A 72,089-nucleotide genomic window follows, 5' to 3' on the forward strand; every position below is an offset into this window, starting at 1 on the left:
AAATTTGATTACACCAGGAAATATGAATTGAGGCCGAATTAGGGGTGTGGTATCCCTTCGCAAAGCAAGGTAAATAAATGAAGCCCCGCCTCTCTCGCTGCACCTGTCGCTCGATCCCGATAGATATACATGTACGAAGTGATTTGCATGCATAGGTAAATGTTCCGTGTTTCCCATAGCGACGTGCATCGCTGTCAGGCGCGTGTATTACACGGAGAAAAGAGAAGAACCGGCGACGTAAATACAAATAACTGAACTAATATTGTTACTCCTGTAATCGTTCAAGACTTATAATTTTCGGGACAGGATTATAGCTAAGACAAGAATCAGGTAAAGATAAGGTACATTGTTGCACGTGTTTTAAAATTCAAGTGGTTTTCGAGATATTTAATTGCTATATGCTGTGCGATCCTGCCACAAATGATACCCCCTTCTCTGCTGAACTCACCGGGCAATGGACCGCTGGAAGCCTGGATCACTTGGTGTTATATGCGTACAGTGTATACTTCGTATTGTGTCATATATATGTATATATATTTTTAATTGATTGGTTGATTTATTATAGTTTCTGCAAAATCCCCTCTTTGCAGTATAATATTTCAATCTATTGCGATTGCATTGTAATCTGATTATAACAAATACAAATGAGTAATTTCACTGACAATAAAACTACTACAGTACTAGTAGGGTTACCAAAAGGTCGGCCGATCCAATGAGCAAAAAGCCTATGGGCAAATGAAAAGCCAATTGCAAGTGCGTAAATCGTGCGCATTGCCACCCATCGTCTGTTCTCGATGGCAAAAATGAGCATTGAAATGCTTTTCCTCAGCAAATTAGTTCATCTTAGTTACAAATTTTAGGCTCGTTGTTGTCTATATTAAATTTGACTAATGTGGGATGAAGTGTCTTACCTTCATGTGGTATCGAAAGTGACGTTTGGAGGTTAAATCCACGAGAAATCCACGATTATCGTCGCGTGTATTCGCTATGGAGAAAAATGCGTGCGATCGCATGCATTATTGCAAGCTCGAGATGGCGCTGTTGAACATGGTCTAGAAATTCATAAAAAATAAACGAAAATCCTTTGAGTAGGCTCACAATAAAATCATAAAAAATATGGTTTATGACTAAAACGGTAGTTCTCTTGCCCACACATATCATACTTGTTGTTGCGTAAGAAATCCTTTTTTCATTACAAAAATATAGCAATAAATGTTTTAAAAATTATGTTTTACACATGGAATAATTTGGAAACATCTATATTAGAAGAAAAATGCTTTTTTTGAATGAATTCAAATTAAAATGAAGTTTATACATGCCTGCACTTTTTCCTACTACTCAAAAAACTAAATGGGCCGTCAATCAACGTTGGTTACCTCGGCAAGTAGGCGTGGTCTATCGTGAAGTTCATTGGTGACTTGTAGACTTGACTCAGCCGCCGAATTTAATTCATTCTCCGCGCACGTCCAACTGCAACTTGTGCACTTATCATCACTGCTAGTGTTTGCCGCACTGAGGACAGATGAAACAATTCAGATAGAGTTGCGCGTGTACAATGAGTGAAACAGCGCGATCGTTTCATGATCGAATGAATTAGTGTGCCTGTCGAGATAAAATTCATCTGCCATGTTATTTTCTTCCATGTTTTATACAACTGCAATTGATTTGTTATATTATTTTCTTTGATATTTTCCTGTATATGTATGTATGAATGTTATTTGAAGTGAATTTATTATGCTGGTGTCCTTGCCATTGAGGACATATGAAGATGAAACAATACTGATAGAGTTGTGGGTATACAAAGAGTGGAACAGCGCGATTGTTTTATGGTCGAATGAACAGTGTACCTGTCGAGATAGAATTTAGCTGTCATGTTATTTTCTCTGATGTTTTATACAACTGCAATTCATTTTTTATATTATTTTCTGTGCTGTTTTCCTGTTTATGTTTGAATTTTATTTTAAGTGAATTAATGATATAAAGATTAATCGAAAACAAAGCAAATAATTATCGGTTTCATTGTATTCGTGATGAACAAGTTAAGGTATAAAAAATGATGCTTGTTTTTTTTTATTTAAAGGACTTTAAGTTAATTGGAATTGAAAAGGACGTTTAGTGTTTCCTATTAAGTGCACTTTTTTTTCTTTTTTTTTTTCATTTCACATTCTCGGGATGCGAACCTCCACTATTAATAAACAAAAATATTTAAAAAATAAAGACTCGCAAAAATTTTAGTACTATAGTGCAACGGTGATTTGTTGATTTTTTTGTTTCATTTACTCAGAGGTACGACAGACAAATACCCAGTGTAGATCAAACTTTTGCTAATGGGGGGTGGCTACAATTTTTCTCCCCGATCGGCGCCGTTAAAAAACCGATTTTTTTTCTTTAACAAAACAGCATGATATACCTTTCTTTTTATTTTTCGCACCGCCAGTAGGAGGGGGTGCCGCCGCCCATAATTGGGTCCGGCACCTGGATCTGCCTATGGAATGGATGAGGAATAAGGAAAGGGGAGAAAAATAAAGGTGCCCCCTCCCGTAATATATCAAATATTTGTTAGTGGATTTTGTCGTTCATTCTCAAGTGAGGACTTATTTTTCAACTTTTGATGATTTTTTTCCTAGCAAATTTCACCTATTTAAGGGGGGGGGGGGTCTAGTATACTAGGTCTTGTTTATTTTTTTGTATTGAATGCCTGAACTTTTGAAAATCCTGGATCAGCCCCTGTCAAGGTGTATATAGATGAAAATAAACTTGAATAGGGCTCCATCACATTAATGATTTTCAAACTTAGCCATTTCCTATTTTCCCCGTTTAACATGCACTGTGAGGTGAATAATTCAAATGCTTTCACAATCGCTACCAAAGAAGGGATCAGGGGGCCGGTCACCCCCACCCCGTTGGCCAAAAAATTAAGAAAGGAAGAAGAAACAGAAGGAAAAGAGAGGGGAAAAGGAAGAGAAGAATGGGAGGGAGAAAAGTGAATAAAATTAGGGAGGGGATAGACTTTGATGATTTAAAAAAAAAACATGCAAAATTGACATTTTCGCTCGCGCTTCGCACTCGCATTATTGCTCATTTTCGATGAGTACATATTGCTCAATAGCTGATATATATCAGCTTGACATTTCAAGCTTTGCAGTCAAAATACAAAACATATACTCTACAGTCAGCTATAGAACATTGAACTTTCATTATTATTTTTTTTATTTATACCTCGGTCACATTTGCTTGTACGGCGGCCGTGCGGAAAGTCGAAACAGCCATTTCATTCTTTTTTATTGAAACCACCAATATTTAGCTGGCACACACAAAAAATGTTTAATACAACTGTTTTCTACTCGCCTTAGAAAAAAATGTGACCGAGGTATCACGAATCAATAAAAAAGTGCTTTGTAAAATATTTGTCTTATGATCTGAGTATCAACATTTTTAGCTCACGCTGTGCCCTAGAGCATTATTTCATTTGTGGACTACCTACACTCTTCATGAAGGCCCTATTTCATAAATTTCTCAAAATCTTATATCAGTTAGCATTGAGCGTGCGTGCTTGAATAGGTAAGTCGTTAGGCATTAATAGATCAGATATTAATTTTAATGGTTAAATTGTCCATTTTGTTTCATCTCGCGCTTAGCAAGAGGAATAGAAAAATATTCATCACTTTCAGGTCCGATCCTTTGTCAAATCTATATCAGCTCTTTATTAAGTGCGATCCAAATGCACCTCACAAAGTACTTGATCTGAAATCTATCCTTTTTTCAGATCGGAATATCAAATATTTTAAGGACGCGCTTCGTGCTCGCTTGGATTTTCGTATATTAAATATATATTCAGAATGCCTAGATTGTAGGCATAAATCGGAAACACGCGCGCGCATGTTTATCCAGATACTCAACTTGTTAGTATTTCAATAATTATTATCCAGTTTCAGAAAAACAAAATTATGTTAGCGCTTTGTGCTCGCATTTTTAATGTAGGAGGAACCCTATTACTCATCCTTTTCATGATGTACAACACATGAATCGAGTGTCCCATTTTTTAGGTCTAAATCTCGATTTTTTTTTCTGCTCGGGCTTGGCGCTCGCATTAATTGTTTTATAGCGACGATCCTGTTCATGGTCACAATAACTGATTTAAATTTTCCATTTTTTATTTAGAAGAGTCCAAAAAAAATCGCCGGGCTCGCCCTTCGCGCTTGCATTATTTTATTGTTGAAGTAACGTCTCCATTAAGTGAAATAGTCCTTAACAGGTACCTTTTTGATCAGTTCGAAACGTATACAAAAATCCCCGGGCAAAAAATCCTTTCCTTGCATGATGTAAAAAGACACGAATAGACATGTCTCGTTTTTAGGTCTAAATCTTCAAATTTTGTGATCGCGCTTCGCATCAGTTGCTGAGTTGCGTACCTATCCTGTTTAAGTTACAAAAAGTGCCTATATATGATGTCAATTCTGCTTGCGCTTTGCGTTCTTAGTAATTGTTTAGTTGCATAAACATTTTTTTTTCATGATAAACATTGCCCAGAAATTTCAAAGTTTGTGGATCAAAAAATAATTATTTCAATGAATTAGCTCGCGCTTTGCGCTGGCACTAAATAAAAAGGGTTATATATCTATGTTGATTTATAAGACAAAAGCTAAAAAGTAACATTTCTTCAAAGAAACAAATATAAATCATCTTCGCGCGGCCGCTTGGGGAAAAATACGGGTGAAAAAAGAATTCGCCCCCCCCCTTGACGAAAGCTGAATCAACCCCTTCATCCTATTTGTTTCTCTCCTTTCATCCATCTCTCCATTCTTCAAGGAGCCGCGGAATAGTTTTGAAAAAGGGGCTAAACATGAAATTTTGAATTTTGTGTGTGTGTTTCTACCAATGAAATTATTAATGAAATATAATGCGGTACAAAAATCAATGTCATTCTTCTTTCTGTTTTAAACTACTTGAAAAAAAAAAACTGGGAGGGGGTGGCAATACCGCCACTGCTAGTAATATGATTACCAGGTATACCATCCGTCACTATTTTTTTAGATAATCATGAGGATTGCCCGAGGAGATATCTTTTAAAGGGGTTGCTGGCTTTGAAAAAAAAGCCAAGGGAAAGAAATTATCTCTCTAAAGATAAGTTGATTTTGGTCGAATATCATACTAAACTGATTTCCAGGTTCAGGGGCGGCGATCCTGGGGATAGGTGGGAGCTCAATGCCCCCACTTTAAAAAATCACTAAAAAGTGCCCCTTTTCTGTTTCCCCACTTTCAACTTTGCTCCACTCCCCCTGTCGTACGTGTACAAAAAAACGCACCACCAGCTAAAAAAAAAAAATCTTGGGGGTCACAACCCGAGCACCCCACTTCCCAGGACCATATACAAGGACTCTAATTTATTAATTTTAAAGAAAGCGTGAGTGAGACATCATTTGTTGAAAAAAAATAGAGACCTATTAATGACTGCATGTGGTCCTACCGGTACGCTAGATCTGCACACAAAACTACTTTCATGTGACACGCAAAAGGGATAGATCTTAGTGGAAAAGTAGGATAAAACAAACAGGTTTTAGAAACGCCTTCGTTGGCGTTCAATTATATGGGTGGTATGATACAAATTCTGCTAGCTTATTTGTACTAATATTTCTGGCCATTGTACTTAGATCTGTATTTTAATGTGGAAACATTTTTTTTTATGATACAAATCGAGCGAGGCAAGCACAGTGATATGGGGCAGAGTTCCAAGTCTCCATGCCCCAGACAGTGGTGTAGCTAGGATTTTTTTCCAGGGTCCTTGCTTTTTCAGGGGGTGTGTATGTGTCCACAAGAGATCCGAATTTCGCCAATAGGGGATGGGGCCCGAAATTATCTTCACCTATATCAGTCACTTGTTAGTTTTATTCTTATAAAACAACATAAACATAAAATAATCTCATAAAAGTGCGAGCGCGAAGCGCGAGCGATTTTTTTTATACTTTAATGTATTTTTCCTGAAATTTAATTTTCTGGGCAATGTTATGTGTGATCCTCAACAAGATTCGTATGTACCCCCAAGCTTGAACATAAATTTTTATCAACTGTTCTAGCCTTATCGAAAAGAGACCTGTTAAGGACTGCTTACAGTTACCCATGAATACAGTATATATTTCAATAATGCGAGCTCGAAGCGCGAGCAAATTTTTTGACATTCCGACCTAAAAAAACGTGATCATTCTGAGCACTTTTTGTATTAATTAATGGGATAGCCGATAGGTATTTAACTAAACAATTGATGCGAGCGCGAAGCGCGAGAGAAAGATAACTGAGATTTTAGACCTAAAAGCGGGACACTCTATTCATATTTTGTAAGTCATAAATAGGATATAGTCAATTGGGTATCATTAATAATGCGATCGTGAAGCGTGAGCAGACAATTATTGATATTCTGATGTAAAACTGAATAATTTAAGTACATTTTAAATAAAGAACGTGCACGCTATCGCGCATGTTTTATATTCAGACCTAAATTCTGGGCATTCTGAATTGTTGAATGGAATGAACATTATGGAATACCCGTAGACAATATGAACTTGGCAAATCAAACAATGTGACCACGCAGCATGAGCTTAAAATGCTGATAATGTAGACCATAAAACGGACATTTTACAGAGCAATTAAATTTGTAAATGAAAAAAAATAATGAAAGCTCGATGTCCGAGCTAAAATATGTGTTGCATATTGACTTCAAAACTTGCTCCACATCAGCCTATTGAGAAAGATATGAATCCCATCGAACAGGCAATTATGGCGCAAAGCGCCAGCAAAAATTTTATATAGTAACATGAAAAGATTTTTTAAAAATTGCAAGTCTTCCCCTCACATTATTTCATTCACTCGTCTTCCTCCTTATTTTTCTCTTCTTTTTTCTTCTGTCTTTCTACTTCTTTTCCTTTTTATTTCTTCTTTCTCCCTTTTTTCTTTACTTTTTTTTCTCTTCCAATTTTTTCTGGGGGGGACCTGGGGAGGGGGCCCCAAATCTCAGGGGGGCAGATGCCCCCGGCCCACCGTTGCTACGCCAATGGCCCCAGACTGAATATATTTTTACATCAACTTACTCTAAAAACAAGTGTTTATGTTTTATTTTGTATCATTCATTTTTTAAGTATAAGGTAAAATTATAAGTCTCGGAGTGTCAGTTAATGCTGCAAAAGAAGTATAAAGCCTACTCTTTTGCAGCACTATCCAGCTACCGCGGCGAGGACGCCCTCCGAGAAGGTAGCCATATCAAAACTATAAAAAAAATTCCCCTTAGATTACTGGTGGATCCAAGGGGCATAATTATCGAGAGCCAAAATTGTAATTTGTTAATAGGCCCTATTTTTTGCTTGTCAATTTTTAGGGACGAAAGGACTTTCCATTTTTGGTAAAAACATTTTTTAAGGCATATCAAATTTGTATCGGGAAAATGTGCCCTCCATAGGCCTTATCCCCCTAAATTTCAAGTGGGGACCATTGGCAGCGGAAAGCAAAATTTTGGGAGGGGGGGGGCACCAAACTTTAGTGACAAGCCCTATCCCCCCAAAAAAAGTTTATCAGCACAAATTTTAGGGGAAACCACATGATTTTTTTAGGGGGGTCCACTGGAATTTAGGGGGCACGCACGAAAAAAAAATTGACAAGCAAAAAAGAAAAGGTTATCAACAAAAAAATTAGGGGGGCGATCGTCCCCCACCTCAAAATTAGAGGGGGGGGCACGACCCCCCCCCCGCTGCCTATGGGGGGACGTTACTTTTTTTGGGCAAATTTTTTTTTCGCCCCCCCCCTTTGATAACCTTTTTTTGTCAAAAATGTTGGTGCCCCCCCTAAATTTTTTTGACTGCCGTAGATAATAATGCTCCCCCCTTTGGAAAATCCTGGACCCTCCCTTGTCTAGATATAGATGTTTAAAGAATTAATAATTTTGAAAGTCAGAGTGCCCTCGCCCCCCCCATGCTTTAGTTATCATAGCATAAAACTTATGCCATGTCTAATCCTTATATCAGCGAGATGTCAGAGCATACTATCCGTCACCAAACGACTGCATTTGAGCCGTTTATTTCTTCTTTTCTCTTCTTTTTATTTTTGGGTTGTTTTTTAATCATTGTTTATTTGGATAAGCTCGGATCCGAGACTAACTGGGACGATGAACGTACTTTCGTTATTTGGGTAACAATAGGCCGAGGCGAGAAAGGACACGCCCACAATCCCTCGTTCAGTGCCGAGCTTTGTGCATGCGTGTCGACGAAATTTCAACTACAAATTTGTACACAAAAACTGTCACAATTCGGACCTAATTTAGCCTCAGATTAACAGATAATTAGATCTCTTTGATATACCAAAAGTCATTCACTTGGGGTTTTTGAGTATGCTGATTCAGGTGAGGTACTTTTCAATGCTTTTTAACATAGATTTAAAAACTTAGATTTTCCTTTTGGTAACCCTAGTACTAGAGTAAATACAATCTACAGGAGTACAGATGATTTTTTGATGATGAATATGATTTTATGATTAATGTTACCATTATTATTTCTAGCTTATCATTATTATTTCTAACTTATTGTTTTTTTTCTACTTTATTTTTACTTATTAAGCCTATTATCATTATTATTGTTATTATTATTACATGTATTTTATCATCATCATCATCATTATTATTGGTAATATGATTACAATTATTACTTTGTTGTCATGTTATGGTTATTACTTTGTTCATTATTATCTTCCTATAGATTATACAAACTACACTGAAATTTTCTATATTATTACCATTCTTTTCTTGGTTAAAAAAAATAGATTATATACCAGAGGAAGAAAGGCCACAGACCATCACCATGTTGAAACAAGACATGCCAAGTGGGAAGGTCCTCCTGAGCTTCGAGTCTAGTCCGAGGAGCAAGTCTCGCTACCAGACCCTAGCGGTGAAGACAGAAGAGCCAGAACCGGAGGAAGCCAAAGAATATGCCTCATTCTTGAAGTAAGTACGGTGAAGGCTTTAAATTTCATTTTAGGTTAAGACAGGGGACATTCTTACATGTACAACACTAAGGGTAAGATTTTAAAAGGGCACACAAAGTATTGAAATTCATGCCATTTGAATGCTGTGGATGAATTCAATCCCTGAGTAAGGCATGTCTTATATAGACTTCAAAATCTACCTTGTTGAATGCCCCTTTCTCTTTGCCGTAAGATGCATTACAGGTGTTTAAGAGCTGTGATACAGTCATCGTGAAGAGTGCTGTATTGTAATTGTATGTTGATTATACTACTTTCTGATTAATATGAAGTTCCTCATTTCTCGGTTTCTGCATCGGAGTTTAGAAATGTTAAAAATACACTTGGATATGGTTGTCTATATTCCACATGGAAAGCATATTGCTTGTCTTAATTATGAAAGAGTACGAACTGGACAAGGCTAAGGAATATTTAAGTTAATATTTAACTAACTTTAACACTTTTTATCAATATAATTTTTTTATTCACTACCAGTTTGCATTCAATAATCAGCATATACATGTAGTTGATATTATCATTAGTTGATATGCTAAGCATGTGGAGGGAGAGAGTATTGAAATCTTGAACATATGGTATCTTGAATTAATTGTCATTAAACAATTCACTCTTCATTTTCGACATAATATTCAAATATGATATTCCTTTGAACAGAGCTCAAGAGAGAAAATGTGGTCCCGACGGCTACCTAGACTCCAACAAGTACACCCATTCTTTCCAGGTCCGTGGGAAGGTCCTGGACTCGAAGGGCAGCAAGCCCAAGAAGGATGGCACAATGTCACCGGCACCAGCCAAGTCTGCCCCACCCAGCCTTGGGGCACAGATGTTTGGGGATTTGACGGGGCCCAAGAGGTCGGAGACCGTGGTTGATGTGATGCAGAAGGTAGCGGTGGATGAGAGGGAACATGGGAGGAGGATGAAGATCATTGAGGTAAGGAGACCCCCCCCTCCCTCCTCTTCCCGGGGGGGCCACTAACATTGATGAGTGGATACCATGCGCGACCAAAAAAACATGTAAAAAGGATGTCTTTTTCACGATAGGGCACGTTACGTACGTAACGTGATAAGGGTGTCAAAAATAATGAAAAAAGGGTATCTATTTCGCAAGGAAAATTACGTGTTTAGGGTCGAATTTGCGGGGATGATAAAACAAAATTAAAATGTTTTATAAAGGATGTCCTTTTTGCCCCAACACTTCGTGTTTAGAGTCCGATTTGCGCGAGGTGCAGAAGGTGGGGTCGTACTAAACCAAATAAGGTAAAGCCGACGACAGAAGGACCCGTAACAATAAAACATTCCTGTACTTGTTTAGGGGTTCATTTCAGGGAATATTGCCAAGAGTATCGTTTTGTTTCCAATACTTGTTAAGGGTATGGTTTCACACGCCAATACTTGTTAAGGGGTGCATTTTCAGAATATGGAAATTACGTGTTTAGGGTGCTTTTTGAGACTTCATGGTCGCGCATGGTATCCACTCGTGAATGGAAGTGCCCCCCCCCCCCCGGGCCCCGCTAGGGATGTAGATCTCATGTTGCTGACATGGTTATTGTGTAGTAGAATCATTAATCATTCTGAGCGATTTTATATGTTTTTTGCATAATTACTTTATTCACGAAAAGAACACTTATCCACCACAAGAATAATAACCCAAGGATATATACTGTCTCTGGCCATTACTCTCTAGCACAATAATAATCTCTTGTATGATCATGCCTCCCCCCTCCCCTGTGACAACCTTATCTTCCATGATGAGGTAGATTAATGATGCTCTGCTTTTGCTAGATGACTCTCTTATTTACATTGTATCATGTAATTTGTGGCATTCCAGTTTCTGTATGTTCTTATAGGTCTCAGTCAATATACCCCAATATTGCACCATTTTACAGTGTATAAATTGTATAAGACGCTGATGTGCATCAGTATTACATAATTATCATTATACTGCAATATTATTGGTGCACATGAACAGTGTACATCAGCTAAAATACAGGATTCGCAAATGCTGTTATCTTTATTTAAATAAATAATTTATGTTTTTCAACACTCCATCAGTCGAGGTCACCAGCTTGAGCTAAAAAAAAGCATGTAAGATCCAAACTGAGGCAATACTTTTTTTCACAAAGAGTTAATACAGGGTGGAACGGTCTTCTATCCTATGTTGCAGAAAGTCTTCCATTAGACTCTTTCAAATTCAAACTTTGACAAATTTTGGTCACAGAAAGACAAATTAACTCTGTAGAGACAGTCGATTGTCCATGCATTTCCACAGCAACACAGTGCTAATTCGATGTGATTATTGCCGATCTGTAGACACAGAGAGGCAAATAAATTTTGTATAACTTTGTACACATACTTTCAAGGTATGACCATTATCATGATATTTGATTTACCCCTTCTTCCTATAATAGGACCATATGTGGCAGCACAGACAGGAAGAAAGAGATCTAAAGCGAGCAGAGGGAGACCTGATGAAGAATCAGGCCTCACTAAAAAGGACCATGAGGGACTATGAAATAGGTGAGGAACATTAAAACAAAAATTGGGGCAAAGAGGATAAAGGGGATACCCCCAACCCAGCCATGAAAATAAAATTTAAAAAGTATTATGCTATATGTTGATGTGAAGTTAGAGCTTCATCAGCCAGTCACCACTCTGTTGAATAAAGTAAGATTGAAGTAATTTCAAAGCAAAGAGGATAGATTGCAAATGAGATCAAAAATAATTTTACGTGTTTCAGGTCAATACACAGTATCATATGGAATGAATAGTCAGGAGAAAATACCAGTAAATAAAAAATGTTTTCCTGTCATGGCTTTGTTTACAGAATGAAACTCCTTTGACAAGGGGGATATCTGTTTATTACTAACATATTTAAATGTACTGTGTCATTGTGTTTACATATTCTATTATTAGATAGCAACGCTCTCAGAGCTGCCAATGTTGCTACCAATATTTTAAGTGACCAATATAATACTATGTGTAAGTGGCAGAGTATCTACATAAAGTGTATATATTGTGTCTGTTTAAAGCAAAATAGAAATAAAATCAATATTTATTTCTTTGTCTCACAGCAATCAATAGAAAGAAAAAATCAGAAGACCAAAAGATGTTAGATAATAAACAAAAAGAGTTTTTCATCACAAGGGATTACGTACATCAAAAGGAAACGGTAAGTTCCATTGGTATACTATAATACATGCAATTTACTATCAGAATTCAATTCCAGAATTGTGATGATAAAGTTTGTTACCTGGTAGTGATGATGATGGAGGTGATGATATTGATGATGATGGTGGTGATGATGATGATTATGGTCATGCTAATTATGATAAAATGGTAGTGACTGGTGATGGTGAAGGGTGGTGGTAAAGATTGTGATGATAAAAAAAAAAATTGTCAAGCAAAAAAAAGGTCTTCAAGTTCAAAAGGGCGGGCTAGGGATCAGTTTTGACTCGTGGGGGGGGGCAGGGATATGTCCTTTGCACGGGTTGTGACTCGTCAGGGGAGGCAGTCTGCAACCCCCCCCCCCCCGTAGGTACGCTAGTGTTGGTGCTGCTAGTGATGGTGATTAAGATGATTATACATGTAGTAGTGGTAATGCTGCTGCTAAAGGTGGTGGTGATGGTGGTTATGGTGATGATGATGATAATGATAGTATTTGTTAAAGCTACTAATGGCAAAAATGATGATACTTATGATGATGACACAGAAGGAGAAGACATAGTGATGGTATAATCATGTTGATGATAAAAATGATGACAATTAAATCATGATAGTAATGATGATTTCATCTATTCTCCTTGATCCCATTTCAGCAAACCAAAAAAAATATAGAAAAGGCTGTTGCAAAACAGCAACAACTCAAAGATGAGGATCGAAAGGTGCTCCTATCAATGTAAGTATCATTTTAGACTAACTGTAATTGGTCATTAAAGACTGGCATTATGCAGTTATGGCTTAGCAAGATCATACTTAAGGCTTACGCTGTACACATATTACCTCAGGTTTGATATTAATTATTCACTAAATAGAATCAAAGCATAAAATTGACATTCTGACTTATTCTATTCTATTCTGCACACATACATGTAGAATAATTTCTCGATTAATCTTAAAGAGAAATGCCAGTAGTTGCAGTAAACACCGATTTTATGAGAAAGTCTGTAAAACCAGGCTTAATTGTCAGAATATCATCGAGGATCTAGATCTGGTACAGTTACATAAACTGAACTTTGTGAAATCTTAAAATCTACGCTGAAAAATGTTCACACTGAAGATCACCAACACAGGAATAAAGACCTGACGGAAGTGACAGAATCCGCGCTCAGCAATTACACAGTTTCTTCCAGAATCCATTGGCACATATTTTTTTCTTCATACAGACAGACACTCGGGTGGTCATTATATTAGATTCTGTCAAAAGTAATTTTGAGATCGTTACCAAAACTGGAATTTATCTTTAAATCAGCATGAATACAACATATATATTATTACATGGATACATATTGCTACACTAAACCATCTATAGTGCCAGAATGTATCTGCGTTTGAATCATATTTCATTTATTACTAAAATGTGAAACATATCAGTGGCTCTCAAATTGTTCATTTTTGCATTGTGTAATTGATCTACTATGGCAACTGCATTCAAGCAGGACTGATGCTGTAGCCCATGCTTTTTTTCCTTCATCTCATAAATGTCAAATTTGTGACAATAATCAAGGCCCTTTGATTAAAGTCAAATTTTCATTTAAAGTTCAGGTATTGTTTATGATTGTGTTCTGGTGGCTTACAATGAGGTGATTAGTGATTTGGAGTAATTGAACTATACAATGATAATTCCTTGATTGATTCTTTTTATTCATATGCGACATGCGGGAAAAGATATCCATTTATAAATCCGAAATATGTGCCAATACGACTCAGGTGACCGAAGCTTGTTTGAATTGTTTTGCAAGTTTTTTTCTGTTTGATGATCAGGCTTTGGACTCCTACATGTAGCTGGCTTGGGATATCTTATAGTGTGTGGTTCAGTTCTGTATTTGTCAAGAAATAAATTTGGTTTTGATATGGTTATAGCCAGTCAGATTCTAGAAAGGGATGAGGTCTCAAAGTTGTTTACTGTGCATTGTCTATGCAACTGTTACAGTGATGCTAGGTTACTCCCAAACATTTGAGTTTCCTCATGTTTTCTTGCAATACAAATGGATGAGGAGTTGTAACAGTCAGTAAAGCGTTCAATTACAAATTGTTTCAGAAACACTCTGTTGGACCAGTCATGTAGGGGATTATTATGGTCCATGTTACAGTGCTTTTCACCAATCCTTTAGTCAGTAATGTTGACAAATGAGAAATGAACAAGTGTTTCAGTGATCCACTTTGCTCACTAGCGTACCTATGGGGCAGTCTGCCCCCCCCTGACAAGTCACGACCCATGCAAAGGATGTATCCCTGCCCCCCCACCCAACGAGCTTGAATACCTTTTTTTTGGGCTGGTAGATTGAAGACCAATTTCATTGAAGACTTTTTTTTTTGGCTTGTCAAATTTTTGGGCGGACGAATTTCAAATTTGGCCCCCCTGTGAAAAATCCTAGGTACGCCACTGACTTTGCTCATTTCCCCTGAGAAGTAGGCCTGCACTGATTCCAAATTCCCATTAAGTTGGACAAACATGTTGTGGTGGATCTACAGGCATAAGGAATGGTACATTTTCTGGATTTAATTTCTGGTGTTTGTCTAATTCTCTGCACTGGTGTCTTGGTTGATCTCAATTGTAATCTTGCAGGTGTCAGTCATGTTTTCTAGAGTTAATTCGGTGTCATGATCTCCACCCTCTTGTTAATTTTCATTTGCAGGACATGTTGGAAAGTGGTTGATGGTATTAACAATGCAATTACAATTATTCATCTGTCTTTTGGGTGGTAGATTATGAATTATACCCCGAGAGATGAATGTTGGGAGAGATTTTTGCAAAAGAATTTATAATGCAATCCTCTATGATCTCTTCATATGCCTGTCAGTCAAATAAGCAACTATCATATCCATGTTGTCATCATAATGCGATAGTTATTGTTTTTGACCCATATTTCTACTACATAAATATTCATGCCTTTCTGCTTTTTCTACATTTCTATGTGTACATATTGTTTAATTTTTTGTGGTATATGAATTATGCCATTATGTTATAAATATTACATGTAGGATATTTCCACTATTCATGGCTTTTATGAATGAATAATTGAATGTTCATAAATTTTTCTTTTATTACTTTGTCATCTTGCAGCGGAGACCTTGAGAGGAAATACCGTGCCAAGATGGACGAGATCGAGCTACGTCGTGTCGAGGTTCAGAAACTCAGCGAAGAATTTACCAAGAGGATGGTCTTGAAGGAGGAGGAGACCCATCGTCTCAACAAGGAACTCACCGACCTCGCTCTCAACATCAACATGGAGATTAAAAAGAGTCAGACTATGGTCAAGGATACCAGAGAGTAAGCTGTTTATTTATCTTAAAAAAATATAGTGACCATTGAAATTTTTTTTCAATTTCATTTAGGGAGAATAAGAAATTATGATTTAGTTTGATCTAGTGCCCTTTCAGTAAACTTTTATTTATTTTTATTTAAATTGAATTTTTGAGCAATTATTAACAAACGTACTGATTTAATATCAGAATGCTAATGACAAAGATAATATCCTGTAGTTTTAGAGCCCATTCCATGCTTAAGAAGTGATTTATATTGAAAAAAAGGGCAGAAAAATACCCAGATATTTTATTTCAATTGGATTCTCAATCAAAATATAATTTCATATAACTGTTTTAGGGCATAGGCATTCGGATAATGTATTAGAATTGCAAGAGGAAATTTCCAAAACTTAAAATGAGGCTTAATGAAATATTATTGCTCATCTTTAGTCATCTTTCCTTTTTTTTACAGTGACGTTCTGGCTGAAGGAAATGATAAATGGAGGCAGACAAACGAGACAGAAAGGAAATATGAACAGAAGTTGAAGTAAGTTAACAAGAATTGAGAAATTACAAACTTTTGGTGGCAGCGGTGGGATGATTTTTTAAATTATTTATTGCTACAGTTATAAAGTATGGAAAGGATGATTTGGTGGTTTTAGTTTTAAATTAATCTTTTTCTTTTCTACAATTCATCTGAGTCTCATCCAATTATACATTTTTTGCAGTCAGTGAAGTTCCTTTGCTTTGCCAAGTAAATAAATGAGTAAATATTAATTATAATGATAATGGAGATGATGATGATGCCAATGAGAATGATGATGACAATGAGGATGGTGATGGTGGTGATAAGGAGGAGGATGATTACATGTATGATGGTGGTGATCATTATGATAGAACTTTTAATGATGACAATGATGATGATGATAATCACAATGACAATCATCATAATGATAATAGTTGTACATTTCTTAAAGAGATGAATACTAGCGGTATGTTTAGCATTTAGAGTTTGAAATGATGTACCATTCGAATGACATTATCAACTTATTATCATTCATAACAAAATAGGTATTTGTATTGTTATGCATTACAGCTCATTAATAGAATATGAGAAACTTTATGAAATTCCCTATCTCCACCATTAAAATGAATCACAATACCTTATTCATGGAACATAAATTTATCATACTATCAATGTTGTAATGTTGATCTACTACATTGTGCCGTACATGTGAGCATACACTTAGTGAAAGCTATTTACTCACTTTGTGAAAAAAATGACTGATTACCTCCCTCTGTTTATGTGTCTAGGAAAACAAAAGACAAGGCAGACTCGTTTGAAAACAACAAGAGGAAACTCAGCTTAGATATCACGCTAGCACGGACAGGGATGGAGGAGAAGATTCGTGATGGTAAGTTTGCATCAGTTTGATTATTTTTTCCAAAGAAATGTGAATAGTTTACTAAAACTTTGTTCTTTCTAACATCAAGCGTGGCTTAAGTATTACCTATGAAAAGAAAATATAGTTGTTGCTAATTTAAAGATCAAAGTTCTGAGTCATGACATGATTTTAAATCTCAGATATCCCTGATTTTTTTAAAGTATTATCTGATCAAATGTTTGGTAAATAGGTTACATCATTGTTATTAATAATGTCGAACATGAGTTGATGAATTTATTTCTTCTACCACAATACCTGATTGATTAATGAATGAATGAAAATGATAACTTCTTCAGTAACATTTGATTATTTTCTTCTTGATGACAATGTTTAGAGGGTAGAGCGCTTCTGGATACCAGGAATCAACTCGGAGATAACCGCTTCACTCAGAAGAAACTTCAAGAGGAAGCTCTGAATACCAAGCTAGACCTGACCAATAAGAAGATAGAACGAAGATTGCAGGTAAGAATTCAGAGGAAATTCCCCCCCCCCCATCTGCCCCATCCTCCAGCATACATCCTACAGCAGGACCATACAAACTAGAGGTTCCCAAGTTTTGGGTGAATCCCCTCCTGTAAAATTATAACATCACACAAATATGTTTAACGATTTTGATTTATTTTTAATAATATAGTAAATTCCTCTATGATAAAATTGAATATTAAATAATGACAATGATAGTTAAAATGTAACATGAAAATGGCACCATATTCAACATCTCACATCAGCATCACACTGCCAGGAGAGAAAAGTTACTACAGGCCTTTCCTTCAGGTAATTTTTTTTACATTCTCTCATAAACAGGTTTTTTCTTTGCTCAAATAAAACCTAACCATTAAAATAAATGGCAATACATTAAACTAATCATTCTAGCTTCACAATACAAGGAGGATATAGGGGCTACAGGCATTCCCCACAGATCTTGAGTCCCTTGTATAAAACTTTTGATCCTCTGTTAAACTGAGAATGTAACATTTTGAAAATGAAAATTTATTTTAACTATTTTAACTTTTCACTTTAGCTTCACAACGCAAGGAGAGATAAGAGACTACAGAATATCAGCGCTGATAAGAAAGGAATGCATGAGGCTTCGGTGGCTAAATGGGCCGAGAGGTACAGCAAGAAATATTACGATGCTTCCAGGAGGGAGAATGAAGATGCAATGAAACATGCTCAGGTATGAAGATGTGTCTTATTTGTCATTGGTCCAATAAACAGGGTTCCCACGCTAATGGCACTACGTCAAACTTCCCTTTGAAACAATACCGCAGTTCGGATTGCGAACTGCGGTGTTGTACCCCATTTTCCATTTGGATCTCCTAAAAATCATTTCCAAGCCCTTATCAATTGCGCTTGGCCAAGTAATCCAGGGGTAATCCCCGCTGTCTCATTTTCACCTCCACAGGCCAGTATATGAGCGTTGAGCAAAGGACGAAAAGATAAACAACAGCTGCGCTATTACGTAAGACTTCTCTGTCTGTAGTAGGAGCTTCGGAATGAAATTATTGTATTCCATATTTAATCACGTTTTCAAAGGCATATTGTATTCAGTAACTCAATGTTGGTCCATTTTCAACTTCGAACGAAGAAAATCGACCTCGGAATAAGGAAAGTAAGCGAATAAAAATGACGGCATGCTTACAGGGACAGCTCTCAGTGCTGCGCATGCATCCCATCGTGTGTGGCCCCCTGCTGTGACTATATGCCGGGCTATTGTTTTATCTTCGGACCAACGTCAAGAAACAGGTGTTTTGATACTTAAATTGCTTTCTTGAGGCAATTACGGCTGGAGAAGAGAATTGATGAGAAGGGGAACTGGGGTATAGTGTTCTCAAATGGGAGTTTTTCGTCATGGGAAATCCTGGAAAAATTTGTGGTCATGGAAAGTCAGGGAATTTGGAAAATTTGTGGAAAGTCATGGAAAATTCATGGAATTTCATTTACCTCTTGGCTGTGGCAGCTTTCCAGTTTGTCGTGTCTCGCAACAGTCATACTCTGTGATCATACTCTGCTATTGTACTTGGTGTCCATGATTTCCAATTTCCCAGGTTTGTGACATCCCAACTCCTGAGACATCACGGGAAGTCATGGAAAAGTCATAGAGTTTTTTTTTTCGAATTTCCATGGGAACCATGATTAATGTAGTACAGCTACTATATACTCTACTTTGTTTAATGCCTGGTAGTATATGATTAACCTTGGTATACCTGATCCTTCCTGATCCTTCTTATATGTGCTTAATTTTTAAGTAATAATACCTAACAGGTACCCACCATTAATCTCACCTGGGTTGAGTTCAATATCTTATATTGCTTTTCAACTAATTTCTAGCACAGAAAGTTTGTATAATCAGATTCAAGTTTAGTTTGCTGACATGATAATAAGCAATGAATACTTCCCCAAAACAGGAGCAAACCTGACAGTTTTTGTCTCACCTGCGAAGCAAAGTGAGACTATAGGCGCTGCTTTTCCGACGGCGGCTGCGACGGCGGCGGCGACATCAAATCTTAACCTGAGGTTAAGTTTTTGAAATGACATCATAACTTAGAAAGTATATGGACCTAGTTCATGAAACTTGGCCATAAGTTTAATCAAGTATTACTGAACATCCTATTAGAGTTTCATGTCACATGACTAAGGTCAAAGGTCATTTAGGGTCAATGAACTTAGACCATGTTGGAGGAATCAACATCGAAATCTTAACCTGTGGTTAAGTTTTTGAAATGTCATCATAACTTAGAAAATATATGGACCTAGTTCATGAAACTTGGACATAAGGTTAATCAAGTATCACTGAACATCCTTTTAGAGTTTCATGTCACATGACCAAGGTCAAAGGTCATTTAGGGTCAATGAACTTTGGCTGAATTGGGGATATCTGTTGAATTCCCATCATAACTTTGAAAGTTTATGGATCTGATTCATGAAACTTGGACATAATAGTAATCAAGCATCACTGAAAATTTTGTGCAAGTTTCAGGTCTCATGATTAAGGTCAAAGGTCATTTAGGGTCAATGAACTTTGGCCGAATCGGGGGTATCTGTTGAATTACCATCATAACTTTGAAAGTTTATTGGTCTAGTTCATTAAACTTGGACATTAGAGTAATCAAGTATCACTGAACATCCTGTGCACGTTTCAGGTCACATGACCAAGGTCAAAGGTCAATGAACTTTGGCCGAATTGGGTGTATCTGTTGAATTACCATCATAACTTTGAAAGTTTATGGATCTGATTCATGAAACTTGTACATAAGAGTAATCAAGTATCACTGAACATCCTGTTCGAGTTTCAGGTCACATGATCAAGGTCAAAGGTCATGTAAGGTCAATGAACTTTGGCCATGTTGGGGTTTTTTGTTGAATAACCATCATATCTCTGTAAGTTTATTGGTCTAGTTCATAAAAAGTGGACATAAGAGTAACCATGTATCACTGAACATCTTGTGCGAGTTAGAGTAGTATTCAAAGTCAGCACTGCTGCTACATTGAACCGCGTGATGCAGGTGAGACGGCCAGAGGCATTCCACTTGTCTTTTTAATGAGTGATTCTGCAAAGCTTTGGTTGGTAACTTGATTTTATTGTGTTATCTCCTCTTCTGGGAAAATGAAAAAAAAGGAAATAGATGCACATTGATCTAAAAAAAGTATCAATTTTCTACAATATTCCAGGGTCTTGTACCCCTCCCTACTCCATAACCAGGAGAGTGTCCTGGATTTTGAATTGCTGAAAAGCATAATGTCCGATTGTTATTTTGGTAACCATCCACTAAACAGACTTTAAAACAGTTCCTATTTTTCAAGTGTCGTCATCAACCAATCATTCATTAATCTTTACTTTACAGAGGACAGTAGCTAAGCTGGAAGAGATTGAGCATAACATCTCAAACCGCGTCAGAGACTCGGAACTCTCCAGGAAGCAGCAAGAGCAGCAGGTCAAGCGTCTCGGCAGCAAGCTGGCTGAGATGAAGAGACAGCACCAGATGCTCATCAAACAACAGATGATCGATTGTGCGAACAAAGAGAGAGATTTGGAACAGAAGTTGATGAGGCAGCAGTCTGAACTAGCAAAGGTGAGTAATTACCCTCATGTGTCAAGGCGACCGGACACCTTACGATTGGTCTACGACCCGATTTCAGATAAAATTTAGAATTTGATGCTAACATTGAGACTTGGAATATCTTACTGTGTAATGTTCTAAATCATCGTACTAATACCTATGTTCAAATTTGTGACTATGCTGTCATCCTTCTTAGAATAAAAGCGAATTTGATATCTAGTCGTAATGACATCATAGCAGTCGTACGATTGGTTATGATTTGAAAGTAATGTGGCTTTTACTCTGAAATAAAGGCTTGATATCTTTCAAAATGGTTATATTAGTATTTTTTCAATTAATTCAAACCTCAAATAAAATGATATGTTCCATTTACATTTTCAGAAGATGAGCAAAATGCGATTTGTTCCAAAATTGGATCGCGAACAGTCGTAAGGTGTGTGGTAGCATTTAGATGAAGCATGTTGAGACAAGGGGGGGGAGCACTCCTATTCTAAGACCCATGTGCCTCCGAATCATCTTGATGATGTCATCAATTAAGTGTAGAGCCACAATTACATTTCATAAAGGCTTGGTCCCACTGCACTTACGAATGCAGAGAGGATGTAAAACGGAAAAGAATCTTGCCATCCGTTGGAAAACGGTATGTATCCGTTGTGTACTCTTTACGCTCTACATCCATCGAGCATCTGTCCACTGTGATTTCATTGTTCGCCCATTTTGTCCATTGTTTTGAGTGGGTGAAAACGGATGAAGCCACCCCCAAATTTTGCTTGTCTGCTGTATCCGTTATGTATACGGTTTGTGTCTGTGGGCTAGTGGGACTAGGCCATAAATAGGTAAAGTGAAGATACCCCCATGAAATCGTTGATCAGATTAAAACTCAGTGAGCATTTCAACTTCCTTTGGATTGCATAACCACTTTGCCAAGCCACAAGAATACGGCCCTTAATGCAGATGTGAACTTTCCAAGGGCAGTTTGGCCCTTATTCCGAAGTCAGGTTTAACTTAAACTCAGGTTTGAAGTTGCGGTTTAAGTATGGGAAGCCAAAAGTATCAAAATTTTATTAAGTGGTATGTTTCTTATGTTTACTGTGCTCTTTCCTGATTCATCGATGGTGAAGACAATCATCTATTTATACTTCCTACACAATTATGAATGATTTGAGAGCCGAATGAGCTGAAGTATGATGTCTCTACTGTTAGTGATTATGCAACAATTGGCTGGCCATACTTAAACGACAACTTTAAACCTGAGTTTAAGTTAAACCCGACTTCGGAATACGGGCCTTAAACAATCTCTTGATTTTTCTTTGTTTCCAGGCTCATGCAAATCGTGAAGAAGGGTACCTTACACTCCAGAAGCACAGACTCTCTATGCAAGAAGATATTAATATACTCAGTGAAACAGCAAGGGTAAGTTATTGACCTACACTCACCTTTGATCCTTCATGAATATGTATCTTAACAGATAATTATGGCCAGTGGGAACTCATTTGAAGAGATGTAGAATTGGCATTGATCTGTATATCACAATGCCTTTGCATATGCAAAATATTATGACACAAAGCCCTCCCCCCCCCTCCCCTTTTTAGTGACAGAAATTTGTATAAAATATTTCTGAGACAAATACTATTAGCTCTTTCCTCTCTGAAACAAAGTGGATCGAAGTCTTGAAATGTGCCAATCAGGTTTTCTAAATCATTCGTAGCATTTAAAGGCAAAAATGCCCGCTTTCAGTTTTGGTGAAATTCTTGTGGGAACACCTTCAAAATCATTACAAGATCATTGTATAACAGGTATTACATGGAGCATATAAAATTGAAATTGTGTTTTATGACCAAATTTTGCAATTGTACAGGAAATTTTTTTTGGTGAGTGCCTGACCAAAATAAAGATATCTTTAGATTTTGTTTCCTTTCTTCAGGATATAGGGGAGACCGGGGTTAGTTGGAACATGGGGTAAGTTGAAACATTGTAATTTTCTTTAAAGCCTGTAAAATAAATTTATGCAATACTGCCCTCAATTCATTGCTATTAATAACACCACAGTGTTGAATCATTATTGCAATAAATTGAGGGCAGTATTGCATAAATTTATTTTACAGGCATTAAATAAAAGTACAACGTTTCAACTTACCCCATGTTCCAACTAACCCCGGTCTCCTCTAATATTATTTTTGTCTGTAGTTTTCAAATTTCTTAGATCAGTACACGTAGGGTTTGTAATGTTATAATGCTAAAACATCTTTTTCATCTACATGTATTTAGATTATTCTTTTTTGCTTTTCTTACAGGAACATCAAAGACTAATGAGAATAGGACAGAAAACTGACCTGATGAACAGCGTACCTTGAAAATTTCTTGGAACAGTTTCATATGCTATCAACCTTTTCTATTTCATAGTGCAATGGTCATGTACAGATTCCACTGGCATTTTGAGCACTTTCAAAATGTCTCATGGAGCAGTTTCATCTGCCATCGATCCTCTGCTCAGAGTGCAGTGGCCGTGTACAGATTCCTATGTCATTTATTAGCACTTCAGCATTTCTCAGACCAGGTCCACGTGCTATTAGTCTTCTTCGCTTCATAGTGCAATGGCCGTGTTCAGTTTCCAATGGCCTTTTGAGTACATGGTATGTATTGGCGGTTCCCTGACTCTGTAGAGTACATTGGCAAAGGCCATACTATACATTAGTTGTTGTTTTCTGTCAGTTCTACGGTATATGTGTGGAAGTGCCGTGGTGTAGCGGTTCTGACTCTTGCCTTTTAATCAAGGGTCGTGCGTTCGAATCCCAGCATGGCCTAGCGTCCTTTGGCAAGGCGTCAATCCACACTTTGCCACTCTCACCCAGGTGCTAATTGGGTAATGGTTGGAAGCAACCGTCATTATGGTTGGTTTAGCAAGTGTGCATCTAACAGGCTGCTTGAAATGCTATGAATCCAGTGACCAGGTAATAATAACCGTGAACCACTTTTAGCTATCGTAGAATGATAAAGCACCATATGAATGCAAATTATAATTATTATATGTTACATAGAGATGTACTGACAGAATCGGCATAGTCGGCCACTAAGTTGGACATCCCCCTGGCAAATCGAGGACAAAGCAGTCTAATACAGCATTTTGGGTTTCCTGGGTGAGGAATATGTACATAATATGAGTGCTTCATCAATCTTAAAATCTATTGTGAAAATGATTTCATTTGCAGGAACACCCATATTTCCTATTTACTACTGCTAATGAAGCACAAAATTTTGTGATACAAGGCCCTTGAAACTTTCATAAATCTAATTTGTTTGATAGTATAATAATTTCTTATCAAATGTATCACTATGCTACTTGATTGAGTTTAATTATACATTGTATTTCAAGCTATAATCTCATATGCGTATGTATATTTTTTTTGTGGAATAGGAAATTATCTTGCAATATTGTAGGTCATGGGATATGATATTCCATCTTAAATACAGTTTTCAGATTTTGATATCAATATATGAGTGATTAATTGATTGTCCTTCACCTTGAAATTGCACTTTTGATTGTCATGTTTTTGCTTTTGAAATGTTAATAATTACAGAAATATCTAAAATTGTGATCTTTCAAGACAGGAATATTTCAATATGCTGCACCTTTAATTTCCTACCTTGATTTAATTCACTTTGAATCATGATGTAGGAATAAACAGATTTTCTACCTTAGATAATTTCATAACTAGGTAGCAGGCAGAAAATGAGACAAATTATGATTAATTATACTCATTTTAGGAAGAATGCTAGAAATTTATTTTGTACAGTATTCTTGTACAGATAAAATTTTTATCATTCCAGTGATGGATGTGAATATAATTGTTAAGTATATGCAGTAATAATCAATATCGGTTAGTATGCATATGATGTATACATGTGGGTTAATCTTATGATCTTTCAGAACTTGGGTTGTATGAATATCTTTATTATTGGATCAAATTTAGTCTGACATGGGCACATGTCTGAAGTCAGGTTTAACTTAGACCATGGTCTAACTCTGCTAAAATTATGGGAAGCCAAATGTGTCAAAATTATTTTATTAAGTTGTATGTTTCTTGTGCTATTTCCTGATTCATCGATGGTGCAGACAATAATCTATTTATACTTCCTAGACAATTATAAATGATTTGAGAGCCAAATGAGCTGAAATAAGATATTTCTACGGTTGGTGATTTATGTAACAATTGGCTATCCATACTTAAATTACAACTTTAAACCCGAGTTTAAGTTAAACCCAACTTCAGAATACGGGCCATTATGTTTATGTTTTAAATATGTTTCATGATTTTCTCACCTTCTTGGGTATGATAGATGCTTTCTGTATCATGATTGAAAATACAATTGAAGAGATACTGCAACTGTCAAAATGAATGTCATCATATGAATGACGTCAATTTGTATTTATTTGTCCATTCTCCAGCTCTTTAATTGCAAATTACATAAATATATACATGCATATAATCCTTTACATTCATCAGAAAATTAACCCGTTGCCTCCGAGATTCTTTGAATCCCATAGGTTTTACACAGGGACCACCCGGTTCCCGTAAGCAATGGGTTAATAGAAATGGAACAGGTACTGAGTCAGTACATCTGCATGTTGATATTTAATGAAATCAATTTGTAATCATGTGTACACTATCTAATAATAATAATAATAATTGGATTTATATAGCGCTTTTTCCAGAGGATACAGAGCGCTGTTCATTCTCTTATTTCAATTTGAAATGAAATTATACCTTTTACCTTCACATTTCTTATTATCTATGCAATTTACATGTCCATAGCCATAAACCCTAATTGTTTAAAATCAACATTAGTTAACACTTACATATTCCACACTTTTTAAAAGACAATTACAAACATATGGTATCTCACTTTACTGTAAATGCAATATTATATGACAAGTTTGATATCCAAATCCATTAGTGCCTTCTGTTTTAGTTTGCCAGAAAAATATCAAATTGCCACCATTAGTATCGGTTTAGTTTATGAGGAAATTGGTAGAAACGTGATGGTGATTTATACAGCATTTTAGCAAAGTGCAATCCATGAATTTACTGACATCCATTATGGAGGTTTTTAAGATTAAGTTAAGAGTTTGAATGTATGTATTTCTTGACTGATAATTATTATCAGTAGTTGACATGATTCAAAGTCTAACTCTAGAGCCAGTTGAGTCAGATAAATAGAACAAAATGAAACAAGTGTAGCATTGGAAATTGTCATCAATATTTGATTCTAAATAAAGGAAGTTAATGACATTTTTTTATTTTGTTTAATTTTTTTTTCATTTCATTCGTTTATTTCCATTTAACAATTACAGTTTCTTCTGTACATGTTGACATATATAAATAACAAAACATATTCCAATTATTCCTGTACAGAAAATTATATTCAAGATTATTACAAATCAAGTTGAAAATGGAGGAGGCTGCTAAAAAGCGGAGCTTGTAGAGTGCAGCCTCCTAATAAATATTCTTGCAGTTGTTTAGCATATAAAAAAAATAAGGTACCAACTTATTTCACAAAACCACTGTGCACAAATGTTTGATACAGAAAACAGACAGTCCATGAAATCACACAATCACGCATTATTCAATGTTTTTAGAAAACTTGAAGTTTAAGATTAAACAAAATTTTCAACATCGCTTCTTTCTTATTTTCACCTCTGATTGTGATTAATAAATACAATGTTTATGCTTATTTGATTTTGCTTTTAATCAATTTTTATTAGGTTTACCTGGCCTTCATGCCAGTTGTATCATAACTTCTTTGCTCATGATTTTTTAAAAATAAAAATCTTTGAAACGAACTACTTGAAAAAACCTAGTACATTATCATTTTATATTTACATGCATACTCAAAGTTATTCACTTCCAACTTCTACCTTTGGGTGTCATGGTTGCTATTCAAATTCAAATTTCTTGCACAAGTTTTGTAATGGCTGCCTTAACAATTGCTATTTTGTATATCACCATAGTATTGAAGTAATCTATGCTTTTGAAAGTTGTATGCCTTACATGTATATCTATGCAAAATACATTGATATGTCAATGATTTTATATCCTGAATTCTAACTTGTTAGAAAAAACAATATATTTCCTTCTTGTAAATCAGAGAGTAACATTCCATGATGCTTTTTGTATGTGAATTTCACTGACGAATTAGCTCTGAGCCAATCAGTTTCAATGTTTTGAGTAGCTTATAACAGTTGCCAATTGAAATTATTAATAAATTGTTTCATGAAACTTTTTTCCAGATTCTACATACACTGAGAATTCATTTAGCTGTATTGACTTTCTATTTCTTCCAAAATCCTCATTGCAATCTTGATTTATTTGCATTTTTTTTTCTAACAGTAATGAACAATCATTAAACTTAATTCACTTCTGGGATTTAGTGTTCTCAAGTAATCATAGTGATGTGTGTCGATTTGAACAAAGACGGAATCATATACCTCTTCATTTTGTGCTTCAAAACATCTGAATATTATGATTTTTTTAAAGCAAGTGCACACCTAGTTACCAATAATGCATTTAGCATTTCCATTTATTTGAAAACAGGATAAAAGAGCATTGTAGATTGAATGCCTTGCTCACGGGCATAGGTGCCGCGGCCGGGGATCGAACCCCAGACTTTCCATGTATAGCCAGGTGCCTTAGACCACTCGGCCACGGCACCTCCCATTATGATACTGCACTGAGGAATTAAAGACCGCCATCTTTTGTTTTTAATTGGAAAAATGGTGCAGGGATTTGGACCCATAGGCCCGTATTCTGAAGTCTGGTTTAACTTAAACTCGGGTTTAAAGTTGTGGTCTAAGTATGGGAAGCCAAAAGTACCAAAAATTTTATTAAGTTGTATGTTTCTTACTATGCTTTTACTATGCTCTTTCCTGATTCATCGATGGTGAAGACAATTATCTATCTACCCTTTCTAGACAATTATGAATGATTTCAGAGCCAAATGAGCTGAAATATTATTTTGCTACTGTTAGTAATTTATGTAACAATTGGCTGTCCATACTTAAACCACAACTTTAAACCTGAGTTTAAGTTAAACCCGACTTCAGAATAAGTGCCATCGGCTCGTAGTCTGAGGTCGAGTGTAACTTAGGCTATGGGAAGGCAATATTATTTGGCTCCCGTTGCATAAAGGTTGCTGTTATAGTAATTTTGCCATCTAATAGTATCTGTAATTTGCCATCCAACGATTTTGATTGGCTGTTAAGCTCTGTTACCATGGTAGTTACCATTGGATGGCAAAGTTACCATAATAGTAAATTTTATGCAACAGGATCCTGAATTATGTTTACGTTGTATGTTTCTTTTCTTTATGTTCCTTCCACATGTTTTAATGGTGGAGAAATATATTTTGGTCATTCTTCCAAGGTAGTTATGAATGATTTGATTGTTAAATGAGTCGATATATTGCACCTATATTGATAGACCAATGTCTCGATTGGCTATCCATAGTTAAACCACAACTTTAAAACAAAGAGTTTAAATAGAACTTGAGTTCAGATTACGGGCCATAGGCTCAAAGAGTGCAAAATATTTGTATCATGGTTATATTTACTGGCTTTCACTCTTCGCTTCTCACAAGTTAATGGTTTGTGTAGTGTGTAAATGAACTGTACATTTCACTATTGTAAAAGTTTTGAGACTTCAATAGCTTTTGGTGCAAAGTTGAATTTTTTAGCCAAAAGCTTAAGAAATGTTATTGACTCAAGGTTATGAGATATGCATGGTTTATGAGTTTTTCTTGAATATATATTTCTTGATGTTTTTTTTTCTTATTGGGCACATATTGGTACTTATATCTCAACAGCATTATGATGTTTTTTGCCATTTCAATCATGTTATTATTTTCAATATTGTATATACTCATTTCTATTAATGAAGGCTGAATTATGAATGAAATATACTATGAAGGCCTTGCCTTGGCTGTCAAAAATAGAAATTGCCTGAAGATGTGTTTTTGTTTAGAGCTTTAATAGTATCTCTTTCATATGCGTCACTTAGTTCATGTGGCTGTTATTGGGGTGGGATGCTAACATCAGATTATATGGGGGGCATTGTGGTCTAGTGGTTATGACACTCGTCTTCCAATCAGAGGGACGTGGGTTCGAATTTCAACCATGGCGTGTTATCCTTCAGCAAGAAGTTTACCCGCATTGTGCTGCACTCAACCCAGGGGGCGTTTCATCAATATTTTGTCCGACAAGTTGTCAGATCTGACAACTTTCCTGGATTCTGATTGGTTGAGAAGCACTGTTACTATAGTAACTGTCGGATAAAACAGGACTTGTCGGATAAAACGTCTGACAAGTCCTTTCATGAAACGCTCCCCAGGTGAGGTGAATGGATTCCCGGCAGGATTGATTCCTTGAATGCACCAAGTACCTTTATATTAGCAGCTGGAGCTAAAGATGGGGTAATATTTAATGCGCCATTGGATGGGCAACTAGATAAATGCTATATATATTATCATAATTCAATGAATTTTGACTCATGCAGTCAAACAGATTCATATTGTCCCAGAATGTTTGACTTGAGGGCAGATTCACCTGTTTACTGATTTATTTTTAATTAATCTGATGGGCAAAAGTAGGCCCTGCGATAAGTTGAATGTGACAACCCCTCAACCTTTTCCCTCTCTCCCATTCTCCCGTCTCTCCCTTTATCACTCCTCCATCTCTCTGTAATATTGAGGTTAAGTATGTACCAAGAACACGTGGAGAGAGATACAGATCAGGAGAAGAGGAATTGATGCCGACATGTCCAATCGTTCCCAACAAGGTCCGTCAGTCCAATGAAAGCTTTTTAACGTTTCTTCTCCCGCCAACAAAGAGCATGCCTTTCCTAGCAGACGACACATTATTTCCGATATCAAGATGGATTTGTCGATCATGATCAATTACGCTAATGCATGATCGTAATCGGCTTCGAGGGCGTTTACGTCAGTGGTATACAAGGAGGAAATTTGGCGAAAGTGTATAGCCGTAGAGGCAATTTAGGACAATTAATCATCGGACGATATCTTGATCGGAATAACCGGTGATTGATCGATTGTGTTTGATATACCTTTATTTACGAAGACGTCGTGAGGAGTTTTATTAAACAGGATAATTGAGAGATGGAATCTTGGCTGATATCTAGTATAGGGGGCTTTTTGCTCTCAAACTATCAGCATGCAATGAAGTTGCGCCCATGAGAGGAGAACTCTGCATTCTGTTAGGGAGATGCTGGCAGGGGAGAGGGGCGGGGAAAAAGGAGGAGCGCAAAACTTCCAGCACCTAGTTTTAACAGTTTGACATGGTTGGCACACTCCAGGCAATCGAGCATGTTGACTTAATGAGGCTCGCACTATCTGAAGGTCGCATTATGTAAAGGAAGTCTGCGTATACCACATAACCTAGCCCGGATGAAATATAATAAAGTTATAAAATGAAATAAAGAAACGGTCATTTTTTTAAGAGCATCATGCTAGCGAGGCAGCGGAGTGGCCATCTGATCACGATTTGATTAACAACTGAACTTGGACGGTATGGTGCACACTTTTGGTATATTTTGTGAAGGTTGCTACGGCAACATATTTTTTCTTTCTATTTAAAAACGAGTGCACACCAAGTTACCAACAATGCGTGAAGCATTTCCATTTATTTGAATGGAGGATACAAGAGCATAGGTGCCATGGCCGGGGATCGAACCGCGGACTTTTCACGTTTAGACAGGCGCCTTAGACCACTCGGCCACGGCACCTCCACTATATATTCTGTTGAATATTATTTTTGAGGGGAAATGCCATCCCACCCCCCCCCCCCCCCTTCCTTCTTGTCCTCGGCATCGGATGGCATCATAGACAACTACATGGAAATATACATTCTTCACATGCATTTTACAAACATTACTATCACATAACACGATAACTGCTGTTTTGAAATCACAACCCCCCCATCATGCCCGTGACACTGCTCGTCGGAATAATGTAATTTATTAGTAGAAAACTTACTGAAATTCAGTGGAATGATGCTCTGTTGTTCTGGTATGTTCGTCATCAATGTAAATTTGTTCTTAAAAAACCACTAATTAAAACCTCAAACACAATATACTACATTGAAAACTTTAAATTACTTATGTATGATGTTGAAGGCCAGCTTACACTGTAAAGTGAAGTCAAGTGAAATTCACTTTTTGACTTTCAAATCTCTTTCTTCACATTGAAACACATTCAATGGAGGGGTCCCGATAATGACTCTTAAGAAATAATCTTTTAAAAAACGAACACATTTGATTGGAAATGTATGCATAAACAAAAGATTTATGAACATCTCATTCAACAAAGCACTATTTTGAATATCTGAATATTCGTTTCCTCCAATATGTAAATTACTTGTTATTTGTGGTTATAAAACATTCCATGCAATTATAACTAGGTACACATTTATTTTATACCGTAACAAAATATGTTTTGATAATAGATAAATTACGGACGTCTGTTTTTTTTTATGTGTTTAAATATTTTAGAGTGTACAAACGTTTGGTTGCAGGAGGCGACATATCAACAAAGAAAACATGTAGTATGATGTTAATTAAATGTATGTTCGTTAATTAAAAGAATGTTCGTCTATTGAATAGTATGTTCGATTGAAATGTTTAATTAAAATATATCTTGATTAAAATATTCAAAAAGAAATAAAACGCAATTAAAACAAACGTATTTTAACTTGACTGTCATTTGTATGTACATATTTCACATTTTGTAACGTTTGTATGTTTCTTTTTCTTTTCTTCCTTTTTTTAGGGGGGGGGGGTTACAACCTCTCGTCTGGGAACAATGTCGCACACCCATCAGATACATTGACGTTATGGTAAACTCTACCTCCTAGATCTTGACCAGCATTTTTTCCCTTGGGTAAAATTTTAACCAGCACGAGGGTAATTATGTGTCCAACCAGTTTTGGACTGTATTTTACCCAATGCAGGAAGCATATTGTCCAGTAAGGTTAAAAAATAAGCAGCAATTACTTTAAAATGGGTAGAATTTTCATCACACTGGATAATTTAAAATGTCTTAAAGTCTTCACCTTCCATAAACAGTATAGTAAATGATTAGAACAGAAGGTACATTAAAATGAAAACCCATATTGCCTAGAAATGTCTTTTTTCATCAATATAAAGGATTATAGGAGGCGCGATAGCTCAGTCGGTAGAGCGGGGTTTCGGATTCCGGTGACTCGGGTTCGATTCCCAAATGGTGCGCTAGTACCATTTGGTAAGGCTTGTATCCTCATTACCAGGTCCCTTGGAGAGGACCTTAAGCCGTTGGTCCCATAGTTGCTTGCTCACATGTATTCGTGCTTTCTTAGCAGTCAGGTAAAGAACCTCGGTATTACTCCCAATCAACGATTGCATGCAAGGCATGCTGAAAGGTTAAAGGTTAAGTTGATCATGGAGAGAGGAAGAAAGGGGGGAAAGGTGGATAGTTTAGATCCAAGTGTATTCACATCATGTATTTCACGATACTTGAGATCCCCCTTACCTATAGCATTTCCGTGAATATACATGTCTTATCTTTCTTGTGTTTTTTTTGTCCAATGGGGGGGGGGGGGTCGTCGGTCATGATCATGCAATTGAAAACGCGTTTCCAGTAATACATTGTAGTTACAGGTCCATCGTTTGCACCATAATCAAGATATACAGTGATTTTTAAGGAAACCAAAACCGAAGAAGACAAGCAATCTTATTGGAAAGAGTAAAATGAGAGGAACAATTAAAAAAAAAAGTTTCATCAAAATCAGTTATGAAATAAGCAAGTTATGGACGTTTAAAAAGTCTTGTTGTACTTTCTATGGAGATCCTCAAATTGGCAAATGTACTTCAAAATGGCTGATTTTGTGGACAACTCTCCATTATTTTGTTTTGTACACAAATTTTCAGATTTTCCCCATTATTTTACATATTTCACATTATCTCCTCCTGACCTTGACATATGTGGTGTGAATTATATGTCCCCATGACATATGTTGTGCTCAGAAGGAGGCAAGATGCCATTTGAAAAATAATGAGGAAAATCTAAAAAATTGTGTACAAAACAAAATGGAGAGTTGTCCACAAAATCAGCCATTTTGAAGCACGTTTGCCAATTTGAGGATCCCCATAAAAAGTACAACAAGAGTTTTCAAACTCCCATAACGTGCTTATTTCATAACCAATTTTGATGAAACTTTTTTTAAAAATTGTTCCTCTCATTTCACTCTTTCCAATAAGATTGCCTCTCGTCTTGGGTTTTGGTTTCCTTTAACGATGTTGACATTTTTAGTGTTAAATTATATTGATTTCTGTAATATTTTCAGACAGCAGGTGAAATTGCTGAAACGCCTCTCGGTTATTCTTTCACATTAACCAAAAGTGAACAAATATCTTATTGAATATGTTAACATGGACAGGGTGAAATTTAGCTGAAGTTGATCACTGAGACAAACTTGATAAAGTTACAGCTTGTTCATGTTGTGTATGCATCAGGAGAAATTCTTAGAATCTCATTCGGCACTTGATGTTATTCAAGTCATTTGACAAGACAGTTATGAATAACTTTCGTGACTTTCAGAACAGTACTGTTCCAGGGACCCCTATTCTCACACGCGTCATTTAGTGACGGGAGTATGCAGGCATTGCAGGGGGGCATGCACTAGCGTACCTATGGGGGGGGGCAGAGGGGCAGACTGCCCCCAGACGAGTCACAACCCATGCAAGGGACCTGTCCCTGCCCCCCCCCCCTGGCGAGAAGTTGAAGACTTTTTTGCTTGTCATTAATTGATAATAATATTAATTAATAAATCCATTATTTTTGGTTGAAGACCTTTTTTTTGGCATTTTTTTTGCGGACGATTTTGCCCCCCCCCCCCCCGTGGAAAATCCTAGGTACGCTACTGGGGGCATGATATGAGGATACACTGCAAAGACTACGGTGTTTATTTATACACCAACCCGGATCCTATTATGTCCACACCAGAGAAATGTGAAACTACACCGGTTTGGCGTTGGTCTAACACCATACAACACCAATTATTAGTATTAAAACAACATCGGTTTGATTCCACACTGGTGTTCTTTCAATACTTCTCTGGTGTGGACATTATTATATTCCGTGCTGGTGGTAAATCGACACCGGAGTTTTTGCTGTGTATGAAGTTATGTTTTCTTCATTCATAGAGGTATTATTCAAATTCAAATTCAAATTCAATTCGGTTTTATTAAAAAATACTCATCAAAAAGTCCGAGGACTAACAATGTGAGTTTACATTTTAAAAAAATACATAACAAAAAAATAAATACATAACATGCAGTGACCATTAAAGAAGAAAAAACATTATGTATAAAATGCAGTAATAGTATAAAAAGAAATAGAATGAGGAGTTGCATGTAATAAGACAGATTTAATTTGTGTGTGTGTATATATATATATATATATATATATATATATATAAAGATTATAGACGACACAGACCTCTATTTCTATACTTTTCTTCCACACCCCCCCCCCCTTATCTCCACTTTTTTTATTCCGTGAAAAATCATATAGGGGATGGTCGCCCCTTTCCCTTCTGTGGCGCTGCCCCTGGATGTATGAAATGTCTCGTGGCATAATGATAGGATCAGGATGTTGTAACATGACTCGCGTCAGTTGTCATGATTGTCCTATATTATTCAGCTATATATCGCTTCAAACATTAATCATCTAAAGTGGAAAATATGTCTTAATAATACTCATTCCTTGAGGATGTGTAAATATAGCGCGTGAACTTGGATAAGAATTCAAGGTCATCGCATGTCTTCATATATTGTACCACTATTATTATTATTATTGTTGGTATTATTATTAGTAGTAGGATAAGTAGTATTGTTATATCATATATTATTATCATTATTATATTATTGTTATTATTATTATTACTATTATCATAAAGTTCAGTAGAAGTTAATGCCATTGTCATAGTATATGTCATAGAATATGAATTTCCAATTTGTGTCTTTTATGACACAATATTAATTCTACGATGTCTATGAATCTTGTAATGTTTAACCATCAATGGGAAGGGCTACATTGATATGTACTAACATTTGCAAGAGGTGACTTTTGTTGGATAATGTGTTTAATATACATACACTCTAAAAAAAGGTTTACCCAATATTGGGTAAAATGGGAACTTGCATGTTTGCTGGGTAAAATGATACAAAATACTTTGCGATTTTTATAATAATAATAGTAATAATATAGGATATTTATATTGCGCACATTTCCACCTTGTTAGGTGCTCAAGGCGCTCCTATATTACCCGGCTAAGCTAGGCGTTCATATAGCGCACACAGCTTCTTAAGGAATTACTTCCTACCGGTCCCCATTTACCTCACCTGGGTCGAGTGCAGCACATCGTGGATCAGTTTCTTGCTGAAGGAAATTACGCCATGGCTGGGATTCGAACCCACGACCCTCTGTTTCAAAGTCCGAAGACTAATCCACTGGGCCACAACGCTCCACACAATTTTTACACAATGTTGCGTTCACATTTACTCTTTAAACTTGCATTTTGCCCAATGTTGGGGAAAAATTAGACAGCAAACATGTTTGTTCTCTTTCTACCCAATATTGAGTAAATTTTTTACTCAATCTTTTTTTAGAGTATAATGAGGTTAATATCGCGTCGAAATCAAATGGAATATGAAGGGTGAATAATTTTTATGAAAAAAAAGAAAAAAAATCATTTAAATATGAAAACGTGAAAAAGATGTTAATCAAAGACCATACTATCCTCAAATCGTATTAAGCTCAGTATGAATATTGCAGTCTTCATTCACCTTGATCCAATGTCATAATGACGTTGCCAATTTAAGACAAGACTAAATGTTAGGAATATTGGATCTATGAATCTATAATGTCATTAATATGTTAATCATTTATATATTTGATAATAGTTCCCTTAAGCCGAAAGGGCATAATCCCAAAAGGAAGCCGATTTTTCCAGGGAAACGGAATGTTTTTATATTTTTAGATGACAATGAACTTTTTAAATGTCAATAAATAAAAGAGAATCCCGAATAAATTAACTTTTTTGGGGGATTTATGCAGTAAATATTTCATAGCTTCCAATACTTTCAGCATAAAGCAATAAAAATCTTAATGCTTTGGGGATTGATTTCTTCTCCTTCTTCTTCTTTATTTTCTTCTTTATCTTCTTCTTTCTTTCTTTCTCTTTCCTTTGCTACCCTAAACACAAAGACGACCTTACCCTTTTCAGCATGCATTCTTCCTAAAAAGAATACAAACCCAAAATGTTTCTCAAAATGCAAAGGTTGTCAAATGACAGTTAAGGAATGCATAGAAGATGAAGGTGACACCTTTTTATATCAGCCATTTGGTTGCCATGGAAAATGATTGAGTCTTTTCTTTACCCACAATGCAATTATGGCTACCAGGAGAAAAGAACCTTGCGCCATAAGTGTTCATTTTTCTTATGATACAGAAGGCGAGAACTTGTACTATTTGCAGTCGTTCACATCATGAATGAGCGTTAACACGGTTGAGGAAAAAATACTTCAATATTGTAAAGCTTAGCTGCCTTCTCATAGATACGCGATTACTCGGAACAAACAAAATTGATTGTTAAATTTGATTAAACACATTCATCTTATTATGAAGATTTGTTTTGTTGATGTTTTTGCATCATTAAATTCGGTTTCCTCTTACACGCATGCATGTTTTATGGAAACAATAACTTCCTTCTATATTCAAATTTTTAGATTTCCTTGCTAATTTACTTAAACAATTCACTGACATAATCTGGTAAAGAATTTAAGGGTTTGAGTTTAAAACAAAACAACAACAATACAATGTATCTATAGACGTTTGCGAGGGTTGAAACAATAGAGTAAGAAAAAAATCTCAATCTCTATCAATCTGTCATAAGTGCTTGATAGTTTTATCGAACAGACAATTCAATGAAAATAAAGATTGTGAAAATAGCCAACCTGCTTTACACACGTTTGCCACGTTTTCCAATCGACTTAATTATCAAAATTCAGCTCACCCTTAACACTCGCATAAATGTGTTGGTATAGATACCCATCCTTTACAAACACTGCTAAGAATGCCCAGTATCCGGTTCGGAATATTAAAAAAAATATAAGCTCGCGCTTCGCGCTCACATAAGTGTCTATGTATAAACCCATGATACTGTTAATGGTTACAAAATGTGTTTAAAATGTCCAGTTTCAGACTGAATTATCATGAATTATCAGCTGGCGCTTCGCTCTTGCATAATCAGTCAGTAGGCATGTCCCCAAGAAGTGGCTTCTTTCATCCAAGTGATAAGACTAGTAGAGGTTTTGCATAATTAATAATGAGCTTGATGCCCCAAAACATCTCTTTAAATCGGTCATTGCTGCTATAAATATCAAATTTCATGATTTTGGCATCATTGTAGAGAATAAGAATCATTTTTCAGGTCATGCGTTTGAATTTATATAAAGATTTTGCAATGTAGGTAAAACTTTTGATCTAAAATGTGCTACAAAATAATTAGACCTGACCTGACAAAAGTTGCTATTTTTACACTTCATTTTTGTTCATGTAGTTTGAGCCCAACTGATTTTTAAATCATGATTAAGATGAATATCTATGCTTTAAAATGGTATAGGTTTTCAAATAAGAATTGGTTTAATCGGGTCAAGATCAGACTTTTGATTGGCCAAGTAAATTAAGCAGCTTGAAAAAATTACTGCACTCTGATTGGTCGAAGTGACCGCACACTCAATGGTTCCAGTGCTGGGTTCACGGCAAGGTCACATAACCTATGTGGTTATCTCATCAAATTACCCGCGCTTGTTATTTGAAGCCTTATCCAGCCAATCACAACTCTATATTTCATGCTACGCCATTTTTTTTTTGAAATCTCGTATTGTACCTTGGCGGGAAATTGTATTGTGAGAAAGTATGGAAATTCACCTTTGTGGGGATATAGATATCTTTGAGTCTTAATATAAAAGTTTTGCACAATTTGCAAAAGAAAACATGCAGAGGAAGAAAATTCAGTTTTGATGCACATTTTCAGGCCTGAAAGTCAGTTAATCATCAGAATATTTCAAACAAAATAAATGACCAATGATTATGAAAGATAAACATTTACTCTGTCCAGCTGTGCAAAGATATTTAATTTGACTAGATGATAAAGTAGGTAAATTCTTAGAGAAAGAAAATCTCACAATTCACGAGCTTTTGTAGGGAGGGGATTAAGCCACTGGAGGATTTGGATGAATCTGGCCTGTTTGCCCATTGGAATAGGGACCTGTGGTCTGTAATTTATTTAGGAAGATACTAATCCTTTTCGTGATTCCACAAAGTGCATATATAGGTACCATTTCTAGGTCTAAATCTATATTAAAAAATGATAGCTCGCGCTTCGCTCTAGCATTTACTGTTTATCGTGTACACATGTTTTCTTTAAAAACACTACAATGACTTAAAGACATTGGCTTTTTACGATTAAATTCATAAATATATATATATACTTTTGCTTTAACAGCCATACGTCCTCCGTAAATCCCCGTACTATAATATCGACAATTTTTCTGCCAAACAACATCGAATTTCATTTTCTGCATCCTAGAGCGGACACACAATTAATAACCATTTTGACACCAATACGATGTAGGCCTACAAGCCACCATATCAATTTGAATAGTTGGACTGTGAAGATATGATCCTAAAGCACATCAAATTCTAACTAATGATAAAAAGATAAGGTAGAAGCCTATATTCATTTATATGAACGCATCCGAGAGCGAAGGAGATGCCAAAAGGTGTAAAGCATCGGCAATTCAAAAGACTTGCCGCAGCATCGGTTCAGCCCGTCATAACGCATTCGGCGTGGTAAGGAAAAAAAGAAGAGGATACAACAAAAATCACATGCATGTTTTTTATTAAACGCAACGGATGCTGCAAGGAACTCTCACACTAATCAAATCAAAGAAATACTTTGGAGAATAGACAAACATTGTTAATCGAAATTTTAATTGTTAGCTTGACGCGTTTGACGTTGATTTGAAGCACCTGTTTGGAATAAAGTGAAGGAAACTAAAGATTCCTTTCCTGACGGGTCTTATCTTCTAAACTATACTGGTAGCGGATCCCGACACTTTGGGTTGAGCGAATTTTGAATACTCTCGTCAGCTTATTCGGGTAAGTAATTAACACGTGACTGAGTTTGAATGATTTTTTTTTACATATATATATATTTTGTTTCATATATTCATGTGAGCTGTATAAATCTTTTATGTTATTCATGTATGTTATATTACGAAATTTTCACACCATGACGCAGAACGCTTTCGAAAACATATATATTATAGAGGATCGCGAGAATATAATGACCTTCCATACACAACTCAATAATCAAATAGCCTATATACTTTTTATAAAAATCTTTAGCAGAAGAGTCAATCCTGCCCTGATCTGTAAAGCATAGTGTGACAAGGCGGGTGGGGGTGTAGGGTAAAGTGGAGGGCAGCCGAGGTTTTGGGGAGGGGTGGGGGTATCTTACAAAGTTTTCTTTTTCCATTATTGTTATTTTTTCTGTGTTTATGTCAAATATTTTGCTAGGATTTCATATCATGCTTTTCGTTTTTGTCATGTACATATCTTTATATGTATGCTTGGTATATGCTCTGGACCCCAGGGAAGAACAGCGTTGTTATATTAACAAAGCTGAGTGGGCTTACATTCTAAGAATGTAACAAAATGAATGTTACAAAATGATTGTAACAAAGTGAATGTAACAAAATCATGAAAAGGCATAAACACAAAGAGTGGACAGGATGTGAGTACGTGAGTAATTGGAATGAGCGATTGACCAATGACCAACTCTCTGCGTCCACCATGTCCACCATATACCTCGTTATACCGAGAACTTCTCGCACCAAAGGCATACAAGCGTGATTAGAATGAAAGATTGGCAGAATAGATTAAAAGTAAATGCATAAACTAGCCAATTAACTAGAAAAGAACTGTATAACTAACAAATTGATAAATATGATTACTTCAAAGAAAGAAAGAAAGAATGAATGAATGAGTGAGTGAGTGAATGAATAAATTAATTAATGAATGAATGGATGAGAAAAGGGATAACTGAATGAATGAACGGACGAACGAACGAACGAATGAATGAATGAATAAATGTATATTAAATGAAACAATGAATGAATTAATAGCTAAATGAACGAATGATCGATCGATCGATTGATTGATTGATTGATTGTTGGTTGGTTGTTTGATTGATTGAGTAGGACAACAAACGGATAAATGAGTAAATAGATATATAAAAGCCCATTGTATGGAAAAGGGATCGTTGGACAAGTTGGAAAAGTTGGAAAAGTTTACGAACATTTTCCGTATGTCTGAACAATTATGTGACTAGTATTACAGCATAAATAGTAAATTGTATACACTACTTTTTACATAGTTAATAAGGGATTTCTCTGCGTAAACCCCTATGAATAAAACTCTATAAAAAGATATGTAAAAAGATCAGAATATTGAAATACCTCATGGTATCTTTCATTTTAGCAAGGATTTTAGTGACCGATTTTTTTTTTTAACGGTTTCACACCTTGTTACCAATAATGCATATAGCATTTCCATTTATTTGAAAGCAGGATAAAAGAGCATTGTACATTAAATGCCTTGCTCACGGGCATAGGTGCCGCGGCTGGGGATCGAACCCCGGACTCTTTCATGTACAGCCAGGCGCCTTAGGCCACTCGGCCACGACACCTCAGTCCACAATTGACATGCAAGGATCGAACGATCCCGAGTCCTCATTACAAAAACCTCCCCATAAATCCCCATTGCCCTTTTCACAAATTATCACTTTTCTTTTCAGTCGACAACTGTCATACAATTTTCCTTCAAACTAAATAAATTTGCTCCGTCGCATGATTGATATGGCTATTCATTCGCTAATCAAAATGATTGAGTAACCAATTAAATCGTGTGAAACAAATTAAATTATCAATATGGCCGAACAAGCTTTATTACACGAGGCCTATGTTATTCCACTCAATTGGATATATTCCTACCCATCACAATTTGTATATGTTTCAACACATTGTAATTAAACTATCGGAATAAACCTAATGATTATTTCTTTATCTGAAAGGTTGAGGGATTCGGTTTTAATAAGTGCCCCTTTTGAGCAGCAATCGGCATCATCATTGTGTTGATTAAAACTACGAAGCGAGGCGAAAAGTGCGCCGCCTAGTATTTACAGAAGAGTACGTGAGTGATGAATATACCAATTTAGCGACAAATCCAGGGAGTGAATTTATTGGGCGGCGCCATTAGGGAATGGGGAATAGGGGTGTACCCCCCTCGCCGAGTCTTCTCTTTGATTAAGCAGTCTTCCGAGACTTGTTACGCAAGTGGCAACGCTTCCATGTTTTCATGTATCATGTATGGCAAAACAATATGATACATTTTAATATTTTTTTTCACATGTACTTAAATTTAAAAAAAAGAAAGATGTGTATGTAGCATTTTAAACATAATTATATTTAGATTGAATAGTACATGATTTTTTGCAGTAATTTGTCATTTTTTTGAATGGCGGTCAAATCGATATGTATGCCCTCCCCCAAATATTTTCTTTGAGGGCAATCGCCCCCTTACTACCAGGATCGATCCCTCTGCCTCAAGATTTATCGGATTATTTTCCTAGATATTGTGTTGTATAGTGGTATCTTTTTGACATAGTTATAATGATATTAATCGAATTAATTATTTAAGAAATTTGTTTTATAATTATTGAATGCACGAGTAGAAAAAGATGTCTACTATTCGATTCCCTTAAAATGCTTTTGAAAAGTAATTTATTAACTCTTTGCACTGAATTATTTTTTTTTTTGGGGGGGGGGGTAATAATGACAATTGTTTCCATGTTATTTTCTTTAATTCAAGATTTCCATATTGCTCCACAGGAAGGTAGGGGAGAAAACTAATTATTACGATTATTGAATTTAATTGTACGAATGTGCAAGATTGTAACAAAAATGCATGAAGTAAAAAAAAAATATGTCGCTTTTTTGGAGAGAATCATCTTTTTAATCTCTTAAAAATAAAACCTGTTCGATTACCGGGGAAGCAAAAAAAAAAAAAAGGTTCTTCAATCTCGTCAGGGGGGCAAAATATGTTTTCAAGCTCGTCAGGGGGGGAGGGATATGTCTTTTGTATGGGTTGTGACTCGTCAGGGGGGCAGACTGCCCCTCTGCCCCCGTAGGTACGCTAGTGTACCCCCCTTCCCAAAGATCCCATACGGACTTATAATGAATTGTGATAATTATATCCATTGCTTTAATCACATTTGTACATGTACATATCAACTCGACCAAGACATTCGAGATTGGAATTGAAAATTCGACTTACAGTAGCCAAGATGGATATGGAAAATAATGGTAAACATTTCAGCAAGATATGTAAGGCGTGTTGGAAAGTTGACAAAATTGCGGGCTATCATGCGCGATAGCTCAGTTGGTATAGAGCGGGGGTTTCGGATTCCGGTGGCCCGGGTTTGATTCCCAAATGATGCGCTAGTGCCCTTTGGTAAGGCATTTATCCTCATTACCAGGTCCCTCGGAGAGGACCTTAAGCGGTTGGTCCCCTGGTTGTTTGCTCACAGGCATTCGTGCTTTCTTAGCAGTCAGGTAAAAAAAACAACCTCGGTATAAAACATAACGTTATATGTTTCCGATGATTTACTTCTTTAATTTTGTTTTACATTCCCACCCCCTTTTATGTCCATTATCAAAGTTGGGCAGTTCTATAACAGTATTCATGTCACAGGAACTGCCTGCATATATAGAGCATATGTGAAAAGGACCTCATGGCAGGTGTCTCTTTCTGATATTTGCCCCCCCCCCCCTAACCCTAACCCTAATCCTTTATCTCCTTACCTTTAATATTTTTCTCCAAATAAAAGTATCAGCTTATTATACCCACGTAGTGATCGTTACGTCACGTTGGTGCACAATTATCGACTCATTTTGTATTGCCTTGATCCTGCCCCCAACCCCCGCTTCATCAAACATCATTCACCTCCCCCCTCCCCCATTATTTTGCCGAATGTTCTGGAGATGCCCCTGGTACCATGAACAACCATCAAAAGGTGTGTACGTGAGAGTGATTGCACTCCTCTCCTCCAGAACAATTTTCGACAGGGAAATAATTTCGTTAATGGAGAAACGAAAGCATATCCCGATAGAGGCCCCATTATGTGATGCTGATTGTGTTATGACGTGCCCTCCATGCCATAAACATTCATTCATTCACTCACTCGAGTGAGTGAATGATTTGTACGTATTTTACCATCACTCACTCGGTAGAGTGAGTGATCGTACAGTCTTATCCAATCAGAGAGCTAGAATCGTATCAGAGACCCCCTCACTGCAGCGGAAGTACATCCACTCGGGTGACTGTACGAGCACCCGCCAGTGGATGCGAAAAGTGGTTGTTTTATGACCACTGTGCCTGTAGAGCGGACAATATTCCTTTTATGTGGGTCAGAATCTGCCTTGGCGTCCAACTGCAATAGGTATTTTAATCACATTGTAATAGTCTAATCACTCAGGCCCACTTTCGAAACAAGTGATCGCGGATTATCATTTTGGTTGAGAAACGGGCATTGTTTATTCCGAATTCATATAAGCTGTGTTACAGCCTGTTATTCATTATTCCATCTGTGAAATATGTGCCACAAGATCTAAAAAATTACTTTCATTATCAAAAAGAGATGAACATTCAGAGCAAAGTTTACATCAAAATATGAAGAAAATTGCCTCATTATATATAAAGGAACTATGTTATTTGTATATGTTTATCTTCATAAAATAATTATAAATACAAGTGTGAAGCAAAGAGGAATATGGTAACAAACGATTGCCAATCATGAATGTGAACATACCACCTCTCTGAGGTGGAAACGAAGTGACTGCTCTTGAATTCGGCATTCATACACCCACTCCCCTGCAGCCAGGCTTACCAAACAGGTCACGTGATTGCGCTTAATAAAACCAACCACTTACTCCGCTAGATACAACCACTCGGTCCATACGAGTCACGTGATTGCGCTTAAAAGCAATCACTCACTCCGCTAGATACATCCACTCGGTCCTTACGAGTCACGTGATTGCTCTTTGTTACAACCACTCACTCCTTGGCAATGTTCAGATATTGCCCCATCGTCAGGCTACGTGATTTGAAATGCCGACAGTCATTCTATTTGCTCCTCTTCTGGTTACAATATACACGATGGTTCTTAACTAAATGCTACGTTTTTGTATTGCAAGATGAAAGTAGATCTTTAGACATTCGCCCCCTTGCCCCCTCTCTTTGTGTCTTAAATTTAGTCAACTAATACAAACATGATAAATATAACCATATCGGGTTATTCCGTCTTAATGAAGGGCCCTAACCGTATCAAGAGAGATTAATAAAGAGATGGCGGCTGCATTCTCTTTCAAGATAGATCGATATACAAGTATGTTTGAAGTTTTGATTTTTCCCTTTAATTTGATGAATAACATTTCCTTGAGTCTCTTAAGAAAAATAATGAAACAGATGAGATAAATCGGATAGTCTTCCTTGTTACTATGTATTTTTTATACATTTATTTTCATAAAGTAATTAAGAATACAGTTGTGAAGTAAAGAGGAATATGTAACAAACGATTGCGAATCATGAGTGTGAACATGCCACCTCTGTGAGGTGGAGACGAAGTGACTGCTCTCGAAATCGGCATTCATACACCCACTCCCCTGCAGCCAGGCTTACCAAACAGGTCACGTGATTGCCCTTATAAGCAACCACTCACTCCACTAGATACAACCACTCGGTCCATACGAGTCACGTGATTGCACCTAAAAAGCAACCACTCACTCCACTAGATACAACCACTCGGTCCATACGAGTCACGTGATTGCACCTAAAAAGCAACCACTCACTCCGCTAGATACATCCACTCGGTCCATACGAGTCACGTGATTGCGCTTAAAAGCAATCACTCACTCCGCTAGATACATCCACACGGTCCTTACGAGTCACGTGATTGCTCTTTGTTACAACCACTCACTCCTTGGCAATGTTCAGATATTGCCCCATCATCAGGCTACGTGATTTGAAATGCCGACAGTCATTCTATTTGCTCCTCTTCTGGTTACAATATACACGATGGTTCCTAACTAAATGCTACGTTTTTGTATTGCAAGATGAAAGCAGATCTTTAGACATTCGCCCCCTTGCCCCTCTCTTTTGTGTCTTAAATTTAGTCAACTAATACAAATATGATAAATATAACCATATCGGGTTATTCCGTCTTAATGAAGGGCCCTAACCGTATCAGGAGAGATTATTACAGAGATGGCGGCTGCATTCTCTTTCAAGATAGATCGATATACAAGTATGTTTGAAGTTTTGATTTTTCCCTTTAATTTGATGAATAACATTTCCTTGAGTCTCTTAAAAAATAATAAAACAGATGAGATAAATTTGATAGAGTCTTCCTTGTGACTATGTATTTTTTATACATTTATTTTCATAAAGTAAGAATACAGTAACGTAAAGAGGAATATGGTAACAAAAGATTGCGAATCATGAGTGTGAACATGCCACCTCTGTGAGGTGGAGACGAAGTGACTGCTCTTGAAATCGGCATTCATACACCCACTCCCCTGCAGCCAGGCTTACCAAACAGGTCACGTGATTGCCCTTATAAGCAACCACTCACTCCACTAGATACAACCACTCGGTCCATACGAGTCACGTGATTGCACCTAAAAAGCAACCACTCACTCCGCTAGATACAACCACTCGGTCCATACGAGTCACGTGATTGCACCTAAAAAGCAACCACTCACTCCGCTAGATACATCCACTCGGTCCATACGAGTCACGTGATTGCGCTTAAAAGCAATCACTCACTCCGCTCGATACATCCACTCGGTCCTTACGAGTCACGTGATTGCTCTTTGTTACAACCACTCACTCCTTGGCAATGTTCAGATATTGCCCCATCATCAGGCTACGTGATTTGAAATGCCGACAGTCATTCTATTTGCTTCTCTTCTGGTTACAATATACACGATGGTTCCTAACTAAATGCTACGTTTTTGTATTGCAAGATGAAAGCAGATCTTTAGACATTCGCCCCCTTGCCCCTCTCTTTTGTGTCTTAAATTTAGTCAACTAATACAAATATGATAAATATAACCATATCGGGTTATTCCGTCTTAATGAAGGGCCCTAAACGTATCACGAGAGATTATTACAGAGATGGCGGCTGCATTCTCTTTCAAGATAGATCGATATACAAGTATGTTTGAAGTTTTGATTTTTCCCTTTAATTTGATGAATAACATTTCCTTGAGTCTCTTAAAAAATAATAAAACAGATGAGATAAATTTGATAGAGTCTTCCTTGTTACTATGTATTTTTTATACATTTATTTTCATAAAGTAATTAAGAATACAGTTGTGAAGTAAAGAGGAATATGTAACAAACGATTGCGAATCATGAGTGTGAACATGCCACCTCTGTGAGGTGGAGACGAAGTGACTGCTCTCGAAATCGGCATTCATACACCCACTCCCCTGCAGCCAGGCTTACCAAACAGGTCACGTGATTGCCCTTATAAGCAACCACTCACTCCACTAGATACAACCACTCGGTCCATACGAGTCACGTGATTGCACCTAAAAAGCAACCACTCACTCCACTAGATACAACCACTCGGTCCATACGAGTCACGTGATTGCACCTAAAAAGCAACCACTCACTCCGCTAGATACATCCACTCGGTCCATACGAGTCACGTGATTGCGCTTAAAAGCAATCACTCACTCCGCTAGATACATCCACTCGGTCCTTACGAGTCACGTGATTGCTCTTTGTTACAACCACTCACTCCTTAGCAATGTTCAGATATTGCCCCATCATCAGGCTACGTGATTTGAAATGCCGACAGTCATTCTATTTGCTTCTCTTCTGGTTACAATATACACGATGGTTCCTAACTAAATGCTACGTTTTTGTATTGCAAGATGAAAGCAGATCTTTAGACATTCGCCCCCTTGCCCCTCTCTTTTGTGTCTTAAATTTAGTCAACTAATACAAATATGATAAATATAACCATATCGGGTTATTCCGTCTTAATGAAGGGCCCTAACCGTATCAGGAGAGATTATTACAGAGATGGCGGCTGCATTCTCTTTCAAGATAGATCGATATACAAGTATGTTTGAAGTTTTGATTTTTCCCTTTAATTTGATGAATAACATTTCCTTGAGTCTCTTAAAAAATAATAAAACAGATGAGATAAATTTGATAGAGTCTTCCTTGTTACTATGTATTTTTTATACATTTATTTTCATAAAGTAAGAATACAGTAACGTAAAGAGGAATATGGTAACAAAAGATTGCGAATCATGAGTGTGAACATGCCACCTCTGTGAGGTGGAGACGAAGTGACTGCTCTTGAAATCGGCATTCATACACCCACTCCCCTGCAGCCAGGCTTACCAAACAGGTCACGTGATTGCGCTTAAAAGCAATCACTCACTCCACTAGATACAACCACTCGGTCCATACGAGTCACGTGATTGCACCTAAAAAGCAACCACTCACTCCGCTAGATACAACCACTCGGTCCATACGAGTCACGTGATTGCACCTAAAAAGCAACCACTCACTCCGCTAGATACATCCACTCGGTCCATACGAGTCACGTGATTGCGCTTAAAAGCAATCACTCACTCCGTACGATACATCCACTCGGTCCTTACGAGTCACGTGATTGCTCTTTGTTACAACCACTCACTCCTTGGCAATGTTCAGATATTGCCCCATCGTCAGGCTACGTGATTTGAAATGCCGACAGTCATTCTATTTGCTTCTCTTCTGGTTACAATATACACGATGGTTCCTAACTAAATGCTACGTTTTTGTATTGGAAGATGAAAGCAGATCTTTAGACATTCGCCCCCTTGCCCCTCTCTTTTGTGTCTTAAATTTAGTCAACTAATACAAATATGATAAATATAACCATATCGGGTTATTCCGTCTTAATGAAGGGCCCTAAACGTATCACGAGAGATTATTACAGAGATGGCGGCTGCATTCTCTTTCAAGATAGATCGATATACAAGTATGTTTGAAGTTTTGATTTTTCCCTTTAATTTGATGAATAACATTTCCTTGAGTCTCTTAAAAAATAATAAAACAGATGAGATAAATTTGATAGAGTCTTCCTTGTTACTATGTATTTTTTATACATTTATTTTCATAAAGTAATTAAGAATACAGTTGTGAAGTAAAGAGGAATATGTAACAAACGATTGCGAATCATGAGTGTGAACATGCCACCTCTGTGAGGTGGAGACGAAGTGACTGCTCTCGAAATCGGCATTCATACACCCACTCCCCTGCAGCCAGGCTTACCAAACAGGTCACGTGATTGCCCTTATAAGCAACCACTCACTCCACTAGATACAACCACTCGGTCCATACGAGTCACGTGATTGCACCTAAAAAGCAACCACTCACTCCGCTAGATACAACCACTCGGTCCATACGAGTCACGTGATTGCACCTAAAAAGCAACCACTCACTCCGCTAGATACATCCACTCGGTCCATACGAGTCACGTGATTGCGCTTAAAAGCAATCACTCACTCCGCTAGATACATCCACTCGGTCCTTACGAGTCACGTGATTGCTCTTTGTTACAACCACTCACTCCTTGGCAATGTTCAGATATTGCCCCATCGTCAGGCTACGTGATTTGAAATGCAGACAGTCATTCTATTTGCTCCTCTTCTGGTTACAATATACACGATGGTTCTTAACTAAATGCTACGTTTTTGTATTGCAAGATGAAAGTAGATCTTTAGACATTCGCCCCCTTGCCCCTCTCTTTTGTGTCTTAAATTTAGTCAACTAATACAAACATGATAAATATAACCATATCGGGTTATTCCGTCTTAATGAAGGGCCCTAACCGTATCAAGAGAGATTAATAAAGAGATGGCGGCTGCATTCTCTTTCAAGATAGATCGATATACAAGTATGTTTGAAGTTTTGATTTTTCCCTTTAATTTGATGAATAACATTTCCTTGAGTCTCTTAAAAAAATAATAAAACAGATGAGATTAATTTGATAGTCTTCCTTGTTACTATGTATTTTTTATACATTTATTTTCATAAAGTAATTAAGAATACAGTTGTGAAGTAAAGAGGAATATGTAACAAACGATTGCGAATCATGAGTGTGAACATGCCACCTCTGTGAGGTGGAGACGAAGTGACTGCTCTCGAAATCGGCATTCATACACCCACTCCCCTGCAGCCAGGCTTACCAAACAGGTCACGTGATTGCCCTTATAAGCAACCACTCACTCCACTAGATACAACCACTCGGTCCATACGAGTCACGTGATTGCACCTAAAAAGCAACCACTCACTCCACTAGATACAACCACTCGGTCCATACGAGTCACGTGATTGCACCTAAAAAGCAACCACTCACTCCGCTAGATACATCCACTCTGTCCATACGAGTCACGTGATTGCGCTTAAAAGCAATCACTCACTCCGCTAGATACATCCACTCGGTCCTTACGAGTCACGTGATTGCTCTTTGTTACAACCACTCACTCCTTGGCAATGTTCAGATATTGCCCATCGTCAGGCTACGTGATTTGAAATGCCGACAGTCATTCTATTTGCTTCTCTTCTGGTTACAATATACACGATGGTTCCTAACTAAATGCTACGTTTTTGTATTGCAAGATGAAAGCAGATCTTTAGACATTCGCCCCCTTGCCCCTCTATTTTGTGTCTTAAATTTAGTCAACTAATACAAATATGATAAATATAACCATATCGGGTTATTCCGTCTTAATGAAGGGCCCTAACCGTATCAGGAGAGATTATTACAGAGATGGCGGCTGCATTCTCTTTCAAGATAGATCGATATACAAGTATGTTTGAAGTTTTGATTTTTCCCTTTAATTTGATAAATAACATTTCCTTGAGTCTCTTAAAAAATAATAAAACAGATGAGATAAATTTGATAGAGTCTTCCTTGTTACTATGTATTTTTTATACATTTATTTTCATAAAGTAAGAATACAGTAACGTAAAGAGGAATATGGTAACAAAAGATTGCGAATCATGAGTGTGAACATGCCACCTCTGTGAGGTGGAGACGAAGTGACTGCTCTTGAAATCGGCATTCATACACCCACTCCCCTGCAGCCAGGCTTACCAAACAGGTCACGTGATTGCGCTTAAAAGCAATCACTCACTCCACTAGATACAACCACTCGGTCCATACGAGTCACGTGATTGCCCTAAAAAGCAACCACTCACTCCACTAGATACAACCACTCGGTCCATACGAGTCACGTGATTGCACCTAAAAAGCAACCACTCACTCCGCTAGATACATCCACTCGGTCCATACGAGTCACGTGATTGCGCTTAAAAGCAATCACTCACTCCGCTAGATACATCCACTCGGTCCTTACGAGTCACGTGATTGCTCTTTGTTACAACCACTCACTCCTTGGCAATGTTCAGATATTGCCCCATCGTCAGGCTACGTGATTTGAAATGCCGACAGTCATTCTATTTGCTTCTCTTCTGGTTACAATATACACGATGGTTCCTAACTAAATGCTACGTTTTTGTATTGCAAGATGAAAGTAGATCTTTAGACATTCGCCCCCTTGCCCCTCTCTTTTGTGTCTTAAATTTAGTCAACTAATACAAACATGATAAATATAACCATATCGGGTTATTCCGTCTTAATGAAGGGCCCTAACCGTATCAAGAGAGATTAATAAAGAGATGGCGGCTGCATTCTCTTTCAAGATAGATCGATATACAAGTATGTTTGAAGTTTTGATTTTTCCCTTTAATTTGATGAATAACATTTCCTTGAGTCTCTTAAAAAAATAATAAAACAGATGAGATTAATTTGATAGTCTTCCTTGTTACTATGTATTTTTTATACATTTATTTTCATAAAGTAATTAAGAATACAGTTGTGAAGTAAAGAGGAATATGTAACAAACGATTGCGAATCATGAGTGTGAACATGCCACCTCTGTGAGGTGGAGACGAAGTGACTGCTCTCGAAATCGGCATTCATACACCCACTCCCCTGCAGCCAGGCTTACCAAACAGGTCACGTGATTGCCCTTATAAGCAACCACTCACTCCACTAGATACAACCACTCGGTCCATACGAGTCACGTGATTGCACCTAAAAAGCAACCACTCACTCCACTAGATACAACCACTCGGTCCATACGAGTCACGTGATTGCACCTAAAAAGCAACCACTCACTCCGCTAGATACATCCACTCTGTCCATACGAGTCACGTGATTGCGCTTAAAAGCAATCACTCACTCCGCTAGATACATCCACTCGGTCCTTACGAGTCACGTGATTGCTCTTTGTTACAACCACTCACTCCTTGGCAATGTTCAGATATTGCCCCATCGTCAGGCTACGTGATTTGAAATGCCGACAGTCATTCTATTTGCTCCTCTTCTGGTTACAATATACACGATGGTTCTTAACTAAATGCTACGTTTTTGTATTGCAAGATGAAAGCAGATCTTTAGACATTCGCCCCCTTGCCCCCTCTCTTTTGTGTCTTAAATTTAGTCAACTAATACAAACATGATAAATATAACCATATCGGGTTATTCCGTCTTAATGAAGGGCCCTAACCGTATCAAGAGAGATTAATAAAGAGATGGCGGCTGCATTCTCTTTCAAGATAGATCGATATACAAGTATGTTTGAAGTTTTGATTTTTCATTTTAATTTGATGAATACCATTTCCTTGAGTCTCTTAAAAAAATAATAAAACAGATGAGATAAATTTGATAGAGTCTTCCTTGTTACTATGTATTTTTTATACATTTATTTTCATAAAGTAATTAAGAATACAGTTGTGAAGTAAAGAGGAATATGTAACAAACGATTGCGAATCATGAGTGTGAACATGCCACCTCTGTGAGGTGGAGACGAAGTGACTGCTCTCGAAATCGGCATTCATACACCCACTCCCCTGCAGCCAGGCTTACCAAACAGGTCACGTGATTGCCCTTATAAGCAACCACTCACTCCACTAGATACAACCACTCGGTCCATACGAGTCACGTGATTGCACCTAAAAAGCAACCACTCACTCCGCTAGATACAACCACTCGGTCCAAACGAGTCACGTGATTACACCTAAAAAGCAACCACTCACTCCGCTAGATACATCCACTCGGTCCATACGAGTCACGTGATTGCGCTTAAAAGCAATCACTCACTCCGCTAGATACATCCACTCGGTCCTTACGAGTCACGTGATTGCTCTTTGTTACAACCACTCACTCCTTGGCAATGTTCAGATATTGCCCCATCGTCAGGCTACGTGATTTGAAATGCCGACAGTCATTCTATTTGCTCCTCTTCTGGTTACAATATACACGATGGTTCCTAACTAAATGCTACGTTTTTGTATTGCAAGATGAAAGCAGACCTTTAGACATTCGCCCCTTGCCCCTCTCTTTTGTGTCTTAAATTTAGTCAACTAATACAAATATGATAAATATAACCATATCGGGTTATTCCGTCTTAATGAAGGGCCCTAACCGTATCAGGAGAGATTATTACAGAGATGGCGGCTGCATTCTCTTTCAAGATAGATCGATATACAAGTATGTTTGAAGTTTTGATTTTTCCCTTTAATTTGATGAATAACATTTCCTTGAGTCTCTTAAAAAATAATAAAACAGATGAGATAAATTTGATAGAGTCTTCCTTGTTACTATGTATTTTTTATACATTTATTTTCATAAAGTAAGAATACAGTAACGTAAAGAGGAATATGGTAACAAAAGATTGCGAATCATGAGTGTGAACATGCCACCTCTGTGAGGTGGAGACGAAGTGACTGCTCTTGAAATCGGCATTCATACACCCACTCCCCTGCAGCCAGGCTTACCAAACAGGTCACGTGATTGCGCTTAAAAGCAATCACTCACTCCACTAGATACAACCACTCGGTCCATACGAGTCACGTGATTGCACCTAAAAAGCAACCACTCACTCCACTAGATACAACCACTCGGTCCATACGAGTCACGTGATTGCACCTAAAAAGCAACCACTCACTCCGCTAGATACATCCACTCGGTCCATACGAGTCACGTGATTGCGCTTAAAAGCAATCACTCACTCCGCTAGATACATCCACTCGGTCCTTACGAGTCACGTGATTGCTCTTTGTTACAACCACTCACTCCTTGGCAATGTTCAGATATTGCCCCATCGTCAGGCTACGTGATTTGAAATGCCGACAGTCATTCTATTTGCTCCTCTTCTGGTTACAATATACACGATGGTTCTTAACTAAATGCTACGTTTTTGTATTGCAAGATGAAAGCAGATCTTTAGACATTCGCCCCCTTGCCCCCTCTCTTTTGTGTCTTAAATTTAGTCAACTAATACAAACATGATAAATATAACCATATCGGGTTATTCCGTCTTAATGAAGGGCCCTAACCGTATCAGGAGAGATTATTACAGAGATGGCGGCTGCATTCTCTTTCAAGATAGATCGATATACAAGTATGTTTGAAGTTTTGATTTTTCCCTTTAATTTGATGAATAACATTTCCTTGAGTCTCTTAAAAAATAATAAAACAGATGAGATAAATTTGATAGAGTCTTCCTTGTTACTATGTATTTTTTATACATTTATTTTCATAAAGTAATTAAGAATACAGTTGTGAAGTAAAGAGGAATATGTAACAAACGATTGCGAATCATGAGTGTGAACATGCCACCTCTGTGAGGTGGAGACGAAGTGACTGCTCTCGAAATCGGCATTCATACACCCACTCCCCTGCAGCCAGGCTTACCAAACAGGTCACGTGATTGCCCTTATAAGCAACCACTCACTCCACTAGATACAACCACTCGGTCCATACGAGTCACGTGATTGCACCTAAAAAGCAACCACTCACTCCGCTAGATACAACCACTCGGTCCAAACGAGTCACGTGATTACACCTAAAAAGCAACCACTCACTCCGCTAGATACATCCACTCGGTCCATACGAGTCACGTGATTGCGCTTAAAAGCAATCACTCACTCCGCTAGATACATCCACTCGGTCCTTACGAGTCACGTGATTGCTCTTTGTTACAACCACTCACTCCTTGGCAATGTTCAGATATTGCCCCATCGTCAGGCTACGTGATTTGAAATGCCGACAGTCATTCTATTTGCTCCTCTTCTGGTTACAATATACACGATGGTTCCTAACTAAATGCTACGTTTTTGTATTGCAAGATGAAAGCAGATCTTTAGACATTCGCCCCCTTGCCCCTCTCTTTTGTGTCTTAAATTTAGTCAACTAATACAAATATGATAAATATAACCATATCGGGTTATTCCGTCTTAATGAAGGGCCCTAACCGTATCACGAGAGATTATTACAGAGATGGCGGATGCATTCTCTTTCAAGATAGATCGATATACAAGTATGTTTGAAGTTTTGATTTTCCCGTTAATTTGATGAATAACATTTCCTGAGTCTCTTAAAAAATAATAAAACAGATGAGATAAATTTGATAGTCTTCCTTGTGACTATGTATTTTTTATACATTTATTTTCATAAAGTAATTAAGAATACAGTTGTGAAGTAAAGAGGAATATGTAACAAACGATTGCGAATCATGAGTGTGAACATGCCACCTCTGTGAGGTGGAGACGAAGTGACTGCTCTCGAAATCGGCATTCATACACCCACTCCCCTGCAGCCAGGCTTACCAAACAGGTCACGTGATTGCGCTTAAAAGCAACCACTCACTCCACTAGATACAACCACTCGGTCCATACGAGTCACGTGATTGCCCTTAAAAGCAACCACTCACTCCACTAGATACAACCACTCGGTCCATACGAGTCACGTGATTGCACCTAAAAAGCAACCACTCACTCCGCTAGATACATCCACTCGGTCCATACGAGTCACGTGATTGCGCTTAAAAGCAATCACTCACTCCGCTAGATACATCCACTCGGTCCTTACGAGTCACGTGATTGCTCTTTGTTACAACCACTCACTCCTTGGCAATGTTCAGATATTGCCCCATCGTCAGGCTACGTGATTTGAAATGCCGACAGTCATTCTATTTGCTCCTCTTCTGGTTACAATATACACGATGGTTCTTAACTAAATGCTACGTTTTTGTATTGCAAGATGAAAGCAGATCTTTAGACATTCGCCCCCTTGCCCCCTCTCTTTTGTGTCTTAAATTTAGTCAACTAATACAAACATGATAAATATAACCATATCGGGTTATTCCGTCTTAATGAAGGGCCCTAACCGTGTCAAGAGAGATTAATACAGAGATGGCGGCTGCATTCTCTTTCAAGATAGATCGATATACAAGTATGTTTGAAGTTTTGATTTTCCCTTTAATTTGATGAATAACATTTCCTTGAGTCTCTTAAAAAATAATAAAACAGATGAGATAAATTTGATAGTCTTCCTTGTGACTATGTATTTTTTATACATTTATTTTCATAAAGTAATTAAGAATACAGTTGTGAAGTAAAGAGGAATATGTAACAAACGATTGCGAATCATGAGTGTGAACATGCCACCTCTGTGAGGTGGAGACGAAGTGACTGCTCTCGAAATCGGCATTCATACACCCACTCCCCTGCAGCCAGGCTTACCAAACAGGTCACGTGATTGCGCTTAAAAGCAACCACTCACTCCACTAGATACAACCACTCGGTCCATACGAGTCACGTGATTGCACCTAAAAAGCAACCACTCACTCCGCTAGATACAACCACTCGGTCCATACGAGTCACGTGATTGCACCTAAAAAGCAACCACTCACTCCGCTAGATACATCCACTCGGTCCATACGAGTCACGTGATTGCGCTTAAAAGCAATCACTCACTCCGCTAGATACATCCACTCGGTCCTTACGAGTCACGTGATTGCTCTTTGTTACAACCACTCACTCCTTGGCAATGTTCAGATATTGGCCCATCGTCAGGCTACGTGATTTGAAATGCCGACAGTCATTCTATTTGCTCCTCTTCTGGTTACAATATACACGATGGTTCTTAACTAAATGCTACGTTTTTGTATTGCAAGATGAAAGCAGATCTTTAGACATTCGCCCCCTTGCCCCCTCTCTTTTGTGTCTTAAATTTAGTCAACTAATACAAATATGATAAATATAACCATATCGGGTTATTCCGTCTTAATGAAGGGCCCTAACCGTATCGGGAGAGATTAATACAGAGATGGCGGCTGCATTCTCTTTCAAGATAGATCGATATACAAGTATGTTTGAAGTTTTGATTTTTCCCTTTAATTTGATGAATAACATTTCCTTGAGTCTCTTAAAAAATAATAAAACAGATGAGATAAATTTGATAGAGTCTTCCTTGTGACTATGTATTTTTTATACATTTATTTTCATAAAGTAAGAATACAGTAACGTAAAGAGGAATATGGTAACAAACGAATGCGAATCATGAGTGTGAACATGCCACCTCTGTGAGGTGGAGACGAAGTGACTGCTCTCGAAATCGGCATTCATACACCCACTCCCCTGCAGCCAGGCTTACCAAACAGGTCACGTGATTGCGCTTAAAAGCAACCACTCACTCCACTAGATACAACCACTCGGTCCATACGAGTCACGTGATTGCACCTAAAAAGCAACCACTCACTCCGCTAGATACAACCACTCGGTCCATACGAGTCACGTGATTGCACCTAAAAAGCAACCACTCACTGCGCTAGATACAACCACTCGGTCCATACGAGTCACGTGATTGCACCTAAAAAGCAACCACTCACTCCGCTAGATACATCCACTCGGTCCATACGAGTCACGTGATTGCGCTTAAAAGCAATCACTCACTCCGCTAGATACATCCACTCGGTCCTTACGAGTCACGTGATTGCTCTTTGTTACAACCACTCACTCCTTGGCAATGTTCAGATATTGCCCCATCGTCAGGCTACATGATTTGAAATGCCGACAGTCATTCTATTTGCTTCTCTTATGGTTACAATATACACGATGGTTCCGAACTAAATGCTACGTTTTTGTATTGCAAGATGAAAGCAGATCTTTAGACATTCGCCCCCTTGCCCCTCTCTTTTGTGTCTTAAATTTAGTCAACTAATACAAATATGATAAATATAACCATATCGGGTTATTCCGTCTTAATGAAGGGCCCTAACCGTATCAGGAGAGATTATTACAGAGATGGCGGATGCATTCTCTTTCAAGATAGATCGATATACAAGTATGTTTGAAGTTTTGATTTTCCCGTTAATTTGATGAATAACATTTCCCTGAGTCTCTTAAAAAATAATAAAACAGATGAGATAAATTTGATAGTCTTCCTTGTGACTATGTATTTTTTATACATTTATTTTCATAAAGTAATTAAGAATACAGTTGTGAAGTAAAGAGGAATATGTAACAAACGATTGCGAATCATGAGTGTGAACATGCCACCTCTGTGAGGTGGAGACGAAGTGACTGCTCTCGAAATCGGCATTCATACACCCACTCCCCTGCAGCCAGGCTTACCAAACAGGTCACGTGATTGCGCTTAAAAGCAACCACTCACTCCACTAGATACAACCACTCGGTCCATACGAGTCACGTGATTACACCTAAAAAGCAACCACTCACTCCGCTAGATACAACCACTCGGTCCATACGAGTCACGTGATTGCACCTAAAAAGCAACCACTCACTCCGCTAGATACATCCACTCGGTCCATACGAGTCACGTGATTGCGCTTAAAAGCAATCACTCACTCCGCTAGATACATCCACTCGGTCCTTACGAGTCACGTGATTGCTCTTTGTTACAACCACTCACTCCTTGGCAATGTTCAGATATTGGCCCATCGTCAGGCTACGTGATTTGAAATGCCGACAGTCATTCTATTTGCTTCTCTTCTGGTTACAATATACACGATGGTTCCTAACTAAATGCTACGTTTTTGTATTGCAAGATGAAAGCAGATCTTTAGACATTCGCCCCCTTGCCCCTCTCTTTTGTGTCTTAAATTTAGTCAACTAATACAAATATGATAAATATAACCATATCGGGTTATTCCGTCTTAATGAAGGGCCCTAACCGTATCGGGAGAGATTAATACAGAGATGGCGGCTGCATTCTCTTTCAAGATAGATCGATATACAAGTATGTTTGAAGTTTTGATTTTTCCCTTTAATTTGATGAATAACATTTCCTTGAGTCTCTTAAAAAATAATAAAACAGATGAGATAAATTTGATAGAGTCTTCCTTGTGACTATGTATTTTTATACATTTATTTTCATAAAGTAAGAATACAGTAACGTAAAGAGGAATATGGTAACAAACGATTGCGAATCATGAGTGTGAACATGCCACCTCTGTGAGGTGGAGACGAAGTGACTGCTCTCGAAATCGGCATTCATACACCCACTCCCCTGCAGCCAGGCTTACCAAACAGGTCACGTGATTGCGCTTAAAAGCAACCACTCACTCCACTAGATACAACCACTCGGTCCATACGAGTCACGTGATTGCGCTTAAAAGCAATCACTCACTCCGCTAGATACATCCACTCGGTCCTTACGAGTCACGTGATTGCTCTTTGTTACAACCACTCACTCCTTGGCAATGTTCAGATATTGCCCCATCGTCAGGCTACGTGATTTGAAATGCCGACAGTCATTCTATTTGCTCCTCTTCTGGTTACAATATACACGATGGTTCTTAACTAAATGCTACGTTTTTGTATTGCAAGATGAAAGCAGATCTTTAGACATTCGCCCCCTTGCCCCCTCTCTTTTGTGTCTTAAATTTAGTCAACTAATACAAACATGATAAATATAACCATATCGGGTTATTCCGTCTTAATGAAGGGCCCTAACCGTATCAAGAGAGATTAATAAAGAGATGGCGGCTGCATTCTCTTTCAAGATAGATCGATATACAAGTATGTTTGAAGTTTTGATTTTTCCCTTTAATTTGATGAATAACATTTCCTTGAGTCTCTTAAAAAAATAATAAAACAGATGAGATAAATTTGATAGTCTTCCTTGTGACTATGTATTTTTATACATTTATTTTCATAAAGTAATTAAGAATACAGTTGTGAAGTAAAGAGGAATATGTAACAAACGATTGCGAATCATGAGTGTGAACATGCCACCTCTGTGAGGTGGAGACGAAGTGACTGCTCTCGAAATCGGCATTCATACACCCACTCCCCTGCAGCCAGGCTTACCAAACAGGTCACGTGATTGCGCTTAAAAGCAACCACTCACTCCACTAGATACAACCACTCGGTCCATACGAGTCACGTGATTGCACCTAAAAAGCAACCACTCACTCCGCTAGATACAACCACTCGGTCCATACGAGTCACGTGATTGCACCTAAAAAGCAACCACTCACTCCGCTAGATACATCCACTCGGTCCATACGAGTCACGTGATTGCGCTTAAAAGCAATCACTCACTCCGCTCTATACATCCACTCGGTCCTTACGAGTCACGTGATTGCTCTTTGTTACAACCACTCACTCCTTGGCAATGTTCAGATATTGGCCCATCGTCAGGCTACGTGATTTGAAATGCCGACAGTCATTCTATTTGCTTCTCTTATGGTTACAATATACACGATGGTTCCGAACTAAATGCTACGTTTTTGTATTGCAAGATGAAAGCAGATCTTTAGACATTCGCCCCCTTGCCCCTCTCTTTTGTGTCTTAAATTTAGTCAACTAATACAAATATGATAAATATAACCATATCGGGTTATTCCGTCTTAATGAAGGGCCCTAACCGTATCAGGAGAGATTATTACAGAGATGGCGGATGCATTCTCTTTCAAGATAGATCGATATACAAGTATGTTTGAAGTTTTGATTTTCCCGTTAATTTGATGAATAACATTTCCCTGAGTCTCTTAAAAAATAATAAAACAGATGAGATAAATTTGATAGTCTTCCTTGTGACTATGTATTTTATACATTTATTTTCATAAAGTAATTAAGAATACAGTTGTGAAGTAAAGAGGAATATGTAACAAACGATTGCGAATCATGAGTGTGAACATGCCACCTCTGTGAGGTGGAGACGAAGTGACTGCTCTCGAAATCGGCATTCATACACCCACTCCCCTGCAGCCAGGCTTACCAAACAGGTCACGTGATTGCGCTTAAAAGCAACCACTCACTCCACTAGATACAACCACTCGGTCCATACGAGTCACGTGATTGCACCTAAAAAGCAACCACTCACTCCGCTAGATACAACCACTCGGTCCATACAAGTCACGTGATTGCCCTAAAAAGCAACCACTCACTCCGCTAGATACATCCACTCGGTCCATACGAGTCACGTGATTGCGCTTAAAAGCAATCACTCACTCCGCTAGATACATCCACTCGGTCCTTACGAGTCACGTGATTGCTCTTTGTTACAACCACTCACTCCTTGGCAATGTTCAGATATTGCCCCATCGTCAGGCTACGTGATTTGAAATGCCGACAGTCATTCTATTTGCTCCTCTTCTGGTTACAATATACACGATGGTTCTTAACTAAATGCTACGTTTTTGTATTGCAAGATGAAAGCAGATCTTTAGACATTCGCCCCCTTGCCCCCTCTCTTTTGTGTCTTAAATTTAGTCAACTAATACAAATATGATAAATATAACCATATCGGGTTATTCCGTCTTAATGAAGGGCCCTAACCGTATCGGGAGAGATTAATACAGAGATGGCGGCTGCATTCTCTTTCAAGATAGATCGATATACAAGTATGTTTGAAGTTTTGATTTTTCCCTTTAATTTGATGAATAACATTTCCTTGAGTCTCTTAAAAAATAATAAAACAGATGAGATAAATTTGATAGAGTCTTCCTTGTGACTATGTATTTTTTATACATTTATTTTCATAAAGTAAGAATAGAGTAACGTAAAGAGGAATATGGTAACAAACGAATGCGAATCATGAGTGTGAACATGCCACCTCTGTGAGGTGGAGACGAAGTGACTGCTCTCGAAATCGGCATTCATACACCCACTCCCCTGCAGCCAGGCTTACCAAACAGGTCACGTGATTGCGCTTAAAAGCAACCACTCACTCCACTAGATACAACCACTCGGTCCATACGAGTCACGTGATTGCCCTAAAAAGCAACCACTCACTCCACTAGATACAACCACTCGGTCCATACGAGTCACGTGATTGCACCTAAAAAGCAACCACTCACTGCGCTAGATACAACCACTCGGTCCATACGAGTCACGTGATTGCACCTAAAAAGCAACCACTCACTCCGCTAGATACATCCACTCGGTCCATACGAGTCACGTGATTGCGCTTAAAAGCAATCACTCACTCCGCTAGATACATCCACTCGGTCCTTACGAGTCACGTGATTGCTCTTTGTTACAACCACTCACTCCTTGGCAATGTTCAGATATTGGCCCATCGTCAGGCTACATGATTTGAAATGCCGACAGTCATTCTATTTGCTTCTCTTATGGTTACAATATACACGATGGTTCCGAACTAAATGCTACGTTTTTGTATTGCAAGATGAAAGCAGATCTTTAGACATTCGCCCCCTTGCCCCTCTCTTTTGTGTCTTAAATTTAGTCAACTAATACAAATATGATAAATATAACCATATCGGGTTATTCCGTCTTAATGAAGGGCCCTAACCGTATCAGGAGAGATTATTACAGAGATGGCGGATGCATTCTCTTTCAAGATAGATCGATATACAAGTATGTTTGAAGTTTTGATTTTCCCGTTAATTTGATGAATAACATTTCCCTGAGTCTCTTAAAAAATAATAAAACAGATGAGATAAATTTGATAGTCTTCCTTGTGACTATGTATTTTTTATACATTTATTTTCATAAAGTAATTAAGAATACAGTTGTGAAGTAAAGAGGAATATGTAACAAACGATTGCGAATCATGAGTGTGAACATGCCACCTCTGTGAGGTGGAGACGAAGTGACTGCTCTCGAAATCGGCATTCCTACACCCACTCCCCTGCAGCCAGGCTTACCAAACAGGTCACGTGATTGCGCTTAAAAGCAACCACTCACTCCACTAGATACAACCACTCGGTCCATACGAGTCACGTGATTGCACCTAAAAAGCAACCACTCACTCCGCTAGATACAACCACTCGGTCCATACGAGTCACGTGATTGCACCTAAAAAGCAACCACTCACTCCGCTAGATACATCCACTCGGTCCATACGAGTCACGTGATTGCGCTTGAAAGCAATCACTCACTCCGCTAGATACATCCACTCGGTCCTTACGAGTCACGTGATTGCTCTTTGTTACAACCACTCACTCCTTGGCAATGTTCAGATATTGGCCCATCGTCAGGCTACGTGATTTGAAATGCCGACAGTCATTCTATTTGCTTCTCTTCTGGTTACAATATACACGATGGTTCTTAACTAAATGCTACGTTTTTGTATTGCAAGATGAAAGCAGATCTTTAGACATTCGCCCCCTTGCCCCTCTCTTTTGTGTCTTAAATTTAGTCAACTAATACAAATATGATAAATATAACCATATCGGGTTATTCCGTCTTAATGAAGGGCCCTAACCGTATCGGGAGAGATTAATACAGAGATGGCGGCTGCATTCTCTTTCAAGATAGATCGATATACAAGTATGTTTGAAGTTTTGATTTTTCCCTTTAATTTGATGAATAACATTTCCTTGAGTCTCTTAAAAAAATAATAAAACAGATGAGATTAATTTGATAGTCTTCCTTGTTACTATGTATTTTTTATACATTTATTTTCATAAAGTAATTAAGAATACAGTTGTGAAGTAAAGAGGAATATGTAACAAACGATTGCGAATCATGAGTGTGAACATGCCACCTCTGTGAGGTGGAGACGAAGTGACTGCTCTCGAAATCGGCATTCATACACCCACTCCCCTGCAGCCAGGCTTACCAAACAGGTCACGTGATTGCGCTTAAAAGCAACCACTCACTCCACTAGATACAACCACTCGGTCCATACGAGTCACGTGATTGCACTTAAAAAGCAACCACTCACTCCGCTAGATACAACCACTCGGTCCATACGAGTCACGTGATTGCACCTAAAAAGCAACCACTCACTCCGCTAGATACATCCACTCGGTCCATACGAGTCACGTGATTGCGCTTAAAAGCAATCACTCACTCCGCTCAATACATCCACTCGGTCCTTACGAGTCACGTGATTGCTCTTTGTTACAACCACTCACTCCTTGGCAATGTTCAGATATTGCCCCATCGTCAGGCTACGTGATTTGAAATGCCGACAGTCATTCTATTTGCTTCTCTTATGGTTACAATATACACGATGGTTCCGAACTAAATGCTACGTTTTTGTATTGCAAGATGAAAGCAGATCTTTAGACATTCGCCCCCTTGCCCCTCTCTTTTGTGTCTTAAATTTAGTCAACTAATACAAATATGATAAATATAACCATATCGGGTTATTCCGTCTTAATGAAGGGCCCTAACCGTATCAGGAGAGATTATTACAGAGATGGCGGATGCATTCTCTTTCAAGATAGATCGATATACAAGTATGTTTGAAGTTTTGATTTTCCCGTTAATTTGATGAATAACATTTCCCTGAGTCTCTTAAAAAATAATAAAACAGATGAGATAAATTTGATAGTCTTCCTTGTGACTATGTATTTTTTATACATTTATTTTCATAAAGTAATTAAGAATACAGTTGTGAAGTAAAGAGGAATATGTAACAAACGATTGCGAATCATGAGTGTGAACATGCCACCTCTGTGAGGTGGAGACGAAGTGACTGCTCTCGAAATCGGCATTCATACACCCACTCCCCTGCAGCCAGGCTTACCAAACAGGTCACGTGATTGCGCTTAAAAGCAACCACTCACTCCACTAGATACAACCACTCGGTCCATACGAGTCACGTGATTGCACCTAAAAAGCAACCACTCACTCCGCTAGATACAACCACTCGGTCCATACGAGTCACGTGATTGCACCTAAAAAGCAACCACTCACTCCGCTAGATACATCCACTCGGTCCATACGAGTCACGTGATTGCGCTTAAAAGCAATCACTCACTCTGCTAGATACATCCACTCGGTCCTTACGAGTCACGTGATTGCTCTTTGTTACAACCACTCACTCCTTGGCAATGTTCAGATATTGGCCCATCGTCAGGCTACGTGATTTGAAATGCCGACAGTCATTCTATTTGCTTCTCTTCTGGTTACAATATACACGATGGTTCTTAACTAAATGCTACGTTTTTGTATTGCAAGATGAAAGCAGATCTTTAGACATTCGCCCCCTTGCCCCTCTCTTTTGTGTCTTAAATTTAGTCAACTAATACAAATATGATAAATATAACCATATCGGGTTATTCCGTCTTAATGAAGGGCCCTAACCGTATCGGGAGAGATTAATACAGAGATGGCGGCTGCATTCTCTTTCAAGATAGATCGATATACAAGTATGTTTGAAGTTTTGATTTTTCCCTTTAATTTGATGAATACCATTTCCTTGAGTCTCTTAAAAAAATAATAAAACAGATGAGATTAATTTGATAGTCTTCCTTGTTACTATGTATTTTTTATACATTTATTTTCATAAAGTAATTAAGAATACAGTTGTGAAGTAAAGAGGAATATGTAACAAACGATTGCGAATCATGAGTGTGAACATGCCACCTCTGTGAGGTGGAGACGAAGTGACTGCTCTCGAAATCGGCATTCATACACCCACTCCCCTGCAGCCAGGCTTACCAAACAGGTCACGTGATTGCGCTTAAAAGCAACCACTCACTCCACTAGATACAACCACTCGGTCCATACGAGTCACGTGATTGCACTTAAAAAGCAACCACTCACTCCGCTAGATACAACCACTCGGTCCATACGAGTCACGTGATTGCACCTAAAAAGCAACCACTCACTCCGCTAGATACATCCACTCGGTCCATACGAGTCACGTGATTGCGCTTAAAAGCAATCACTCACTATCCGCTCAATACATCCACTCGGTCCTTACGAGTCACGTGATTGCTCTTTGTTACAACCACTCACTCCTTGGCAATGTTCAGATATTGGCCCATCGTCAGGCTACGTGATTTGAAATGCCGACAGTCATTCTATTTGCTTCTCTTATGGTTACAATATACACGATGGTTCCGAACTAAATGCTACGTTTTTGTATTGCAAGATGAAAGCAGATCTTTAGACATTCGCCCCCTTGCCCCTCTCTTTTGTGTCTTAAATTTAGTCAACTAATACAAATATGATAAATATAACCATATCGGGTTATTCCGTCTTAATGAAGGGCCCTAACCGTATCAGGAGAGATTATTACAGAGATGGCGGATGCATTCTCTTTCAAGATAGATCGATATACAAGTATGTTTGAAGTTTTGATTTTCCCGTTAATTTGATGAATAACATTTCCCTGAGTCTCTTAAAAAATAATAAAACAGATGAGATAAATTTGATAGTCTTCCTTGTGACTATGTATTTTTTATACATTTATTTTCATAAAGTAATTAAGAATACAGTTGTGAAGTAAAGAGGAATATGTAACAAACGATTGCGAATCATGAGTGTGAACATGCCACCTCTGTGAGGTGGAGACGAAGTGACTGCTCTCGAAATCGGCATTCATACACCCACTCCCCTGCAGCCAGGCTTACCAAACAGGTCACGTGATTGCGCTTAAAAGCAACCACTCACTCCACTAGATACAACCACTCGGTCCATACGAGTCACGTGATTGCACCTAAAAAGCAACCACTCACTCCGCTAGATACAACCACTCGGTCCATACGAGTCACGTGATTGCACCTAAAAAGCAACCACTCACTCCGCTAGATACATCCACTCGGTCCATACGAGTCACGTGATTGCGCTTAAAAGCAATCACTCACTCTGGTAGATACATCCACTCGGTCCTTACGAGTCACGTGATTGCTCTTTGTTACAACCACTCACTCCTTGGCAATGTTCAGATATTGGCCCATCGTCAGGCTACGTGATTTGAAATGCCGACAGTCATTCTATTTGCTCCTCTTCTGGTTACAATATACACGATGGTTCTTAACTAAATGCTACGTTTTTGTATTGCAAGATGAAAGCAGATCTTTAGACATTCGCCCCCTTGCCCCCTCTCTTTTGTGTCTTAAATTTAGTCAACTAATACAAATATGATAAATATAACCATATCGGGTTATTCCGTCTTAATGAAGGGCCCTAACCGTATCGGGAGAGATTAATACAGAGATGGCGGCTGCATTCTCTTTCAAGATAGATCGATATACAAGTATGTTTGAAGTTTTGATTTTTCCCTTTAATTTGATGAATAACATTTCCTTGAGTCTCTTAAAAAATAATAAAACAGATGAGATAAATTTGATAGAGTCTTCCTTGTGACTATGTATTTTTTATACATTTATTTTCATAAAGTAAGAATACAGTAACGTAAAGAGGAATATGGTAACAAACGAATGCGAATCATGAGTGTGAACATGCCACCTCTGTGAGGTGGAGACGAAGTGACTGCTCTCGAAATCGGCATTCATACACCCACTCCCCTGCAGCCAGGCTTACCAAACAGGTCACGTGATTGCGCTTAAAAGCAACCACTCACTCCACTAGATACAACCACTCGGTCCATACGAGTCACGTGATTGCACCTAAAAAGCAACCACTCACTCCGCTAGATACAACCACTCGGTCCATACGAGTCACGTGATTGCACCTAAAAAGCAACCACTCACTCCGCTAGATACATCCACTCGGTCCATACGAGTCACGTGATTGCGCTTAAAAGCAATCACTCACTCCACTAGATACAACCACTCGGTCCATACGAGTCACGTGATTGCTCTTTGTTACAACCACTCACTCCTTGGCAATGTTCAGATATTGCCCCATCGTCAGGCTACGTGATTTGAAATGCCGACAGTCATTCTATTTGCTTCTCTTCTGGTTACAATGGTTCCTAACTAAATGCTACGTTTTTGTATTGCAAGATGAAAGCAGATCTTTAGACATTCGCCCCCTTGCCCCTCTCTTTTGTGTCTTAAATTTAGTCAACTAATACAAATATGATAAATATAACCATATCGGGTTATTCCGTCTTAATGAAGGGCCCTAACCGTATCGGGAGAGATTATTACAGAGATGGCGGCTGCATTCTCTTTCAAGATAGATCGATATACAAGTATGTTTGAAGTTTTGATTTTTCCCTTTAATTTGATGAATAACATTTCCTTGAGTCTCTTAAAAAATAATAAAACAGATGAGATAAATTTGATAGTCTTCCTTGTGACTATGTATTTTTTATACATTTATTTTCATAAAGTAATTAAGAATACAGTTGTGAAGTAAAGAGGAATATGTAACAAACGATTGCGAATCATGAGTGTGAACATGCCACCTCTGTGAGGTGGAGACGAAGTGACTGCTCTCGAAATCGGCATTCATACACCCACTCCCCTGCAGCCAGGCTTACCAAACAGGTCACGTGATTGCGCTTAAAAGCAACCACTCACTCCACTAGATACAACCACTCGGTCCATACGAGTCACGTGATTGCGCTTAAAAGCAACCACTCACTCCGCTAGATACAACCACTCGGTCCATACGAGTCACGTGATTGCACCTAAAAAGCAACCACTCACTCCGCTAGATACATCCACTCGGTCCATACGAGTCACGTGATTGCGCTTAAAAGCAATCACTCACTCCGCTCAATACATCCACTCGGTCCTTACGAGTCACGTGATTGCTCTTTGTTACAACCACTCACTCCTTGGCAATGTTCAGATATTGGCCCATCGTCAGGCTACGTGATTTGAAATGCCGACAGTCATTCTATTTGCTTCTCTTATGGTTACAATATACACGATGGTTCCGAACTAAATGCTACGTTTTTGTATTGCAAGATGAAAGCAGATCTTTAGACATTCGCCCCCTTGCCCCTCTCTTTTGTGTCTTAAATTTAGTCAACTAATACAAATATGATAAATATAACCATATCGGGTTATTCCGTCTTAATGAAGGGCCCTAACCGTATCAGGAGAGATTATTACAGAGATGGCGGCTGCATTCTCTTTCAAGATAGATCGATATACAAGTATGTTTGAAGTTTTGATTTTCCCGTTAATTTGATGAATAACATTTCCCTGAGTCTCTTAAAAAATAATAAAACAGATGAGATAAATTTGATAGTCTTCCTTGTGACTATGTATTTTTTATACATTTATTTTCATAAAGTAATTAAGAATACAGTTGTGAAGTAAAGAGGAATATGTAACAAACGATTGCGAATCATGAGTGTGAACATGCCACCTCTGTGAGGTGGAGACGAAGTGACTGCTCTCGAAATCGGCATTCATACACCCACTCCCCTGCAGCCAGGCTTACCAAACAGGTCACGTGATTGCGCTTAAAAGCAACCACTCACTCCACTAGATACAACCACTCGGTCCATACGAGTCACGTGATTGCACCTAAAAAGCAACCACTCACTCCGCTAGATACAACCACTCGGTCCATACGAGTCACGTGATTGCACCTAAAAAGCAACCACTCACTCCGCTAGATACATCCACTCGGTCCATACGAGTCACGTGATTGCGCTTAAAAGCAATCACTCACTCCGCTAGATACATCCACTCGGTCCTTACGAGTCACGTGATTGCTCTTTGTTACAACCACTCACTCCTTGGCAATGTTCAGATATTGGCCCATCGTCAGGCTACGTGATTTGAAATGCCGACAGTCATTCTATTTGCTTCTCTTCTGGTTACAATATACACGATGGTTCTTAACTAAATGCTACGTTTTTGTATTGCAAGATGAAAGCAGATCTTTAGACATTCGCCCCCTTGCCCCTCTCTTTTGTGTCTTAAATTTAGTCAACTAATACAAATATGATAAATATAACCATATCGGGTTATTCCGTCTTAATGAAGGGCCCTAACCGTATCGGGAGAGATTAATACAGAGATGGCGGCTGCATTCTCTTTCAAGATAGATCGATATACAAGTATGTTTGAAGTTTTGATTTTTCCCTTTAATTTGATGAATACCATTTCCTTGAGTCTCTTAAAAAAATAATAAAACAGATGAGATTAATTTGATAGTCTTCCTTGTTACTATGTATTTTTTATACATTTATTTTCATAAAGTAATTAAGAATACAGTTGTGAAGTAAAGAGGAATATGTAACAAACGATTGCGAATCATGAGTGTGAACATGCCACCTCTGTGAGGTGGAGACGAAGTGACTGCTCTCGAAATCGGCATTCATACACCCACTCCCCTGCAGCCAGGCTTACCAAACAGGTCACGTGATTGCGCTTAAAAGCAACCACTCACTCCACTAGATACAACCACTCGGTCCATACGAGTCACGTGATTGCACTTAAAAAGCAACCACTCACTCCGCTAGATACAACCACTCGGTCCATACGAGTCACGTGATTGCACCTAAAAAGCAACCACTCACTCCGCTAGATACATCCACTCGGTCCATACGAGTCACGTGATTGCGCTTAAAAGCAATCACTCACTCCGCTCAATACATCCACTCGGTCCTTACGAGTCACGTGATTGCTCTTTGTTACAACCACTCACTCCTTGGCAATGTTCAGATATTGGCTCATCGTCAGGCTACGTGATTTGAAATGCCGACAGTCATTCTATTTGCTTCTCTTATGGTTACAATATACACGATGGTTCCGAACTAAATGCTACGTTTTTGTATTGCAAGATGAAAGCAGATCTTTAGACATTCGCCCCCTTGCCCCTCTCTTTTGTGTCTTAAATTTAGTCAACTAATACAAATATGATAAATATAACCATATCGGGTTATTCCGTCTTAATGAAGGGCCCTAACCGTATCAGGAGAGATTATTACAGAGATGGCGGATGCATTCTCTTTCAAGATAGATCGATATACAAGTATGTTTGAAGTTTTGATTTTCCCGTTAATTTGATGAATAACATTTCCCTGAGTCTCTTAAAAAATAATAAAACAGATGAGATAAATTTGATAGTCTTCCTTGTGACTATGTATTTTTTATACATTTATTTTCATAAAGTAATTAAGAATACAGTTGTGAAGTAAAGAGGAATATGTAACAAACGATTGCGAATCATGAGTGTGAACATGCCACCTCTGTGAGGTGGAGACGAAGTGACTGCTCTCGAAATCGGCATTCATACACCCACTCCCCTGCAGCCAGGCTTACCAAACAGGTCACGTGATTGCGCTTAAAAGCAACCACTCACTCCACTAGATACAACCACTCGGTCCATACGAGTCACGTGATTGCACCTAAAAAGCAACCACTCACTCCGCTAGATACAACCACTCGGTCCATACGAGTCACGTGATTGCACCTAAAAAGCAACCACTCACTCCGCTAGATACATCCACTCGGTCCATACGAGTCACGTGATTGCGCTTAAAAGCAATCACTCACTCCGCTAGATACATCCACTCGGTCCTTACGAGTCACGTGATTGCTCTTTGTTACAACCACTCACTCCTTGGCAATGTTCAGATATTGGCCCATCGTCAGGCTACGTGATTTGAAATGCCGACAGTCATTCTATTTGCTCCTCTTCTGGTTACAATATACACGATGGTTCTTAACTAAATGCTACGTTTTTGTATTGCAAGATGAAAGCAGATCTTTAGACATTCGCCCCCTTGCCCCCTCTCTTTTGTGTCTTAAATTTAGTCAACTAATACAAATATGATAAATATAACCATATCGGGTTATTCCGTCTTAATGAAGGGCCCTAACCGTATCGGGAGAGATTAATACAGAGATGGCGGCTGCATTCTCTTTCAAGATAGATCGATATACAAGTATGTTTGAAGTTTTGATTTTTCCCTTTAATTTGATGAATAACATTTCCTTGAGTCTCTTAAAAAATAATAAAACAGATGAGATAAATTTGATAGAGTCTTCCTTGTGACTATGTATTTTTTATACATTTATTTTCATAAAGTAAGAATACAGTAACGTAAAGAGGAATATGGTAACAAACGAATGCGAATCATGAGTGTGAACATGCCACCTCTGTGAGGTGGAGACGAAGTGACTGCTCTCGAAATCGGCATTCATACACCCACTCCCCTGCAGCCAGGCTTACCAAACAGGTCACGTGATTGCGCTTAAAAGCAACCACTCACTCCACTAGATACAACCACTCGGTCCATACGAGTCACGTGATTGCACCTAAAAAGCAACCACTCACTCCGCTAGATACAACCACTCGGTCCATACGAGTCACGTGATTGCACCTAAAAAGCAACCACTCACTCCGCTAGATACATCCACTCGGTCCATACGAGTCACGTGATTGCGCTTAAAAGCAATCACTCACTCCACTAGATACAACCACTCGGTCCATACGAGTCACGTGATTGCTCTTTGTTACAACCACTCACTCCTTGGCAATGTTCAGATATTGCCCCATCGTCAGGCTACGTGATTTGAAATGCCGACAGTCATTCTATTTGCTTCTCTTCTGGTTACAATGGTTCCTAACTAAATGCTACGTTTTTGTATTGCAAGATGAAAGCAGATCTTTAGACATTCGCCCCCTTGCCCCTCTCTTTTGTGTCTTAAATTTAGTCAACTAATACAAATATGATAAATATAACCATATCGGGTTATTCCGTCTTAATGAAGGGCCCTAACCGTATCAGGAGAGATTATTACAGAGATGGCGGCTGCATTCTCTTTCAAGATAGATCGATATACAAGTATGTTTGAAGTTTTGATTTTTCCCTTTAATTTGATGAATAACATTTCCTTGA

General features: G+C 38.0%; 1 protein-coding gene and 2 long non-coding RNA genes across 3 annotated transcripts; all 3 read left to right on the forward strand.

Annotated features, from left to right (window-relative positions):
- The first annotated feature begins 8,765 nt into the window (after positions 1-8,765).
- On the forward strand, positions 8,766-26,297 carry LOC121431600 (trichohyalin-like). Its single transcript, XM_041629160.1, has 13 exons — positions 8,766-8,980; positions 9,670-9,946; positions 11,424-11,532; positions 12,087-12,184; positions 12,831-12,910; positions 15,299-15,505; positions 15,953-16,027; positions 16,795-16,895; positions 17,260-17,387; positions 17,947-18,102; positions 20,771-20,998; positions 22,307-22,399; positions 23,281-26,297. Exons 1-13 carry the CDS (start codon positions 8,838-8,840, stop codon positions 23,338-23,340), a joined length of 1,755 nt encoding a protein of 584 aa, XP_041485094.1. The 5' UTR covers positions 8,766-8,837; the 3' UTR covers positions 23,341-26,297.
- An 18,698-nt stretch (positions 26,298-44,995) lies between these two features.
- LOC121432093 lies at positions 44,996-46,828 on the forward strand. The gene is made up of 3 exons (XR_005972177.1): positions 44,996-45,032; positions 45,816-45,944; positions 46,734-46,828. It is a non-coding gene; the product is annotated as an uncharacterized LOC121432093 (long non-coding RNA).
- A 315-nt stretch (positions 46,829-47,143) lies between these two features.
- LOC121431556 lies at positions 47,144-49,575 on the forward strand. The gene is made up of 3 exons (XR_005972137.1): positions 47,144-47,774; positions 48,564-48,692; positions 49,481-49,575. It is a non-coding gene; the product is annotated as an uncharacterized LOC121431556 (long non-coding RNA).
- Positions 49,576-72,089: the final 22,514 nt, after the last annotated feature.

Source organism: Lytechinus variegatus, chromosome 18 (genome assembly GCF_018143015.1).
Source record: "Lytechinus variegatus isolate NC3 chromosome 18, Lvar_3.0, whole genome shotgun sequence".
NCBI classification, from domain to species: domain Eukaryota; kingdom Metazoa; phylum Echinodermata; class Echinoidea; order Temnopleuroida; family Toxopneustidae; genus Lytechinus; species Lytechinus variegatus.

Bases quoted from the DNA above. Each gene is read 5' to 3' on its own strand.
- LOC121431600 (XM_041629160.1), top strand. From the start codon at position 8,838: ATGTTGAAACAAGACATGCCAAGTGGGAAGGTCCTCCTGAGCTTCGAG. The intron at 16,028-16,794 runs GTAAGTTAACAA...TTATGTGTCTAG, and splicing joins AAATATGAACAGAAGTTGAA to GAAAACAAAAGACAAGGCAG. The intron at 20,999-22,306 runs GTGAGTAATTAC...CTTTGTTTCCAG, and splicing joins AGCAGTCTGAACTAGCAAAG to GCTCATGCAAATCGTGAAGA.